This window comes from Lagenorhynchus albirostris, chromosome 17 (assembly GCF_949774975.1).
Source record: "Lagenorhynchus albirostris chromosome 17, mLagAlb1.1, whole genome shotgun sequence".
Classification (NCBI taxonomy): Eukaryota; Metazoa; Chordata; class Mammalia; order Artiodactyla; family Delphinidae; genus Lagenorhynchus; species Lagenorhynchus albirostris.
Window position 1 is genome coordinate 41,198,067 of NC_083111.1, and position 72,089 is coordinate 41,270,155.

Below are 72,089 nucleotides of genomic sequence, written 5' to 3' on the forward strand. Positions count from 1 at the left end.
TAGTCCTCTATCTGGTGGAAACATCTGGGCCTTGTGCACCGCCCGCCTCACTCCCTGCTGGAGCGGCTGGGGAAAGGCTATCAGCCCCCGCGCTGCTCCGTGCAGGGCGCATGGGAGCACCGCCGCGGCCTCCGGTGTCCCGCTAGCCGAGGGGAGCCTTTGTTTTCCCTTCCAAAACCCTCAAACCTCTCTTGTTTCCCCGGTCCTCACCTCCTCCCTATCCCTGGGAAAAGTCTAGATTTTTCTCACTTTGTTAGGCAGAGCACTTCAGTATGATAAAAATAACTTTTCTTTTTTAGTGGGAGGAGTCATCTTTTCTATTCAAAGAGGCCAACCTGGTATCTTTCCTGGATATAAATATAAAATATTAAGCTACTCCCTTAGTATGAGAAAATAGTTGTGTCAATTCTTGTTCTAAGTAGCACCTTCCCCTTTTTATTAGACACACAAACAACTAGGGATGCTGGGAGCAGGGTGACATTTGGAAGCAAAAGCAGAGACTTTTACTGCCTTACATGCATGCCCATTTGACTTCTCACCTTCTAAGCTCGCTTTTGGGGCTTAATGGTTCATGTACATCAGAGACTGGTTTAGGGTGGTTTAGACCGGTAGAAGCTGAGGAGTTACTTTCTTAAATAGTCATGACTAAACAGAATGCTAGGGAATCAAACAACACCCTTTGCCTACAACACCACCCAACAAACAACACCCTTTGCCTACAGTTGACATTTGATAAATGTTGCTTTTCTATTTAATTGGTAATTAATTCTGTTGAGAGCAGGAACTTTACTACACAAACTCAGAAGTACAAAAATATCATATTCTTGATTTGTTTAAAACCAAATGGTAGGACTTTCCTGGTGGCGCAGTGGTTGAGAGTCCACCTGCCGATGCAGGGGACACGGTTCGTGCCCCGGTCCGGGAAGATCCCACATGCCGCGGAGCGGCTGGGCCCGTGAGCCATGGCCGCTGAGCCCGCGCGTCCGGAGCCTGTGCTCCGCAATGGGAGAGGCCACAACAGTGAGAGGCCCGCGTACCACCACCACCACCACAACAAAAACAACAACAACAAAAAAAAAAACAAATGGGACCCCTATGTCTTTCCCATGTTGAAATTCTGGAGCTTTATTGATATATATGATCTCGAAGCTTGCCTTTTTTGTAGGATAGATTCCTAAAAGTGTGATTTTTAGGTCAAAAGGTCAGTGTATTTTGAATTTGAACATATAGTTCTGTGTACTATCTCATAACCAGAAGTATGAGAATGACTGATTATCCACACCCTCACCAGCCTGGAAGTTATCAATCTTTTCAACTTTTGCCAAGCAGATGGGCAAAAATTCAATTTTGCTATTATTTTAATTTGCATTTCCCTGCCTACTGGCAGCTGCACTTCCTTTGATCCATTGGCTCATCTGTCTTCTTATTGATTTCTAAAAAACCTATGTAAGTAAGGGCTCTTAACTCTTTTTGTGTATGTGTATGCTGCAAATACATATACACTTAATTTATCACTTGTCTTTTGACTGCCTGTGGGCTAACAAAGACACAGACCCCTACCCCTCAGCTCATATTCCAATGGGGGCATCAGATGAAAGACAGATAATGATAATACAACTTGATAAAGTTGTACACAGATAGTACATCTCAATAAATGCCTGAGGGGGCACTTCTAATATCTGCAGCAGGCAAAATTTGTTTTCACATTAATATTACTTTTCAATTGGTAATGGAAACAGTGTAACTCTATTGAAGGCCACTGGCTTGCATTTATCATGAAGTCAGGCAAAAAGGTTGCTACTGTTAATTTTGCCAGAGCTTGACCACTCTTAACCTTATTCAACTTCTAACACTTCTCACATGTCCTCTCTCAACCTATCACTCCTAAATTCCATTCTTCCTCAGAGTGTTTCTATCCACCCTTCTATTTTCATAGGAATGGTATTTGCTAGTTTGTGATATTTTTTTAGACATCTCCAGTGAGTGTTAGACTCTTAATATACACATTAAAGCCATCTAAGAAGCATTAATTTCTTCAAATAGCTGACTATCCAAAAAGAAGTTTCAGACTTTATATTTTAAAATAGGAGAGCCCATTTTCCTGTATAGTATTAACGTATTTAACAAAGTTTGATTGCTCACCTCCTGTATACTAGGCACTGTTTTAAAAACTGTGGTTATAATATTACATCTACATGTTCATGGGACTTATGCTGAGGGAGAGAGAGACATTAAATCAGTATAAACATAAGTTTATAATGTCAGATACATACTATAAAGAAAAAATAAGATAGCATAAGAGAGTGTTATGGGTTGAATTGTGTCCCGCCAAAAGATGTTGAAGTCGTAGTACCTGTGAATGTGACCTTATTCGGAAATAGGATCTTTGCAGATGATCAAGTCAAGATGAGGTCGTTGGAGTAGGTCTTAACCCAGTATGACTGGTGTCCTTATAAAAAGGGGAAATTAGGATACAGTCAGTGACAGACACTCACACAGGGAGAATGTCATGTGAAGATGAAGGCCAAGATCTGAACGATGCTTCTGTAAACCAAGGAACACCAGTGATTGCCAGCAAACCACCAGAATCTAGGAACAAGGCATGGAACAGATTCTCCCTCACAGCCTTCAGAACAAACCAACTCTGCCAACACCTTAATTTCAGACTTCCAGCCTCCAGAACCGTGAAACAATAAATTTCTGTTGAATCAGCCACCCAGTTTGTGGTACTTTGTTATGGAACCCCTAGGAACCTAGGATAGAGAGGGAAAGTAAGATTTTTAGATGGGGTGATGAGGGAAGTTCACATATGAACAGAGAACTGGGAGAAGCATGTACCAGGCAGAGGGAACCTCAAGTGCAAATACCCTCTGGTGGGAGCATGCTTGGCAGGTATAAGGATCACCAAGGTCAGGATTCTTTTTTTTTTTTTTTTTTTTTTGCGGTACGCGGGCCTCTCACTGCTGTGGCCCCTCCCGCTGCGGAGCACAGGCTCCGGACGCGCAGGCTCAGCGGCCATGGCTCACGGGCCCAGCCGCTCTGCGGCATGTGGGATCGCCCCGAACCGGGGCACGAACCCGTGCCCCCTGCATCGGCAGGCGGACTCTCAACCACTGCACCACCAGGGAAGCCCAAGGTCAGGATTCCTGATGCACAGTGAGCAAAGCGGGGGAAAGTGGGGAGGAGATAAGGTCAGACCATGTAGGGACTGACTGGCCACGTGTGGACTGTTGGCTTTTTCTCTGAGTAAGATGAGAAGCCATTGGAGGACTGTAGGCAGAGAAAGGACATCATTGTTGTCACAAGTAGCATATTTAGTTTCTGTTAAGTAGAAAACAAGGTCCAAGTTCCTAATTTATGGTTTCAGTATGTATCTGTATCTACTCTTGGAGTTGTAAGTAACAGAGGTTCAACTCAAACTCAACTAAGCAAGGGAGGGAACTTATTAGATCACATAACCAAAAAGCCCATGAGTAGTTTAGGCAGAGCTGGGGATCAACCCCTATCATCAAAAATCTCTTTCATTTTCTCCTTCTTTCAGTTCTGCCTTCCTCTATGTTGATTTCACTTGCAGATAGGTTTTTATTGTTATGTGGCAAAAGAACCCCTAGCAGCTCTAGACTTTCATGCTTCTTAGTATTGGAAATCCCTATTTATATATAGTCCTACAGGAAGCAATCGTGATTTCTAGAGAGAGCTTTTTTTTTTTTTTTGCGTTACGCGGGCCTCTCACTGTTGTGGCCTCTCCCGTTGCGGAGCACAGGCGCCGGATGCGCAGGCTCAGTGGCCATGGCTCACGGGCCCAGCCGCTCCGCGGCATGTGGGATCTTCCCGGATCGGGGCACGAACCCGTGTCCCCTGCATCGGCAGGCGGACTCTCAACCACTGCGCCACCAGGGAAGCCCCTAGCGAGAGCTTTTTGATTGACTGGATTGGATCACATGTCCACCTCTTTGGCAAGGGAGCTGACCCACAGGTTGAATTATATGGTGGTTGAGGAGAGTTTACCAACAGAAAGAGTTATGTCAGGGCCACCATTCTGCACAGCTTCAGAACTCTAATTCATCTTATAGTGTATGTGAACGGGACCTCTTGGAGTTGGGGAGTGCACAACCCAGGAGAGGCCACAGATGGTGGTCCTTGGTTCTGTAACCTAAAGAAGGGAGAAAGGAAGCTCTGTGGGCAAAACCAGCAGGTATACCCTAGTACATCTAATTATAACTTTAAGAAAGGACTTATGTTTTTTTAAAGACTATTTATGGCAAGGTCTTGGCTGGGCTTTTCCCTTCCTGGAACAAAATATGACTCATAAAATGCAAATCTACAGTAGATATCTAAATACATTTATTTTAACTTATCTAGGGACATACTCTTGAACTTAAGGAATGCCAATAATCCACCTTTGATAACAGCAGTATAAATCGAGTTATAATTCATAAATTCAATGGCTCTTCCTTTCTAAGAACTTTGTGCATTCATTTATTACATGACTATTGGTTGGGCCCCTAATATGGATAGGCACTGTGTTAGGAATTGCAAATATAGTGCGGGAACCAAACAAACCTGGTTTCTGTGCTCATGGGTGAGATGGACATTGGATAATGAACACATATATAAATATATACTTTATGTTGTGATAAGTATGAAAAAGGAAAAGAACTGGGTTCTATCAGAGAGGCCTGACAGGAGGTGGGAGGTTAATTTAGATTAAGATCAGGGATTTATCTGAGGTTGTGACATTGAAGCAGAATGCTGAAGGGTAAATAGGAATTAGCCAGATGAAGAGTGGGAGAGGCAGGGAGAGTATTCCAGGCAGAGGGAATGGCATGTGTGAAGGCCTTAAAGAGTTTGGGTATTGCCAGACATCCCTGGCCAGCCTCAGGGACATTAACCCAGACACTTATAATTCCATTGTTTGCTGCTTTCCATAAATTTCTTTTCTTTTTTTTAAAGTCTTTATTGAATTTGTCACAATATTGCTTCTGTTTTATGTTTTGGTTTTATGACTGTGAGGCATGTGGGATCTTAGTTCCCCGACCAGGGATTGAACCCGCACCCTGGAAGGCGAAGGCGAAGTCTTAACCACTGCACCACCAGGGAAGTCCCCATTATATTTCAAGTTAAATAAATCACACACATTCCCTTTTCAGCATTATATGGTAGAATGAATATTTAGATTTTCCCCTCTGATTATTATTTGCATATATTAGTGTATTAAAATACGAAGATCACAAAGTGACAAAAAGTGATCAGAAGGTAGAATTTATTAAAGGATGATTGTAATTATATCATGCTGACAATATGTTTTCAAGTGTTTCATAGTAATTTAACATTTTGGCTTCTATAACTTTGTGGTAGGAAAGAAGATGATAAGATTTAGAAAGGAGACTTACCTGGTGGCGCAGTGGTTGAGAATCCACCTGCCAATGCTGGGGGACATGGGTTTGAGCCCTGGTCCAGGAGGGTCCCACATGCCGTGGAGCAACTAAGCCCGTGCGCCACGACTACTGAGCCTGCGCTCTAGAGCCTGCGCGCCTAGAGCCCATGCTCCGCAACAAGAGAAGCCACTGCAATGAGAAGCCCACGCACCCCGATGAAGAGTAGCCCCTGCTCGCAGCAACTAGAGAAAGCTTGCACACAGCAACGAAAGCCTAATGCAGCCAAAAAAAAAAAGGTTTAGAAAGAGCTGAGGACACCAGGTATATACAGGAGTTTAGTATTTAAAGGTAATTTTCTGAAGTTCTCTCCCGGCATCTGCTAAGTGAAGGACAGAAACCTGGGTACTAACCACTGGTGAAGAGGTAAAACTTGGACGTGTGGTCTAGGCCCTCGATTAATCAGACTCCCGACGGAAAACAGACGGCACACTCAGAAAAGGCTAATTTGGGATGTTTTATATACAAAGGGACTGTTTTCAAAGGTGTGTGTGCGTGCAGCCATCTGGCTCTTTTTTTTTTTTTTTTTTTTTGCGGTACGCGGGCCTCTCACTGTTGTGGCCTCTCCCATTGCGGAGCACAGGCTCCAGACGCTCAGGCTCAGCGGCCATGGCTCACGGGCCCAGCCGCTCCGCGGCATGTGGGATCTTCCCGGACCGGGGCACGAACCTGTGTCCCCTGCATCGGCAGGCGGACTCTCAACCACTGCGCCACCAGGGAAGCCCCTGGCGCTTCTTAATGAGCCTTTAATACCCAGGCCCAAAGAGATGAGGAGAAGAGATGTTTCCTGGACCCAAGAGACAGACACAGAGAGAGAGACAGAGACAGAGACACAGAGTCATGTAGCGCTGCCACTCTATATGAGAGGAGCAGTGACCTTTATTTGAGAAACACAGCCAGCAGGAGGCAACTTTATAGGAAGGAAACAAAGGAATTAAGCAACCTGACCTCCTTCTCCTTCCCTTCCTTTGACTTCTAGCTGAACCCAACCAGAAAGCAGAGTCACGAGCAGCCACTAATGTGGTCCATACAGGGTCAATATTCCAGGCAGAGAGTAGGATGGAGAAGAGGAAGAGTAGACCTGTTTGGCCTGAAGGAGTAAACAGAGATATTTTTCCGTAGTTCTCAACAGGCTTTCTACCAACCCCCAGGTATATAGCTAGCCAATACCATGCTGCCTAGATCCATCCAGTTCTTATTAACTATATTTCATAGTTCATAGAGGCTGGATATGTATTAACAAATATCAGAAGTGCTTATCTGCTGATTCCTAGGATACCCTGCAAACTGGACAAGTAGTGTAAACTCCTGCTTTTCTAGGTTGAGAGTTATTTGCTGCTTTTTTTTTAATAGCTAGACAGTCAACTCCTAAAAATGCACAGTCCAATAGACTTCTGCAATCATGTGCTCTTGGAACAATTCCCTAATTAAGTGATGAGATCTTTGAAGAAAGGCATTTTTAGCATACTGCCACCACCTTCATTACTCATCCTGGTTTTTAAATATTACAGAAAATTTCAAATATGAAAAATATTATGGAGAATAAGATAATGTATACTCATGTCTACCACCCTAATTTAGAAAATGTTAATACTTTGATGTTTGTTTCGGAATTTTTAAATAAACCATCACAGAGTGGAAGGCTTCTTGTCACTCATTACCTCCATTCATTCGTTAATGCCTTCATTCATTAACTTTCATTTAAAAAAGACGTATTGAGCAACTACTTACTCTACTATAAATCCAGGGAGTAAAAATAAATAAGATCGAGACTTGTTTCCTTTCCTGAAGGTGCTCCCAATCTAGTAGTGTGGGAGCAGATAAGAAAACACCTGGGAAGAATGTGTGTGGAAATGGGAAAGAAGGAATGTAGATCCCAGACACCGGGATAAAACCACATGTGTAAAGATGCTCTTTAAAATACAAATTGTATTGACCTGATCTTGGAACAGTTGTGGGTGGCAACCCAATGTGGGTGCCAAAAGAGAAAAGAAGAAGAGAAGAAACAGGAAGAGATGAAGAAAGAAGACAAGAAGAAAAATAAATGACATCATAAGCTCTTGGGGTACTAACTATTTCCCCCTACCTATCCATGGCATTGTTCACAAATACGCCATTCCCACCAGGGCGCCTGATTTAGGGACTGTGGCTTAGGAAGGTATTTGCAATTTCTGGTACAAAACTGAAACTCCATTCTTTTCTCTCCTATATTGGAATGACATTATTATAGGGATAACCTGGAATCATCTCTAATATATATGAAAAGCAAACTATTTTCAAACTTTGATTTTTTAATTCTGATTCAAAACAATTTGTGCAGAGGCAACTCACCATAACCACGTGACAACCATGACAGGGGCCACCATCTATCTTCCTTCTTCACAGACGTAATTTTGTGGAGTATTTAGCAGTGTTATCCCCAGAACGGTTGACCGTATATTTGTGGTAGGTGGGTGAGAACACAGAGAGAAACAAACAAACAAACTAAAGAATCAGCAGCTTCTGCGTTGAAAAATTGGCAATGTGAGGCCACAGTGGAAACTGAAGAGTAAAATGGATAAAACTGCAATTGCACTAACACAGTGACCATTTTGCCTCTTACTTCTCCTTTGTTTTGTTTTTTGTTTGACTTTGGCCAATTTGATTACAATCTCTAGTGCCTAGTCCATAGTAAGCATATAGCCAGCGTTAAAATGCTCAGAAAAAAAAATCAGTAGATAACTTTCTTTCAGGACTAAAACTGTATAGTTGTGTATTTAAAAAAATAGTAATTGAGGATAAATACACTACACTGAAAAGCATGGTGCATTCAGGTTCTTCTTACTCGTAATTGACAATAAGTTCTCCAAAATCAGGTTACTGGTTGACTATTAAATGAGTAGTGGAAACTTTTCACAAGGGGAACTATTCCTTTCAAGCTTGAATTTCTTCACATTCTGCCATTCTTAAAGTGGCTGGTTTGCTCTTCCAATAAGGAAGAGTGCAAGTCTATACAGCATCTCGGTGCAAATTAGGAGATGCCCCCCTCGGGGCTCATGCAGCCCTGCCACATTGTGCCTGTGTGAGAGGAAGGCTCCCTCACTCTTGGCAGCCCCAGACCGCCATACACCAGCCCCACTCACCCCCACTCCCAGGCATGTTTGCGCAGTGCACGAACTGCACAACCAGGTGCCTTGATGCCAGTGCCAAAAAAACATGGCACTGGCATCAGAACAATACACTGAACACCTCCCAATGCTGGGCACTCAGCCAGGTACTGGAAATAAAAAGAGGAATAAAACAGAGTCTACTTTTGGAGACTGGGAAGAGGGCCATGTAAACAGATTACCACAATAAGACCTAGTAAAGTGATCAAAGAGAAACACACAGAGATTGCTGTTGAATCACAAATGAAAGAACCACTCATTTCTCTTGGATGTGGCTGCGGTCAGGGAAAATTCAGAAAGGAAGAGGCATTTGAATTGGGGTTCAATGTGTGATGAGTCGACGTTTATGAGGTGGGAAAGGGGATTGGGACTTTTGGTGATGAGGACGGGCTCGAGAGTTTTTTCTGGTACCCACAAACTCAATTAAGCTTCAGTTGCAGCTTTATGCTTTGATCTAGGTCTTGGGTCCCACCATTTTTGTTGGATTTGTCTATGTCTCTTTTTGCCTTTGAAGTGATCCAGACAAGCTCAGCAGTGGGGCTTGTATAAACAGAGTAATAAACAGTGTTCATTTGCCAGGACTGTCCCCCTGCATAGCTCTCTCTCGGGCACCTGAGGAGGCAGCAGGTGACTGGTCAAAGGCTGGGGATTTGGGAGCGTGGCCAAATGGCCTCCTTGAAGATACAGCACACAAGGACATTCCAGGAAGAGGGAGCAGCATAATCCCACAGTATTTTGTTTGCCAGATGGAAATATCCTTAGTGACAAACATTTAATTTGCCTGCAGGTGTGACCTTTGGTTATGCAATAGAATTGTGGATTAGCTAGAATGTAATTTTTGAAAGTCCTAGACTGCTGTTTCCCTAGAAGGATCAGTACGTTTTGCCCAGAAAAGCTGTTCCAAGACCACAGATGACATTTCTAACTCTAGTAAACCTTTTCCCTTGTTAGCACATGCTACTGGTTGCTAGAAAACACAGCTCCACGCAAGCCACTGTCACTCTCAGAGAAACAGCTCTCTGTGTGTCCTTTTGGCAGGAAGTCAGGGATGTCTTTTCTGGGTCATTAAGGGAGAGCAGTCATACACAGGCATCAGACTGATTGTATTGGGGTGCAAGGGTCAGAGGCAATGAACTCTCTTTCTTCCCCTAGAACTTTATTTCTTCCTCTGACATTGCCATCATGTTCTGAAATGACGGTGTTCTCTGAACCTGTTTGTGGAGTTCAAGGCAGACTAGAAGCTTCACTGGGCACTGTTCTGTACAATAGCAACACCAACAATAAACCCGCTGACGCCGTTTTTACTGATTAGTTCCAGACTAGCTATTCCAGGCCACACACTCATAAACCAAGTTCTCCTTTGATGACCCTAATGTTGAAATAAAAGATGGCGGTGAGTCATACAGCATCAGCTCTCAGGAACTGCCCGAGGGCCCTCACTGCAAGAGGGCAGCCACAGAGAGTTGAGGGGTGTGTCAGTCCATATTTAAGGATGTTGCTAAAGGGGATCACATGTTGACGAATATCGTTGGGAAAGTATCATATACCAAAATACCCTTAATCACTCCATAAAGACTTCACATTCTTTAGCTCAGGAATGTGAAAAAATACCCCCATTCCACCAGTTGCTTATGCCAAAAATCTAGGCCATCATTTATTTCTCTCTTTTCTTCATTACATCCCCCGATTGATCAGTCTGTAAGTCAACCTCCAAATTACATATTGATCTCTCCACCTCTTTTTATCTCTGTGCTACAATCCCAGTCCAAGCCACAATAATCTCATGCCCAGAGAACCTCAGGAGCCCACCTACTGGTTTCTCCATAGTCGCTCTGCCTCCCCTCCACCTCTGACTTCTGTATGGCAATGTCTTTCTAAGTATAAACAAATGGTTCTGTATTATTTAATTTACTCAGTGAATATATGCAACTTTTTTTTTTTTTTGGCTGTGCCACGTGGCATGTGGGATCTTAGTTCCCCGACCAGGGATCGACCCCACACCCCCTGCATTGGAAGTGTGGAGTCTTAACCACTGGAGCACCAGGGAGGTCCTATACAACTTTTAAAATAAAAAAATTACATACAATAAAACATGCTGTAAACAACTAAAAGTAAACAAACTGGAAAAGTATTTGACAAAAATATGATAAACACTTAAAATAGATTTGATAGACATAATATATATAAGCTTCTATGCTCAAAAAGTAAAACATTAAGACCATCAGCATTAAAATGCATAAGGAAAGTTGTACTTTGAAATAAACTTTGATTTTTAACCAAAAAATGGGTAATGATGTTAATATCAAATCACTGAAAATTAAATACAAATAGGTAGCAAACAAAAAATTTTCTATCTCACTAATAATCAGATAAGTGAAAATTAAAAGTGAGATACCACTTTTTGCCTATGAGAGTAGCAAGACTTTTAAAAATATTTAATAAATCTATCATTTTCATCCACAGTTTGTAGGAATATATAATTTCTTTGGTAACAATTTTGGCAATGACAGATATCTCAAAAGCTCACATTTTATTTCTAGGAATTTATCATAAGGCAATAATCACAGCTATGGGAAAAGATTCAACTAAATATAATGGCTTATCTAAGAATGATTTATAAAAACAAAAATCGGAGAAAATATAAGTTAGCTACAAATTTAACATAATTCCAATAAATATACCTTCAGAATATTTTTAGTAGAAAAAACTGATCCAAAAAGTCAAATGAAAAATAAACAAGAATGGCCAGGAAAACTCTGGGAGGGTATAAGAGCAATGAGGACTAATAGTGCCAGATATATATGGGAACATATTTTAAGCCATCAATGGTTAAAAGAGTGTGGCACTAGAATGTTAATAGAGAGACAAATGGAAGAGTATAGACAAAAAACACATACATGACTTTACTCTGTGAAAAAGGAAGCATCTCAAATCAAAGGAGGAAAAGGTGGGCTACTGAATAAATGATGGTAAGACAACTAGATAGGTATAAAGAAAAAAGTTGGATCCATGCCTTTGTAACATTACTCCCTCCAAAATAAATACATACACACACACACACACATAAATTGGACCTGTAGAAGCCCTATAGAAGGAACCAAAGTACTAGAAGAAAACAAGAGAGAAAAACTATTTAAAAAAATTTAAAATCAGGTAGGCCTTTCTAATGATGACATAAAAGAAGCCATAAAAGTAAATATTGATAAGTTTGACTATATAAAAATATATTACAAAATTTCTACATGGCAAGATTCCACAAGAAAAACCAAAAACAAACTGGGAAAAAGCTGTGATATACCATCTTAACCATTTTTAAGCATACAGTTCTGTAGCATTAAGTATATTCACACTGTTGTGCAACCTTCGCCACCATCCATCTCCAGAATTCTTTTCATTTTGCAAAACAAACTCTGTACCCATTAAACAGTAATGCCCCATTCCTCCCTCTGCATTCTACTTCCTATCTCTATGAATTTGACTACTCCTGGTACCTTGTATAAGAGGAATCATGTAGTATGTGTCCTTTTGTGACTGACTTATTTTGCTTAACATAATGTCCTCAAGATTCATCCGTGTTGTAGCATGTGTCAGAATTTCCTTCTTTCCTTTTTGAGGCTGAATAACATTCCATCGTATGTGTATACCACGTTTTTAATCCATTCATCAGTCAGTGAACATGTGGGTTGCTTGGCAATTTTGAAAAATGCTGCTCTGACTATAGGTGTACAAATATCTCTTCAAGCCCTTACTTGTATGTATATATTTTTTATAGGAATGCAGATGTTGGTCCCCAAGAGAGAAGTAATTTGTCTCTCTCTTTTTTTTTGAAATTTATTTTATTTTTGGCTGTGTTGGGTCTTTGCTGCTGTGCGCAGGCTTTCTCTAGTTGTGGCTAGCAGGGGCTACTCTTCCTTGTGGTGCGCGGGCTTTACATCGCCGTGTCTTCTCTTGTTGCGGAGTATGGGGTCTAGGCATGAGGGCTTCAGTAGTTGTGGCTCGGCTTTAGAGCGCAGGCTCAGTAGTTGTGGCGCACGGGCTCAGTTGCTCCGCAGCATGTGGGATCTTCTCAGACCAGGGCTCAAACCTGTGTCCCCCGCATTGGCAGACGGATTCTTAACCACTGCGCCACCAGGGAAGCCCACTTGTATATTTTTATATTAATTTTTTTGCGGTACGCGGGCCTCTCACTGTTGTGGCCTCTCCCGTTGCGGGGCACAGGCTCCGGACGCGCAGGCTCAGCGGCCATGGCTCACGGGCCCAGCCGCTCCGCGGCAAGTGGGATCTTCCCGGACCGGGGCACGAACCCGTGTCCCCTGCATCGGCAGGCGGACTCTCAACCACTGCGCCACCAGGCGCAGGGAAGCCCCCTATTTTTATATTTAAAATATTTTGCACCATGGAAATTGCATTAGGACTCAACTACGGAATAACAAACCATCCCAAAACTGTATGACTTATAACAACAGCGATTTATCAATTCTCCTGGTTTTGTGGGTTGGCTGGGCTGTACTTCTGCTTGTTCACCTGGCCTCAGTCATGTGGTGGAATTCGACTGGGAGATCTGGTGGGCACAAAGGTCCAAATGGGCTTCATTCATATGTCTGGCAGTTGGTCTTGGCTCTTGCCTGGTTTTCTTCCACGTGACCTCTTCTCCTCTAGTAGGTTAAATCAGTTTCCTTAATGGCAGACTCAAAGAAGTGTTCAAGAGGGGAATTCACAGTGGTCTGTGACCTTGAATAGGAAAAAAAAAAAAACTACATCTGTTTTTACTAACTGCTAACTAAAATTTAGAATTGGCTTCAGTTATGAATATAGGCAACAAAGCACAAAAGTATTGGGAATAACTGTGATCTTGTCACCAAATGAAATCACAAATAGTTTTTCAATATTGTTTATGTTCATCACCACTATGAAACTTGAAATTAGACTCACTGCTAAATCTTATTATTTAACAGTTAAAGAAGCACATATAATGCCATGGCACAAAAATGATTAAGGAACTCGTATCTGAAAGAGAAGGGCATCTTGCCCCTTCCCCTTTCACTCTCGCTGCTGGCTGGCATGTGGAACTAGCAATGGGCCATCTTGGACACGCAGGTGAGAATTACACCTCTTCAGATGGTAGAACAGCCAGATTGGAAGAGCCTATGTCTCTGGGACCCTGGAATCTCCATGCAACCCCGAATTGCTTACACCCAAATTGCTACTTCAAAGAAGAATAATGTCTACTTTGTTTACAGCAGTGTTATTTTGTGTCTTTATTTGAGCAGCTGAACCTATTTCCTTATTAATACAACAGCAGTTATCATATTTTGTAATTATATATTGATTTGTGATGATTTTTGTTTGTTTAAATGTCTTTACCAGTAAAGAATAAGTTCTTTGAGGACACGGTAGGTATTTGTTCACTCTGGAATCCTAGCAACTGGTACAGTGTAGGCACAGAGTAGATTCTTAATAAATGTTTCAAAATGAATGAAATAATAGCATAAGAAAATGTGTATGAGCATATTAGGCTAATCAAATAACATTGTACAGGCAGTATGTAAAAACAAGCAAAAAGCCTCTGCATAGAAAAAAGGTTGGAAGAAAATATAAAATGTGAATAGTAACTGTTTGAATTATAGGTTTAGCATGATGTTTTCCTACTTTTGCCTATATTTTCCAAATTTCCTTTAATGAGATTTAAGAAAAAGAAAACATATATATAATAAAAAACATATAACAAAACAAAATGGACCGAGGAGAAGTTAGTTGATCCCTGAGGGCCATGGAGAAGTTGGAGGAGGTGTGTGGAGTATTCTTGTCTGGGGAGATTTAACCAGCTGTGGTCTGGTGCAGACCCTCTCAGACCCTGTAGATACTCAAGGTGTCATATAAAAGCCAACAGGCCAGCTTGACTCTTAACATAAAGAATGAAACTCACTTCTTAACAGAGGCCATGGAAAAAGTAAGAGGTGGAGCAATATTCTGGAACAATAATGCATAGCTCTTTACAACGTAGCAACAACCATAGGACAATCTTTATTGGGCTAAAGCTTGGAAATAAATTTTATTATATTTCATTCACATTACACAGATGAATCAGTTATAGTCACCATGAAGAGAGTCATAAACTCAAAGATGACAGAGTAAGCAACTGCCACAGCTAAAGGCCAAGTTAACAAATTGTGCTTCTGTGGGCATTCATTTCTTAATGTTAATTTTTTGGTTAGGCACTGAGCTTCTGCCTTGATTATAACCTTGATTGAAGAAAAGTGTACACATATTTCAAATACACTGATTTTAATACCAAGAAATTACACTAAGGAAGTATTTTCATGTATTCATAATTCTAAACAAAATTAACTTCAAGATTGGCAAATAATAGATGTTCAATAAATGTTAATTGGTGACAGTGTGTTATCCATAGAATAATTTTAAAGGTTCTTAACTTTTCCTCTATTGCCATTAATTGAAATTCTGCCTTCAAGTTTAAATATCTAAAGGCTCATAACATCTTTAGTATGCAGTTATGATTATGTGAATTATTAGAAATGGCTATATTTTTTGATATAGATTGACTGTCCTGGAGACAAGAAAACAAATGAAAGAGGTCCATCAGAAAGATGTGAAATTGGGTACGGGAAATAAAACAAGAGACGTTAATAATAGCCAATGATAACTGTTAAGAAATAATTTTTAACAAAACTGTATAGTCATGATCTCATACAGCTATAAAGTCCACACATGTTAAAAATTTCATTTAACTCATTAATTAGTGGGGGAACCAGTAAGATTTTGCAACCAATTCAAAGAAGTATTAAAAAAAAAGTATTCAAACTACTAGACATCTATAGGCAGTCAGGAATGCTTAAGTAAATCTGCTTAATAGATATGAAACTGGCAAAAACAGATAATATCCATAGAACAATAATCAACTGAATCTCCTATGGATATAATTTGCATAAGTTATGGACAAGAATTATTTGCATTATTGTCAATATTCTGCAACTTACAGAATTGTAAAATAGTTCAAAGACAATGAAAGGCACAAAAACCCCATAAAATCAGATGAACTGGACAATGTCTAACTTTCCCTTATGACACCCAACAATCCTTTTGGTCCCTTTAAACAGCCTTTCTTCATGGTTTCCCTACACAGATGACTTGTTTTGAGTGCTATTTATGGGCCAGGCATTGCCCTAGATGCCTTGAAGATATTAACTCATTTAATTCTCACAAGAACTTTATGAGGCAGGTTCTATTACTATTAGCATTTCACAGGGGAGGGATCTAAAGCACAAGAAAAGGTAAGTCTGTCACCCAAGGTCACAGTGATAGTAGGAGGTAGAACCAGGATCTGAATCCAGGTAGTTTTGCACAAGTTATGCTGCCATGGATGTGAGTATATGAAGATAAAAAAATTCACAGGACCTGACAAGTTAGATAACATTAGATATAGAAGCAGGAAGAGGTAATGGTGACTCCAAAGGGTTTCCCCTGGTTGTGAGAAGGGGGACGCTGTCCAGATAAAAAGACTAAGAAGAGGAGTTAGTTTAATTTGGTTTTTAGACATACACTTTGAAGTAATGGCAAGATGTGGAGATGGAAAAGTCCAGCTAGGCAGGAGGCCAGAACTAGAGATGTAGATGTGATTTTTTTTAATTGAGCAGGTTTATTAAACTTTGGTATCAGAAACACTAGTGTGTGTCTGTCAGAACTAAAGGACAGAAGCCCAGAGAGGAAAGAGAATATTATGCAGGAGGGACTGAGGTCCTGCATAGGCTGAAGAGAGCCAGTGTCAGGGAGTAAAACCAAAGCAGGGTGAATTGGCTGGAGTTCTTAGGTCCAGACAACAGAGTACTCTCCCATGGGTTTAAGGAGAAACATTAAAATGGAGTCACAAATGCAGATAGCTAGGGTTGAGACTGAAAGGTAAAAAGAAGCTACTATCGTGGAGGAGCTTTATCCAACACGCAGTAAAACTGGTCAAGCAGGGAGGGGTCATGATCAGAGGCACCCTTTAGAAAGAACAAGTGGGGCTGCAGCGCGAAAAATCTGGTCAAATCTGGAGGCAGGTGTTACTGGGATCCAGATGTAGGCAGCTGCTGGCTTGGACCAAGTCAGGTCGTGGCAACTAGACCCAACGATAATATTTGAGGGGCCTGATGGTAACAGTGCCAAAGGAGGCTCATATACCATGTGAATAAGGGTTTAAAAGTTATAAATCAAGCTAGTAAACCGTCAAATTATTCTCTTTCCTACTGCCCCTCGATGAATATCAATACATCTTCAGAAGGACCTGGAAGGAAAGGGGAGAACCCGGGCGAGATCCGTCGAATTTAGGCGGGGCTTTCCTGGAACCTATAAGGCCGAGGAGCGAGGCGGCGGCGGCGCAGATGTAGGGGACCACAGCGACACCTGTCTCATCTCCGACGGGAGTCCCGCGGTCTCCTTCCCGCCGCTAAGAGGTGCGCAGACAGAGCTGCCGGGGGCGTGGCGCGGCGTGGCGAGGAGAGGCGTGTCCGCGCGCTAACAGCGCGAGGTCGAAGGGCACGGCGGCGTCCCTGTCATGGCGGCCTCCACGCTGCTGTCGGCGTGGGGCCCTCTACGGCCCGGCGTCCCCGGCCTGTGCCGCTGCCGGCAGCCCAGGGGCCTGTGGGCGAACGCATGGCGGCTTCCGGAGCCCGCGGGGTCCGGGCGGAGCGTGGCCGCGGTCAGCGGACCTGGCACCTCGGGCACTGACCGCTACTGCTTGGAGCTGCTGCGGTGAGCGAGCCGGACTGCCCCCGGCCGGGAGGTCGGGGAGCGGGCCGAAAGGGACCCTGGTGGGCGCGGCGGGCCTCGGGGCGGACCTGCACCTTCCCTGTGTCCCTCAGCGTGTGAGCTCGGGTGTATGGGGGAGTGAGGCAACAGGAGCTTTCACACTGGTCACAAATTTGTGGCAAAATGCCTTCGTCTGTCACCTTGCCCGAGCCTTAACTTTACCTAATTAAACGCTTTGCATGAATAGCTTTTTAAAATTCGAAACATGGCTAGTAACTAATTTTAATTAAGCAGTAGTTAACTTTGAGTTCTTCCTATGTGTCAGGCACTATGCAAAGTAGTTTACAAGTAAATTATCTAATTTTCGTTACAAAGTATGAGGGAACAGTTGTAGACCTACCCCTTACAGTTATGTGGATTAGAGCATTTAGAACAACGACAACATTCCCATGCATTTCAGTATTTTGTTTCGTTTTTAATCGCTTGTTGAAATAGTGTTCCTACCCCACCTTATTTACTTGTTGATTGCTTGTAGGAGAAACAAGGTAGCAATAGTGGAAATCAGGTCATTAAGAATTGTAAAAGCCAAAAAGATTATATTCATTTATATAATTTTTAAGTTATCATTTTTTGATGATAAGACATTTAAGTTACCAAAACGTATACCATCCATATCCACTCGTTCAGTGCAATTTTTCTTTGACACCAGTAGTATCCTAACTTTCCTATCCAGGGTTGAATCACTCTTACTAATTTCTTATATATTCTTTTAGAAATAGTCTGTGGATATCACATAACAGCTTTTCTCAAATATATATTTATAAATGGCCAGATACTTAATCTGTCCATATTGGTATTTAAGTGGAATGGAGGCTGTTGACTCTAGCGATTTATCGAAAAGCAGGCAGCAGGCAGACCTTATCTGAGTCTATTAATCCTAGCTCTGTCACTTGGGAAAGTTAATTACTTTAAGAGTCAGCTATTTCCTCATATGTAGATTTCTACTTCTACTTTATAACATGGTTGTGAGGATTAAATTACATGATGTATATAAAAATGCTGTTACATAACAAATGCTCAATAAATAGTTTAAAATAAAAACAAAATGAACTTGAAAGGAAGATTAGAACTTTTAGCTTCTAATTGTCCATTAATCTTTGCAAGATTTGGCCTCCGAAATTGTGTGTGCAGGGTTGTTTTGGACATGTATCTTATGCAAGGCCTCCAAATATCAGACAAGATACTAGACTATAACTTCAGATTAGCCAGCCGAGGATCTTCTAGGAATCAAGGTTCCTGGGAAAATCTCAAGCCTAATTTACATAGGCTTCTTGGGGTTTGGTTTGAGGAACACCACCTCAGGCCTTGGGATTAGTGTTATAATAAGATGAGGAGGTGGCAGTGGTGATATCTGGAAGTGCAGTTCTCCAGCCTCACTGAGGAACCACTTCTTTTGTGCTTCAGTGGCACAGGTCCGTGGAATTAGCATAGCAGTCCTAGCACTAGATATGCTTACTTCTCATATGTCTGTCTCTCCCTGCTAGATTGAAGTCTATACCTATCTTCAGTGTCCAGTGCAGTGCCTGGCACATGCTAGGCACTGAATAAATGTTTGAATGAATGAATGAAAGGTTATTGACTCTGCTGCTGTACAAAGCCATCATAGCATAGCATTTCTCATTATCTGGAACAGTTCTTAGGTAACTGGACCTTGGTTAGCTATTTATAGGTTATCCTTGTATACCAGTAATCAACGTTGATAACAATGATCCTGATTGATGAAGAAATGATTAAATAGTATATCCTATTTAATGTAAAGAAGAGGGTAATACTGTTTAGAAAAATTTCCAAAGTATTTTAAAAATTGTTAACAGGGCAAACCATTAGCTGTGTAGAATATCTTATTTCCCAGAGACTGTTACAGTTCTGTTATGTCTTCATTTCATTTTTCATTTTCATGTAAGAAACTTGAAGTACTTCACATGTTGGTTATTTTTAAGGAGATACGAAACAGGTAGACTATCAAGCCTCATTTTTCAAGTTAGGAAATAGACATGACTGGTATCATTTCTGTCAATAACTAGTTGAATGATGGAAATTAAGATTGTAGTTTGATTCCTATTCAGTGTTTTCTTACTGTCTCATATTAACTTTCACGTGTTTTAAACACTTTTGAAGTTTAGAGACTGTTTATAATAAAATAAAATTTAGAAATGTTTACATCTATATATATTTACAAGTATAAGCTATAACGTTTTGTCTGAACTCTCCATATTGTAGCTGAAACCGCATATGGTGAGATTTTTTAGTAGAGCTGTCTTGTGATAACAAGGTTACTGCTATCTATTCATGATCTCTCCCTTTTGTTTATGTGGAAGTTGGGGGAATTGTGAAGGTTTAAGTTCTCTGTTAGCCACAGGAATGAGGTTGGACCCATTTTATACTGAGTACTGTTTTATAGGAAATACTGTTATATTAAGGTTCCAGTGTATTACAGTGAAAGTAGCCTTGTCAATAGGCAGTCTGGTAAGCACTTTATATTTATTTATTTATGTATGTATGTATGTATGTATGGCTGCGCTGGGTCTTCGTTGCTGTGCGCAGGCTTTTCTCTAGTTGTGGTCAGCGGGTGCTACTCTTCGTTGTGGTGCGTGGGCATCTCATTGCAGTGGCCTCTCTTGTTGCGGAGCACCGGCTCTAGGCACACGGGCTTCAGTAGTTGTGGCACATGGACTTCAGTAGCTGTGGCTCATGGGCTCTAGAGCGCAGGCTCAGTAGTGGTGGCGCACAGGCTTAGTTGCTCCGCGGCATGTGGGATCTTCCTGGACCAGGGCTCGAACCCGTGTCCCCTGCATTGGCAGGCAGATTCTTAACCACTGTGCCACCAGGGAAGCCCTGGTAAGCACTTTATACTTAAGTCATCCTAGAATGAATATAGTTAAGGATTATATATTTTTAACTTTTCATTTTAAAGTAATTTCAAATTCACATAAAAGTTACAGAAATAGTACACAGAGCTCCAATGGACTCTTCACCCAAATTCCCTCACTGTTAACGTTTTGAACCACTTGAGAATAAGATGTAGATGCCCCATTACCCCCCTTATTATTTTGGTTAAAATTGATCCAGTATTACCATCTAATCCACAGACTCCATTGACATTTTTCTAATTAGTCTGTTATGTCTTCCGTGTATCCAGGATCACGTGCTACATTTAGTTGTCACGTGTCTTTAGTCTTCTCCAATCTGGAACAGTTTCTCAGTCCTTATCTTCCATGAACTTGACTTTTTTTTTTTTTTTTAAGAGAACAGGACAGGCTACTTTGTAGACTTTCAGTTTGGGCTTATTTAATGTTTACTCATGATTTACACAATTTTTGCAGGAATATTACAGAAGTTATGCTGTTCTTTTCTCAGTATCATGTCAGAAAGCACATGGTGTTGATTTATCCTATTACTGTGGAGTGAACTTTTTGTTACTTGGTTCTCAAGTGTCTTTCAGGTTTCTCCCTTGTAAATTAATAAGAATGTTAGCAAATAATATTTATTTTGTGAGAAGATACTTTAATACTATGTAAATATTCTTTTTCTATCAAACTTTCACCTGTTTAACATTTTCAGACATTTAGTGATATTTGCTTGAATCAGTTTTTACTTTGATAGTTATCAAGTGGTGATTTTAAAAATTCAATCATGTCTTCTAGGTTTATCAGTTGGCATTGTACTGGTTGTCAAATTTTTCCTTCTCTTTGCATTTATTCATTCATTTATATTGGTATGAGCTCATGGGGTCCTGTTACAATCTTTTACTGTCATTATTTTTTTGATGCTCAAATTGTCCCAGACTTGGCCAATAGAACTTCATCAAGCCAATTTCTTTGTCCTTTTAACAAGTCACTCCATTCTTTGAACATTTGTTTACTTTCTGCTCAAGAAGATGTTTCAGGCTTATTTGGTATTTTCCTTCCACCAGCCCTGGAGACAGTCATTCCTTCAAGGAGCCTTAGTTTCTTTCAGTGGAGAAATCAAGGTGTGTTCACTGATACTGCAGGTATGGGGGCGGATATCATTGTTTCTAGGCTTTGTCAGCAGATGCTGTAGGGAAATAGAAGTAAGTGTGAGTGTGTGCGCATACACACAGGCGCACCCTCCCACACATCCCCCATATTGTTCTCTGTCTTTGTCTTATGTATGTATCTATCTATGCATTCAAAACCGTGAGTTCATACCAATACTTGCTGGCACTGTTTTCTTGATTTCTACATCTGTAACTCATTTGAATTCTTACTAAAACCAAAGTGATTCTGAAACAGTTAAAATTATATATATATATATATATATATTATATAAGTCAAAATAAATTAATAGAGATTGATTATTCACTTTAACTGGTCTGGGATTGGAAGCAGATAAATTTTTTATAATTGTAGATAAACAGATATAAAATATAGGAAACTTGGGGGCTATTTTGAGTTGAAGCCTTGTTTTCGGTTCATTTTGGTCAGTATTTTTTTGTGTGCAATTTGGAAAGTGAAAAGTAATTATCTTGTTTTGCTTATTTATTATAGGAAACGAGATTATGAAGGCTATTTATGCTCCCTGCTACTCCCTGCAGAATCCAGAAGCTCTGCTTGTGCACTGAGAGCTTTCAATGTGGAACTGGCTCAGGCTGGTATTAAAATACCTTAAAAATTATTTGTAAAAATAGTGATGTAATATGTTTAATGCTGAACAATAAAGAAATATAGTAGTAATTTATATGTTAGATGTGTTTAAGGTTTCTGCTGGTGATTTCTTTCTCTTGCTTAACAGTTCAATTCCAACAATAAAACTAGCTAATGAACTTAATGTTTTTAGAAAGACCATCCTGGAATTTCTTTTTTTAAGGATATTATAAAACTATGCAGTTAACATTGCACATTTGTCTGTTAATTGAATAGGTTAATCAGAGTATTACTGCTTATTCTTTACACATTTGCATAATTTACTTGTATATAGCAGTTCTTCAAAGCACTTTTTAAATTGAGTTTTTAGCTTTAAAGTGAAATGGAAATTGAAGCAATTATAGCAAACCCAGACCTTATATCATACTAACTTTTCTAAAGAATTACAAACAAAGGAGCGACTCTTCTTTTTCTTAGACTGGAAAGAATGTGTGCTGATATAAGATAAATTGAAATGGAGAATGTAAATGAGGGAGTTGAGATAGAATTGCATTGATCTTCTCAGTAAATGAAATGGAGAGGTTGGTTATTGAGAGTGAGGGAGCACGGGAGGGTTTGGAGTCTTCAAGAGTATGACAAGTTTTGACACAGCCTCTCTGGTGAATATGATAGGACGGGAAGTAGGAGCACATGAAAGGATGTGAGTATAGAACTGAGGCATAATTGTGGTTAAACACTATAAATCTGCAGAGAGTAATAGAGTCTGGCTGTTTGTCCTTGGTGTATTTCTAGAAGTCATGGGTCTATATTTTTTTACTTCATCCTTTTTCAGGTATAAACTATACTTCAGCATCTTAAGTCAGTCACAATTTAACGATAAATAGTACCCAATGTGATCTTCCATTATAACTGTAAAATAATTAAAATTCCATTTTTAATAAATAAATCTTCCATATTTTCCCTGATTCTCTGTCACCTTATAGGAATGTCTTGCTTTTTTTTTTTAATTTAAATAAATTCAACTGTGCAGGTAGCCTTGCACCTGTGTGCCACTCCAGGCAGTGTCCACCTGGCTGCCCCTTGGTCCCACTGCCCTGCACAAGATGCCACTTCCGTCTTCTGATGGCTGTCTGTCTTACTGCTTTTTTGTACACAGTCTTGTTCATTCATTCATTCAACAAGTATTGTCCAAAATATGCTAGGCACTATTTTCGGTACTGGGTTATAGCATTGAATAAAACATACAAAGTCCCTGTATTCAAGGAACAAGTAAATACTGTACAGAAAAATTAAGGAGGATAGGGAAGGCTAGGTATAGCAGGGGTTCCTGTTTTAAGTAGGGTGATCAGGAAAAACCTCACTGAGACGGTGGCATTTTAGCAAAGATTTGAAGGAGGCAAGGGAGTGAGATATGTGTCTGAAGAGTCTTCTAGACAGAAGGAGCAGCAAGTGCAAAGGCCCTGAGATGTAAGTGTGCCTGACATATTCAAAGACAAGAAGGCCAGTGTGGCACAACAAAGAAAGGAGGGAGAGTGTGGGAGGAGATTAGGTTAGAGGTATCTGGGACAGAAAAGTAAGGTCTTGGAGACCACTTCAGTCACTTTGGCATTTACTCTGAGTGAGATGGAAAACCGTTGGAAGGTTCTGAGCAGAGAAAGACATCACATCTTTGTCATGTTTCTAAAGGATTACCCTTAAAAAAAATTTTTTTTATTAAAGTATAGTTGATTTACAATATTAGTTTCATGTGTACAACCATGGTTCAATATTTTTGATAGATTATGCTCCATTTAAAATTATTACAAAGTATTGGTTGTATTCCCTGTGCTGTACAGTGTATCCTTGTATCTTATTTATTTTATACATAGTAGTTTGTACTTCTTAATCCCTTATCCCTATCTTGTCTCTCCCCTCATCCCTCTTCCCACTGGTAGCCATTACTTTGTTCTCTATATCTGTGAGTCTGCTTCTCTTTTTTTGTTGTTTTATGTTTATTCATTTGTGTTATTTTTTAGATTCTACATGCAAGTGATAATGTACATTATTTTTGATTAATTTGGATATATATCCAGGATTGGAGTTGCTGAATCATATGGTAGTTCAGTTTTTAGTTTTTTGAGGAATCTCCATACTGCTTTCACAGTGGGTACACCAATTTACATTCCCACCAACAGTGTACTAGAGCTCCCTTTTCTCTACATCCATGCCAACATTTCTTAATTTGTGGTCTTTTCCATGACAGCTATTCTGACAGATGTGAGGTGATATCTCATTGTGGTTTTGATGTGCATTTCCCTGATGCTTAGTGATGTTCAGCATTTTTGCATATACCTCTTGACCGTCTGTATATCTTCTTTGGAAAAGTGTCTGTTCAGGTCATCTGCCCATTTTTTAATTAAACTGTTTGTTTTTTTTAATATCGAGTTGTATGAGCTGTTTATATATTTTGGATATTAACCCCTCAACAGACATACCATTTGCAAATATTTGCAAATGTTTTCTCCCATTCAGTAGGTGGTCTTTCCACTTTGTTAATGGTTTCTTTTGCTGTGCAAAAGCTTTTAAGTTTAATTAGGCCCCATTTGTTTATTTTTGCCTTTGTTTTCTTTGCCTGAGGAGAAAGATCCAAAAAAATATTGCTATGACATAGGTCAGAGGGTGATCTGCCTATTTTCTAGGAGTTTTATGGTGTCCAGTCTTCCATTTAGGTCTTTAATCCATTTTGAGTTTATTTTCATATATAGTATGAGAAAATGTTCTAATTTCATTCTTTTACATGTAGCTGTCCAGTTTTCTCAGTACCACTTATTGAAGGGACTGTCTTTCCCCATTGTATGTTTTTGCCTCTTTTGTCAAAGATTAATTGACCATAAATATGTGGGTTTATTTCTGGGCTGTCTGTTCTGTTCCATTGATCTATGTGTCTGTTTTAATGCCAGCACCATACTGTTTTGATCACTGTACCTTTGCAGTATAGTCTGAAATCAAGGAGTGTGGTATCTCCAGCTTTATGCTTTTTTATCAAGATTGCTTCAGCTGTTCAGGGTCTTTGTGGTTCCATATAAATTTTAGGATTATATGTTCTAGTTCTGTGAAAAATGTCATGGGTATTTTTATAGGGATTACATTAAATCTGTACATTGCTTTGGGTAGTATTGACATTTTAACAATATTAATTCTTCCAATCCATGGACATGGGATATCTTTCCATTTCTTTGTATTATCTTCAGTTTTCTTCATCAGTATTTTTTAGTTTTCAGAGTATAGGTCTCTCACCTCCTTGGTTAAATTTATTCCTATGATTTTATTCTTTCTGATGTGATTTTAAATGGGATTTTTTTTGCTTTTTCTTTCCTATAGTTCATTATTGGTATATTAGAAAGACAAAAATTTTCTGTAGATTAATTTTAGATCCTGTAACTTTACTGACTTCATTTCTTAGTTCTAATAGCTTTTTGGTGGAGACTTTAGGATTTTCTTTCTTTAGTATCATGTCATCTGCAAATAGTGACAGTTTTACTTCTTACCTTCCAATTTGGATGCCTTTTATTTCTTTTTCCTGTCTAATTGCTGTGACTAGGACTTTCAATACCATATTAAATAGAAGTGGTGAGAGTGGGTATCCTTGTCTTGTTCCTGATTTTAGAGAAGAAACTTCTCACCATTGAGTATGATGTTAGCTATGGGGTTGTCATAATTGGGCTTTATTATGTTGAGATGTTTCCTCTATACCAACTTTGATGAGCGTTTTTATCATGAATGCATGAATGTTGAATTTTGTCAGATGTTTTTTTCTGAGTCTGTTGAGATAATCATGTGATTTTTATCCTTTGTTTTATTAATATGGTGTATCACATTAATTGATTTGTGGATATTGAACCATCCTTTCATCATTTTAGTAAATCCCACTTGGCCATGGTGTATGATCCTTTTTACATATTGTTGAATTTGGTTTGCTAATATTTTGTTGAAGATTTTTACATCTACATTCATTAGATATATTGGCCTATAATTTTCTTTTTCTGTAGTGTCTTTGTCTAGTTTTGGTATCAGGGTAATGGTGGCCTCATAATTGGGAATCTTCCCTCCTCTTCAGTACTTTGGAGTAGTTTGAGAAGGATAGGTATTAGTTCCTCTTTGTGTATTTGGTTTAATTCCCCTGTGAAGCTCTCCAGTCCTGGACTTTGGTTTGCTGGGAGTTTTTTGGTTACTGATTCAATTTCATTACTAGTGATCTGTCTGTTCAGATTATCTGTTTCTTTTGGTCTAGTTTCAGAAGATTGTAGTTTCTAGGAATTTATCCATTTCTTCTAGATTGTCCAATTTATTGGCATATAACTGTTTGTAGTTTTCCCTTCTGATTTTTTTTGTGTCTGTGATATCAGTTGTAATTTCTTCCCTTTTATTTCTTACTTTGTTTATTTGGGTTCTCTCTCTTTTTCTTAATGAGCTTGACTAAGGGCTTATCAATTTTGTTTATCTTTTCAAAAAACCAGCTCTTGGTTTCATTGAACTTTTTTCTTTTTTTTTCCTGGTCTCTATTTTATTTGTTTCTGCTCTGATCTTTATTATTTCTTTCCTTCTGCTGACTTTGGGCTTTGTTTGTTCTTCTTTTTCTAATTCCTTTAGATGGTAGGTTAGGTTGTTTATTTGAGATTTTTCTTGTTTCTTGAGATGGGCCTGTATCACTATAAACTTTCCTCTTAGAACTTCTTTGCTGTGTGTCCTATAGATTTTGGAAAGTTGTGCTTTTATTTTCATTTGTCCTGAGGTATTTTCTGATTTCCTCTTTGATTTCTTCATTGACCCATTGGTTTTTTAGTCTCCATGTGTTAGTGTTTTTCCCATTTTTCTTCCTGTGATAGATCTCTAGTTTCATACTATTGTGGTCAGAAAAGATGCTTGATATAATTTCTATCCTCTTAAATTTTTTCAGACTTGTTTTGTGGCCGAGCATGTGATCTGTCCTAGAGAATGTTCCATGTGTACTTGAAAAGAATTTGCATTCTGTTTTTGTATGGAATGTCTTATAGCTATCTATTAATTCTAACTGGTCTAATGTGTCATTTAAAACCATTGTTTACTCATTGATTTTCTTTCTGGATTGTCTGTCCTTTGATGTAAATGGGGTGTTAAAGTCTTCTACTATTACTGTGTTTTTGTCAGTTTCTCACTTTATGTCTGTTGATATTTGCTTTACGTATTTAGATGTTCCTATATTACGTGCATATATGATAATGAATGTTATATCCTCTTGCTGTATTGGTTCCTTTATCATTATACAATGCTCTTCTTTTTCTTTTGTTATAGCCTTTGTTTTAAAGTCTATTTTGTCTGATATGCGTATTGCTACTCCTGATTTCTGGTCGTTTCTGTTTGCATGAAATATCTTTTTCCATTCCCTCACTTTCACTCTGTGTGTGTCTTTATCCCTGAAGTGAGTCTGTTGTAGGCAGCATGTTGAAGGGTCTTGTTTTTTTAATCCAATCAGCCACCCTGTGTCTTTTGACATTTAAAGTAATTGTAGTCCACTGACATTTAAAGTAATTAGTGATAGGTATGTACTTATTGCCATTTTATTACTTGTTTTCCAATTGTTTTTGTAGTTCTTCTCTGTTAATTTCTTCTTCATTTTGTTTCTTACATTGTGGTTATATGATTTTCTTTTGTAGTATGCTTGGGTTCGTTTCTTACTGGTTTTCGTGTATCTATTGTAGGGTTTTTTGTTGTTGTTGTTGTTTTTTCGTGTGTGGTATGCGGGCCTCTCACTGTTGTGGCCTCTGCCCTTGTGGAGCACAGGCTCCGGACGCGCAGGCTCAGTGGCCATGGCTCACGGGCCTAGCCACTCTGCGGCACGTGGGATCTTCCCGGACCGGGGCATGAACCCGTGCCCCCTGCATCGGCAGGCGGACTCTCAACCACTGAGCCACCAGGGAAGCCCTATTATAGGTTTTTGATTTGTGGTTACCATGGGGTTCATATATGTTGACCAATAATTATATCTACGTGACTTAAACTGATAGTCTTTTAAGTTAAAACGCATTCTAAAAGATCTACGTTTTTTACTCCCCTGCCTCATATTTGGTGTTTTTTATGTCATATTTTACATCTTCATGTCTGTCTCTTTACTGTTTATTATAGTTATGGTTGCTTTTACAGTTTCTTTTTGTTTTATAATCTGCATACTGGCTTTAATATTTAAGTGGTTGATCCACAGCCTTTACTATATGATTTGTCTTTATTAGTGGGATTTTTTTTTTCGCCTATAAATTCTTACTTCTTGTAGCCTTTTCTTTTCCACTTAAAGAAGACCATTTAATACTTCTTGTAAGGTTGGTTTAGAACTGATAATCTTTCAGTTTTTTCCTTATCCAAGAAGTTCTTTATCTCTCTTTCAGTTCTGAACGATAACCTTCCTGGGTAGAGTATCCTAGGTTGTAGGCTTTTTCCTTTCAGCTGTTTAAGTATATCATGCCACTCACTCCCTTATGGCCTGCAAAGCGTCTGCAGAAAAATCAGCTGATAGCCTTAGGGGGATTCCCTTGTATGTTTTTCTGCTTTTCTCTCTCTCTCTCTTTTTTTTTTCTCTTGCTGCCTCTAAGATTCTCTTTAACTTTTGCCATTTTAATTATGATGTGTCCTGGTGTGGGTCTCTTTGTGTTCATCTTGCTTGGGACTCTGTGCTTCCTGAACCTGGAAATCTGTTTCCTTCTTCAGCTTCAAGAAGTTTTCAGCCATAATTTAATCAAATATATTTTCTACCCCTTTCTCACTCTCTTCTTCTGGAATCCTTATAATGTGAATGTTAGTACACTTGATGTTGGCTCAGAGGTCCCTTAAACTATCGTCATTTTTTAAAATTTGCTTTTCTTTTTGCTGTTCTGATTGGGTGATTTCCATTATTCTTTCTTCCAGATCACTTATGTGTTCTTCTCTATCACCTAGTCTGCTGTTCATTCCTTCTAGTGCATTTTTCATTTCATTTATTGTATTTTTCATCTCTGACTGGTTCTTTTTAATATTTTCTAGTTTCTTGTTAAAATTCTCAGTGTGTTCATTCATTCTTTTCCCAAATTTAGTTAGCATTCTTTTTACTATTGCTTTGAATACTTTATGTGGTGAATTATTTATGTCTGTTTCATTAGGGTTTTTTTCAGGGTTTTTTCCTTGTTCTTCCATTTGAAACATATTCCTTTGTTTTCTCATATTGTTTAACTTTCTCTGTCTCTATGAGTTAGGTGATAAGATTGGTTACCTGTCCCAATCTTGAAGGGGTGTCCTTGGGTGGGACTGCCCCTATGCAGTCTGCTTGCCCAGTTACTTTGGTGGGAGGGCTGGATCTGAAGTGAGCATAGGTCATGTCTTCTCCTGGGGTGTGCTGGCAGCTACCACTCTGGTGGGAGGTAGGGCTATAGATGAAGGGACTATAGCCAGAGCCAGGTGTGAGCTGGGGCTTTTCCTTTGCTCTTCCAGTGGCAGTCACCATCCTGTCTGGGTGGGGTCTGGCGCCCAAGGCGCTGGAGCACAAGCCCTGAGGGTTGGTCTTAGCTGGCTCCCATCCTTCTAAGTGTGTGCACTCCTCTAGCAATGGCACCTCAGCCCTAGCCGAGAGCAAGAGGTGCTGGAGCAGGCGCCTGGTGTGGGCTGGGGTGCATGCTGGAATGGTCTGGGAAGCCAGTCAGAGCCCCAGGCAGTTTTCAGCCTGCAGCCTGATGTGCGTGCTGTTAATGGCTGCCTTCACGCTATTCAGAGGCAGAGTCAGGTCCAAGCTGGCTTCCTTTTCTTTAAGTGTGTGCACTCCCCTTAGCAATGACAGGCTTCGCCCTAGTGGAGAGCAGTGCTGGAGCAGGAGAGGCTGGAGCAGGCAGCTGGTCAGAGCCGCAGGCAGTTTTCAGTCTGCAGCCTCCATGCTATTCCCGGGAATAATTAAGTGTGTGCATACTCTTCACAAGCAGAGTCTTGGTTTCTTACAGCCCTCCAGTAAGTCCCACTGGTTTTCAAACCAGCTAAGGGTAATTGTGTTACCGATGTCAGACCCTTGGGCTGGGGTGCCTGGTGTGTGGCTCAAACCCCTTGCTTCCCAGGATGGTTCCCTGAGCCTGTGTGTGATATCCCCCTCCTTTTCTGTGTCCCCTGCTAAGGGCCTGGGTCCCAACCTAACTGGTTCTCCTCCCTTCCTCCCCAACTCCATGTGCATCTTTCTTCATAGCCTTGGTTGTAGAAGAGCCTTTTTGCCAGTTTCCAGGTTGTTTTCAGTGATGTAGATGTATTTTTGATGTGTTCATGGGGGCAGGTGGGCTCAGTGTCCTCCTACTCTGCCTTCTTGATCTCCCTCCTAAAGGGATTAACTCTTTTTTAAAAATGTATTTATTTTTTCTTTTCCGTTATGGTTTATTACAAGATACTGAATATAGTTCCCTGTGCTATACAGTAGGACCTTGTTGTTTATCCATTCTGTATATAATAATTTGCATCTGCTAGTCCCAAACTCCCAATCCATCCCTCCCTCTTGGCAACCACAAGTCTGTTCTCTGTGTCTGTGAGTTTGTTTCTGTTTCATAGATAAGTTCATTTGTGTCATACTTTAGATTCCACAAATAAATGATATCACTTTGGTAAGTAGTAGTTGTCTTTTTTCTGACTTACTCTATTTAGTATGATAATCTCTAGGTCCATCCTTATAGCTGCAAATGGCATTGTTTCATTCTTTTTTATGGCTGAGTAATATTCCATTGTGTGTGTGTGTGTGTGTGTGTGTGTGTATACACACACATATATATATATACACGCCACATCTTTAAAGGATTACTCTTGATGCTGTATTGAGAATAGACCATATGCCATGGGATCTGAACACTACGCATTGCTAAGAGACCCACCCAGCACCAAGACCATAAAAAAAAAAAACAAAAAAAACCCCAACTTTTTATTTGGAAATAATTTCACACACACCAAAGTAAGAATAGTACAAATACCCATATACCCTTTTGTTAATATTTTGCCCTATTTGCTTTATCATATTGTGCCCCTCTCCCCTTCTCCCTCTCTCTCTGTGTATACACACACACACACACACACACAAATACGCACACACATACATGCACTGGTTTTCTTATGAATCATTTTACAGTAACTTGACTACACCATGGCCCTTATCCCTGTAAACTTGAACTGTATTTCATTACCATAAAAATATTCTCTTATATAACAGTTATCAGTTTGAGTAAATTTGAGATTGATACAGTACATTTATTTAATCTACCTTCTGGTTTCCACTTTTGTCAGATGATTTCAATGATGTCCTTTATGGCATTTTTTAACCCTTCTGTACAGGATCCAATCTAGGATAATGTATTGCATTTAGTTTTCATGTCTCTTTGGCCTCCTTTAATCTGGAACATTTCCACAGCCTTTCTTTGTCTTCTCTTATTACATTGACATTTTAAAAACAGTATTGTTCCTTTTCAAAAATTGAGTATTTCTCATTTGGAGTTTATTTTTTGTCATGATTATATTTATATATATCTAGTCTAATGCTTAACTACCTAAATGGTATATGTCCTTCTCAGGGAATCACAAGGAGGCATTACATGTCTGTATGCCTCTTATTGGCAATACCAATTTTGGTCACTAGTCAAGATGTTAACATTTTTTTCCTTGTTAAATATAAGGAAACATTTTAAGACCATGGTCCTCATCAAAACTTACCTCACATATGGCAAATAGGTATATGAAAATGTGCTCAGCATCACTAATATCAGAGAAGTGCAAATCAGAACCACAATGACATATCCCCTCACACCTATTAGGATAGCTGTTATCAAAGAGACAAGAAATAACAAGTGTTGTAGAGTGTGTGGAGAAAAGGGAGCCCTTGTGCACCGTTGGTGGGAGTGTAAATAGGTGCGGCCACTGTGGAAAACAGCATGGAGGTGCCTCAAAAAACTAAAACTAGAAACACCATATAATCCAGTAATTTCATTTCTGGGTATTTATCCAAAGGAAATGAAAATATTAACTTGAAAAAATACATGCACCCCCTTGTTCATTGCAACATTATTTACGATAGCCAAGACATGGAAGCCGCCTAAGTGTCCATTGGTGGATGACTGGATAAAGATGTGGTATATCTACACAATGGAATATTACTTAGACATAAAAAAGAAGGAAATCTTGCCATTTGTGACAACACAGATGGACCTTGAGGGCTTTATGCTAAGTGAAATAAGTTAGAGAAAGGCAAATACCATATCATCTCACGTATATGTGGAATCTAAAACAAAAACAAAAGCAAAACAAAAAAAAACCCAAACTCATAGATACAGAGAACAGATTGCTGGTTGTCAGAGGCAGTGGGTGGGAGATGGGTGAAATGGGTGAGGGTGGTCAAAAGGTAGAAACTTCCTGTTATAAGTAAATAAGTCATGGGAATGTAATGTACAGCTAATACTGTATTATGTGTTTGAAAGTTGCTAATAGAGTAGATCTTGAAAGTTCTCAGCATACACAAATTCCTAATTATGTGTGGTGATAGATAGTAACTAGACCTATGGTGATCATTTCACAATATATACATACATATACAAATCATGTTGTACACTTGAAACTAAGATACTGTTATATGTCAATTATAGCTCAATTAAAAATAAAAGATTTACCTCCTAGATTTAGCATGCATTGGTGATTCTTGCTTGACCCAGCGCCATTCTTAATCAGTAGTAAGTGAGGGGGAGAGTCTAATAATCTTCTTTTAAAGAGTTACTTAGTGAATAAATAAATGAGTTTATTTAAATGTACCACAGTTAAAGTTCACTTTTTGTGAGGTACAGTCCTATAGGTTTTGAGAACTGCTTCGAGTCACGTATTTACCACCAGAGTCGTGATACAGAGTAATTCCATCAACCCTTATGTGTCCCTTTGTAGTCAACCCCTCCCCTCTCCCACAATCTTTTACATATCCTTCTGGTTCCATTATAAGAGCTGTGAGTATGCAGAGCATGGGATAAACTTCTACCTTTTTGAGCCATAATTTCTGTGTTTGTAAAATGGGTGTATTCGTAAGGACCCTGTGAGTTTGTTGTGAGGATTGTGATCAGATAACCTCTGGTACAGTACCTGGTACTTGTTGACATTTTTTTTTTTTTTTTTTGCGGTACGCGGGCCTCTCACTGTTGTGGCCTCTACCGTTGCGGAGTACAGGCTCCAGACGCGCAGGCTCAGCGGCCATGGCGCACGGGCCCAGCCGCTCCGCGGCACGTGGGATCTTCCCAGACCGGGGCACGAACCTGTGTCCCCTGCATCGGCAGGCGGACTCTCAACCACTGCGCCACCAGGGAAGCCCTACTTGTTGACATTTGATAAATAAATATTAGTTCCTTCTCTGCTTCCTCTAAAAAGCCTCTGGTTCTATTTCCTAGGTTTATCTTTAGACTCAAAAATATTTTTACTGTCACTAACCCAGTGAGAATTGTTTTTCTTCTCTTCCACTTATTATTGAAAAACTTTGTTTTGGAAAACTTCAGTCATATACAACATGAAGTATATTCATATGTAGAGAGAGAAGCATAATGAACCCCCATATACCTCATTACCCACCTCCAGCTGTTACTAACTCATGGCCAATCTTGTTTTCTCATCTTTACTCCCCACCCCCCTCATCCCCACCTCCAGGTTATTTTGAAGTAAGTCTCAAATTTTTCCATCTGCAGATATTTCAGTTTGCATCTCTAAAAGAACTCACTTAAAAAAATAACCACAATACCATTATTATATATTAAAACTTTAACAATAATTTCTTAATATCATTAAACGTCTGGTGTTCAGATTTTCCTAGTTGTCTCTGTCTCTTTAAATTAGGATTCAAATAGGTCTACATGGGACTGGTTGATCTCTTTCTTAAATTTCTTTTAAACGAAATGATCCCTCTCCCTCTCTTTGTTTTTTCTTGCAAGTTTTTTCTAGAAGAATTGCTCCTATTTTTGAATGCAGACCTCGAAAATATTTTTGAATAAGCACCAAATAATTTGTAGCTTTTACTTAGGAAACTCATAATGATGATAATTTAAATGATACATAACTTCAAGGAAAAAATTAAATGTAGAGAAACTTAATTTTTGGCTGAATTATATGATTATGCAGTTACAAATGCTGGTTTTTGAGACTGTGAACAGTGCATTTATTAAAGTTTTAAACACTATTTACAGGTTAAGGACTCTGTCTCTGAGAAAACAATTGGACTGATGAGAATGCAGTTTTGGAAAAAAACTGTGGATGATATATACTGTGACAGTCCACCACATCAGCCTGTGGCCATTGAACTATGGAAGGTAAAAAAAAAACAACCCCCCAAAAAGACCCCTACTTTTCATTTGTAAGAATGTTATTTGAGCATACTTTTTGTTACATACAATTTGGATAGTGTCAATGGGGAATCTATCCTGAAAATAATTTTAGGCTCATGTAATGTTCAGATATATGTTAGATTTGACAGAATTTAAAATCATCCACGAATAATTTGCACACATCTTCAGTGTATTTCTTTATAAAAGGAGAAATCTGATCTCTATATGTTATAAGTTATTTTCCACATATTTGATTGCAGAATTTAAGCCCTACAAATTTTGAAGCAGTGGCAGGTACATTTTCTGTCTGCCCTGCAGCTCCTTATTCCAGTGCTTTAATCCGTACTCTGGGCAGTAGAAAATCACGCATTGATCTTTTGTGACAGGAGACGTGCTCTCATCATTGTCCAGACACAAATCTAAAACTGCCTTGTCTAGTTTGATAGAATTGCATATTTGTTGATGAATTTTAGGTGTCCGAGAATGGAAACCTATGGGCTAGGGTATTATTTGTAAACTAGATGTATTTAGTAATTAGTTTTACCTTAAAGCTGTATGGATTCTTCATTCACAAACAGCCATGCACAGTTTAGAAATACGCTGAACTGTGAACAGAGAAAGGGAATTAGGTACCTTTCATCACTGATCTGTGTCCCTATTGTAATATGATGAATGCCAAAAGATAGTTTCCATCACAGGAGCCACTGACAGACCTGACAGTGGTACGCCTCTTCTCAGGTCTGCGCCCCAGCAGAGGCAGGCCCCATTTGTGGGCCCCAGATTGACTTCACAGAGCCTCAGTAAGGATGGAAAGCCAGGCCCCTCCACTGGGTACTGAGAAGAAAGAGTGGATGGGAAGCTTGTGAGTATTAGATTAGTTGTTTACCTTTATTCATCCCACTTCAAGAATCTCATCCTAGGTGACTCAGTTTAGAAAAAAGTTTCTCTAAAAATCCAGAAACTCTTATTTATTTTATATACAAACCTGACTGCATTAGAGGTTTATGCTAAGACGTGCACTGAAGATTCTGACCTTTGTCAGGAAATAATGTGAAAGGTCAGAGATTTCTTTAACACAAATTTATCTTGCCTTCGCTTCTCTTAAAAAAATTCTGGAAAACATATCTAAATTACACAATGCTTATGTATATGCCAATTTGTCCAGTTTTAATAGCTGCTTAAATTTTGTTGATTAACGTTGACCAGCTTTCTTTTTTTTTTTTAATTTATTAATGAATTTATTTTTGGCTGCATTGGGTCTCTGTTGCTGTGCATGGGCTTCCTCTAGTTGTGGTGAGTGGGGGCTACTTTTTGTTGCGGTGCGTGGGCTTTTCATTGCAGTGGCTTCTCTTGTTTTGGAGCACAGGCTCTAGGTGCATGGGCTCAATAGTTGTGGCTTGCGGGCTCTAGAGCGCAGGCTCAGTAGTTGTGGCACATGGGCTTAGTTGCTCTGCAGTATGTGGGATTTTCCTGGACCAGGGATTGAACCCATATCCCTTGCATTGGTAGGCAGATTCTTAACCACTGTGCCACTGGCTGGAAGTCCCTGGCCAGCTTTCTGATATGACAGGTATTGAAGGTTAATATGAGTATTTGAAAGAAGCAGGTAGTGTTCAGACCAGTTGTCCTGATTGCATATTCCCTACCCCTCCCCGTTCTGTTGGAACATACCCTATTGCGCCACTGTCCAGTCAAACTTTCAGTTGATTCTTTGAAGAGTTTCAGCTTCTTTAGAAGATTAAATAGGGAAACAGTGACATGTTGTCCAAAGAGTACATTCTTGCCACACTGTTTCACTGGTGCCTTTAGGGTACAAAATAGTTGAACATCTATAATTTCTAATATTTATAGCCAAGGTTTTTGTTCTATTTGGCTTCTGTTTCCAAAGTTTTGATAGTTTTGTTCAGCAGGTTTTCAGCTTCTTATAAATATTTATTTTTAATCTTGATCTCCGATTTCCTTCAGAATCAGACAAGAGAGCTATATTTTGTGGTCAAGGAACTGCAGCTGTTATAGCGTCAGTCTTGAGTAAATAGGAGTCTGACTTTTCAGTGGTTAAGTATTTATTGAGTACTTTTCTATGCCAGGAATGGTGCTTGATGATGTGGTTACAAAGATCAAACAAGTCCTGCCCTACTCAGACATGTGCAAAATAAAACAAGAGTAGAACTCTAATGACTGAGGTATCCCAGGCTGATTCCTGGGACTGGGGAGAGAGGCCTGTAGAGAGTCATGCTATGTAATTGTAATAATGCTGAGAGCACTTGGAAACCAACTCCATGTAGCCCTGTTAGCTTCTGTTAAGTTCCTGTAGGGCAAAGTGGGCTCCATTCTCCACAGATCCACCCTTTGTCACATAAATGTGTATTGATGATCATGTCAGCCTTTACATTTTAGTATCAGTGACATCTTAGAGTCTCAGTTGAAGTATAGGATATATTCCTAAGACTTTGTTTCACTACTATATTTATTTATTGTGAAAATATATTATACTTAGTGTTGACTTGGTAAGAAAACAATGTTTTAAAAATTTATTTGGAAAAAACTTCAAAATTTCAGAAAGGTTACAAAATTAAAAATAGTATAAGAACATTTCTATATCCTTTGCCTAGAATTACCTGTTGTTAACATTTTATCCCATTTGTTAATCATTTTGCATGCTCACTCAAGTGTGTGTGTGCTAGCATGCTCTCTCTGTATATATTTTCACACTCATAAGTTTTTAAATCATTTGAGTATAAGTTACATACATCATGTCCCTTTGTCCCTAAATACTTTAGTATTTCCTAATAGAGACATTCTCTTATATAACCAGAATAGTTATTGACTTCAGTAAATTTAGCTTTGATATAACACTTTTCATCTAATTTTCCATTCATATTCCAATTTTTTTTTTTTTTTTTTTTTTTTTTTTTTGGCGGTACGTGGGCCTCTCACTGTTGTGGCCTCTCCCGTTGTAGAACACAGGCTCTGGACGCGCAGGCTCAGCAGCCATGGCTCACGGGCCCAGCCGCTCCGCGGCATGTGGGATCTTCCCGGACCGGGGCACGAACCCGTGTCCCCTGCATCAGCAGGCGGTCTCTCAACCACTGCGCCACCAGGGAAGCCCTCATATTCCAATTTTATCACTTGACCCAGTAATATCCACTAATGTATTTTTCCCCTCCGGTGTAGGATCCAGTCAGGTACTTTTTTTTGTTAATGTCATTTTAGCTTTAATCTGGAACATTTCCATAGCTTTTCTTTGTTTTCTATGACATTGATATTTTTGAAGAATGTAACCCTTTCTTTTTTTCTTTCTTTCTTTCTTTTTTTTTTTTTTTGGTAGTAGAACATTCCTCATTTTGGATTTGTCTGATATGTTCTCAAGGTTAAATGATTCAGGTTATGCATTCTTGGCCAGAATACTGCATAGGTGATGTATTCTCAGGGTATCACATCCGGAAACACATTTTGTCCATCTTTCCTTTATTGGCATTGTTCATTTTCGTTAAGTCAGGATGTTGCCTGGTTTTCCCAATGTGTAATCTACTGTATAATTATAGTTCCCCTTGTAACTAATCAACTTTCAGACAATGCAAATACGCTGTTCCTCATCAACTTCTTGTGAAATTTCCTGCATTCATTGATGGTTCTTGTCTTATCCAGTCTTTACTATTATGATTGCAGAATGATAATTTCACAACTCTGATGCTCCGTTCACATTTACCACTTGGCACTCTACTATAGGCAAATGCTCTCGTTCTCCTGTATTATTTATTTGTTTATTAATTATTGGTATAAACTACTGTTTTTTTCAGTAGTTTATAACTTATTACTATACTTAATTATTTTGGTGTTCAAATAGTCCCAGATTTGGACAGTGGGAGTCCCTTCAAACTGGCTTCTGTGTCCTGACATGCCTCCCATTGTTCTTTTGAGCACTTTCTATTTTCTGGCGCAATAAAATAGAATCATCTTGAATCTCCCTTGCTCCAGCTCTGGAATCACCCATTTTCTAGACTCTTGTTTCCTTTGCGGGGAGTGGTATTAGAGGCCAAGAACTGAGCACTAGGTGTTCTCTTTCCTACTAGAGTGTCTTTACTTGTAAGATAACACTGTACCCTGCAGATTGTTTTCTTTGGAGCTTTATTACTGTTTTCTTTTTGGAAAGTGTTTATTTTCATTAAATAGAGTCTTCATTTTTATGGAAAAAAGTTTGTGTGTAATAAGTAAGCATAGAAGTTGGGGCATATCACATAGCAGAGAAGCTCCGCTCTGCTTAATTCTTGTTTTGTTTTGAAAGTGGAATCACTAAATTACCAATAATATAAGAAAAAAAATACAAATTAGTGGAAAAGTTTTGGATATATATTATCCTTACTTGGAAATGTTTTGAAATGTTTTCTAGGGACATTCTCTTTTTTTCCCTAGTTCTTTAACATAGCTATCTATCTGGTGATGCGTTATTACGAATGCTCCCTTACCTAGTTTTTTTTTGTTGTTTTTTTTTTTGCGGTACGCGGGCCTCTCACTGTTGTGGCCTCACCCGTTGCGGAGCACAGGCTCCGGACGCGCAGGCCCAGCGGCCATGGCTCACGGGCCTAGCCGCTCCGCGGCATGGGGGATCTTCCCAGACCGGGGCACGAACCCATGTCCCCTGCATCGGCAGGCGGACAACCACTGCGCCACCAGGGAACCACTGCGCCACCAGGGAAACCACTGCGCCACCAGGGAAACCCCCTTACCTAGTTTTGTATTTGGTTTGTTTATGTTATTCAGGTCTACAGAAGTCATTTCCAGTACTTTCTAAAACTTACAACTCTTGTTTTTTTTAGGCTGTCAAAAGACATAATCTGACTAAAAGATGGCTTATGAAAATCATTGATGAAAGAGTAAGTTGAAATTGCTCAAGTCTTAAGTTTTTTCTTCCTTTTTAATCCTTAAGCTAATCTTCAGGGAGGAAATGTTTTAGTATGTGTATTAATATTTGGAGAAAGGAAACTTTTAGAGAACTGTACCATTTTATCCATTCTCCATTACTGCATGCCACCCACCTCAGCCGCCCACCCCCGTACCTAGAGACAGACAAGCAAAGACAGGCACCCAGGCAGAGGCACGCGTGTGCACACCACACTCTACTAGTTTGCTTTTTAAAACAGAAAGTTTTTAAAACAGAAATGTTCAGGCTTATATAAAAGTAGAGAGAGTAGTGTAATATACTTCCATGTGTATGTCACCCAGCTTTAATAGTTATAAATACATGTCCAATGTTATTTCATCTATATTCTACCAACTTCCCTCCCTAAACCCTATTAGATTATTTTAAAGTAAACCCCAGACATGTTATTATTTGATCTGTACATATACATGTATCTTGAAAAGATAAAAACTTGTAGAAAACAGATAATCAACAAGAACCTGCTGTATAGCACAGGAAACTCTACTCAATATTCTGTAATAACCTAAAATGGGAAAAGTGTCTGAAAATAGATGTATGTATATGTATTACTGAATCACTTTGCTGTATGCCTGAAGCTAAACACAACACTGTAAATCAACTATACTCCAGTATAAAATAAAAATTTAAAAAAAGAGAGAGAAAAAAACTTGTATAAAACATAACTATAATATGATTACCAGACCTTTAAAAAGTATGGATAATTCCTTAATGTCATCAAAACTTGAGTAGTTGTACACATATCATTATGCATACCCAGTGCTTGGATCTCTGTCCAAATAGAGGGAATAAGGAAAGTTCAACAGTTCTAGCAAATGGAATCTTATACTGAGTTCTTAGAACTAAGTTCTAGTTCTAACCAAGCATGCAAATTCCTTGATGACCTGGGCTGATTTGTGTAATCTTTCTGACACATTGTTGGCTAAGTGTCCTTGTTGGCCTGATATTTATCACATATTGTTGTCCTGAAAATGTAAGTTTACTTAGTTTATTTGGATACAATCTATTAATAACCATAGGCTATAGTAGTAATAATATAAGCAAAAATGAGATAATGACTTTAACATTTAAAAAATTGCTCAGTTGGCCTATAGAATTAATTAGTACTAAGAAAATGTGTTTTTCAGGTGTTTTCAGTTTTTATGAGGTAAAGAAAATTTGAGAACTCAAGACAGAGATAATGGAAAATCTCTCTTTTTTTCTTAATGAAAAAATAGCAGTTTTTCCATTGTTTAATGGAAAATAACATTTGGCTTTTGTATGGAGGGATATTTAAAAGTAAAGGACTGGAATCAATCTCCCTGCATTGATCTGAAGATTCAGTATAATCCTTATAAAAATTCCAGCTGCCTTTTTTGGAGAAATTGACAAGCTGATCCTAAAATTCATATGAAAATGCAAGGGACCCAGAATCATCAAAAGAATCTTGAAAAAGAAGAACAGAGTTGGAGGACTCACATTTCCCAATTTTGAGACTTAACTATAAAGTTACAGTTCAACTGTGTAGTATTGACCTGCCATAGACATATAGATCAATATATACTGATCATATAGATCATCTATATTGGCATGGAATAGGATTGAGAGTCCAGAAGTAAACCTATATATTGATAGCTGATTTTTGACAAGGGTATGAAGATAATTCAGTGGGGGAAAGAATAACCTTTTCAACAAGCAATGCTGGGACAACTGGATATCCACATGCGAAAGAATGAATTTGAACTCCTATCTCATACCATGTACAAAAACTAACTCAAAATGGATCAAAGACCTAAATGTAAGAGTCAAAGCTGTAAAAGTCTTAGGAGAAAACCTAGGCATAAATCTTTTTAACTTTCTGTTGGGCAGTGACTTAGATATGAGACCAAAAGCACAAGCAATAATAAAAAAAAGATAATTGGACTTCATCAAAAGTAAAAACTTCAAGAAAGCAAAAAGACAATCCACAGAATGGGAGAAAATATTTACCAGTTATATATATGATAAGGGACTAGTGTCTAGAATATATAAAGAACTCTTATAATTCAACAATAAAAAGACAAATAACCCAACTTAAACATGGGCAAAGGATTTGAGTAAACATTTCTCTAAGGAAGATATACAGATAAGTAATAAGCACCTTAAAAGATGCTCAGCATCTTTTCATGAGGGAAATGAAAATCCAAACCACAATGAGATACCACTTCATACCAATTAGGATGGCTATAATAAAAAGAAGGAACAATAACGAGTGTTGGTGAGGATGTGGAGAAGTTGGAACCCTTCATACGATGCTGATGGAAATGTAAAGTGGTGCAGCTGCTTTGGAAAAACTGTTTGGCAGTTCTTCAGAAAGTTAAACATAGAGTTATCATAGACCTAGCAATTTCACTCCTAGGTTGGTATGAGAAATGGAAACGTATCCACACAAAACTTGTGCACAAATGTTCACTCGTAATAGTCCAAAAGTGGGAACAACTCATAGTTGAATGAATAAACAAAATGTGTGTATCCATACAGTGGAATATTATTCAGATTTTCTTCAATTAAAAGGAATGAGATACTAAAAGATGTGCCGACATGGATGAACCTTGAAAACATGCTAATTGAAAGAAGCCAGATACAAAAAGCCACATATTGTATCATTGCACTTTTATAAAATGTTCACAACAGACAAATCCATGGAGACAAAGTAGGTTAGAGGTTTGTCAGGAGATAAGAAAAGGGAGAACTGGGAAGTGACTGCTTAATAGATACAGGATTCTTTCTGAGGTGATGAAGAGAAAACATTCTGGAATTAGTGGTGATAGTTGCACAACTTTGTGAATATACTACAACCACTGAATTGTATACTTCGAAAGGGTAAATTTTATGGTATATGAATTATGTTCCAGTTTGTTTTTAAATGTAATGGAGCTGGAACATATTTTTTCCCCTGGGATTCATTGTTGGTGCCGGTTTCTCCTGATTGTAAAAAAGGAGGAAGGGGTGGAGGAATAATATTACCTTGGCCATCAAGTCTTTGTAAATGTATTATTATAAAAGTTGCTAGATGTTCTAAGATTTACATTTTTCTGTTTCTTGAATATAGGGTGTTCTGGTAATCAACCGTTGGTTTATTGAGCATAGTTTCTTTTATGGGGAATGGGGTGCAGGGCCTGGTTGTGATCTCCTTTCTTTTTCTAGGCACCTTTTCCCTATTAAGAGCACGGGCTTAATGGTCAAAATATGTGGGTTTGAATCTTTTCCCCACCACTAATTCGCTGTGCGACCTTGGGCGTATTCCTTAACTTGTTGGTAACTCAGTTTCTTCATCTGCGAAATGAAAAAAGTATTAATTCCTTTTGAGGGAGTTGTTAGGATTAAGGAGATAATGTCTGAAGTACTTAAGTAAGAGCTCAGTTGTCAATTTCTCATGATACCTCAGGCTTTTAGAAGGAAGTAAAAATTAAGCCAACCCCATGTCCGTGGTGATTTGTGCATTGAGGTTATTCCTGAGGTATTATTTTGAGGGGCGATTTGTAAGTATTGAACATGCAGGACTTTAGTATTTTAATTTTATTTTAATCTTATTTTATTGTGTAATAAACAACTTATACTAAAAGTTTTTATTCTTTATTACTCAGTTCTTTAGGGCAAAAAAATTGTGCCTTTTAAAAATAAAATATTGACATTTCGTCAAGCAAATAAAGCATTTTGTTTGTAGGAAAAAAATTTGGATGACAAAGCATATCGTAACATCCAGGAACTGGAAAATTATGCTGAAAACACACAGAGCGTTCTTCTTTATCTAACACTAGAAATATTGGGTAAGTTGTTTTTTTTATACTTCTCTTTTTTAAAGAAAACACCTTTTTTTTTTTTAAATTGAAGTATAAGTTGGTTTACGATATTGTGTTAATTTCAGGTGTACAGGAAAGTGATTAATTTCAGGTGTACGGGAAAGTGATTCAGTTATACATATATATATATGTATTTCAGATTCTTTTCCATTATAGTTATTAGAATTGTGTTAATTTCAGGTGTACAAGAAAGTGTTAATTTGTGTTAATTTCAGGTGTACGGGAAAGTGATTCAGTTATACGTATATATATGTATCTCAGATTCTTTTCCATTATAGTTATTAGAAGATAATATAGTTCCCTGTGCTACACAGTAAATCCTTGTTGTTTATCTATTTTATGTGTAGTGGTGTGTTATCTGTTAATCCCGTACTCCTAATTTATCCCCCTCCCCTTCTTTCCTCTTTGGTAACCATAAGTTTGTTTTCTAAGTCTGTGAGTATGTTTCTGTTTTGTAAATAAGTTCATTTGTATTATTTTTTAGATTCTACATATAAGTGATATTATATAATATCTGTCTTTATCTGATTTACTTCACTCAGTATGATAATCTCTAGGTCCATCTATGTTGCTGCAGATGGTAATATTTCATTCTTTTTTATGGCTGAGTCATATTCCATTGTGTGTGTGTGTGTGTGTGTTTGTGTGTGTATACACACAAACACACACACACACACCCCACATCTTCTTTATTGACTCTTCTGTTGATGGACACTTAGGTTGCTTCCATGTCTTGGCTATTGTAAATAGCACTACTATGAACATTGGAGTGCATGTATCTTTTCGAATTAGTTTTCATCTTTTCCAGATATATATGCCCAGGAGTGGGATTGCTGGATCATGTGGTAACTCTATTTTTGGTTTTTTAAGGAATCTGCATACTGTTAAGAAAACACCTTTTAGACTTCACTCTTTCATAATTTGACAATCTAACCAGTTTAACACTGAAGTTTTTCTTTGCACCAACTAGAAAGGAATGGCTTTTTTTTTTTTTTTTTGAGTAAGAAGGGGAATATAATATATACCTTTCTTTGGAATGGAATGTAGACTAATCACAATACCCAGGCTCTCATAAAAGGACTTTAGCTACCTCATGAGAATGCTGTAATTAATAATCTGGTAATTGCAGATGATTCTATTTTTTTATGCATCTCCTACAATTTGGAAGGCCTGTGGCCTGACTCCTTCCTTCTCTGTCAATAATACTTCCCCATGTTTAAAAACAAAAGGTAGAAGAAATAAAACTGTATATCTAAAAGTTTTATGAGATTTGTCTTAAAAAAAAAACAACTATGCCACTTAGATGGTATTTTTCCTACTTTGATTTTGTTCTAAGTTGGTGAGGTCTTATTGTAATGAGGAAATTATTTGGGACAAGGACAATATCATCCATTTGAAGAAGGTAATATGTCTTTATGTCATCCTAAAAGAATAACCCAAGTCCCTACCAAATTTCCCGGGCCTGTTCTGCCTGCACATTCAGTGACATGTTTGCCAACACAATGAAAGGAGGGAGCAAAGAGCAGAATGTTTGTTAAGCATATACTTAAAATGAGGTCATATGGAAATTGCACTGAGGAGAAGAAATGCAAGACTTGCAGTGTTTTTCCACGATAGCTAATTAAAATTCCAAATGTGCTCTTGGTGTGCTGTACTCTGAGGAAAACTCTTTTATTTAAAAGTTGAAGTTCAGAAACCTGTTTATGGTAAATGGTCAGCTTGTCTTTGTGCCCAGTTTTGCTCTCATACATCCTGTTTTTCATATATAAAACATGGGAGAAACACCTTTTACATGTTTAGGTCATTTCTCTATGCTGCTTCTGTTGACTTGTTACACATTTAAAGAGAAAACAGCAGCCCAGTTGATTTCTAAAATCATAGGTATAAAGGATCTTCATGCAGATCATGCCGCAAGTCACATTGGAAAAGCACAAGGCATTGTAACTTGCTTGAGAGCAACGCCGTATCATGGTAGTAGAAGAAGAGTATTCCTTCCCATGGATATTTGTATGCTGGTAAGGCCGTTGTTTGTACCCTCTAATTATTTACCTCAAGAATATGGGGAGGGACGTCCTGTCTTGGTTCTCTGCTTAGTCTATTCAAGTGACCGTTTTGAAACACATGCTTATTGCTTTTTTGCTCCAGAGTTATCAAGTCAGAATTTTATCAGTCAGGCATTTTAGGTCTGTGGTGGAGCTATGAGTAAGAAGGTTCAGAGAACCTCACTTGGTGTACTTACATGTTGATGCCTTACTCCCTTTCAAGCAATTACAGTAATTATTCCTAGTGGTCACCTTAGCCTGTTCTTTATTTTATTTTAAAGGAGGAAATAATCCATTAAAAAAGAATACTGTTTATGAGAACTTTTGTTTTCTGAAGGAGGTTCATTATTGTCTGTTCTATTAAACTTCTTATCTGTTTGTTTCTTGCTTTATTTTGTTTCACCTACAACTGTCATTAGTTAGCATCTTGTTGCATATTCTTCCAGGAGAGAGAGTGTCTGTGTGTGTGTCTGTATATGCACTCACATACATATAGATATATTTTAAAAAACAAAATAGGGGACTTCCCTCGGTCCAGTGGTTAAGAATCCGCCTTCCAATGCAGGGGACGTGGGTTCGATCCCTCGTTGGAGAACTAAGATCCCACATGCCACGGGGTAACTAAGCCTGCATGCTCTAGAGCCCAAGCGCTGTACCTACTGAGCCTGTGCGCTCTGGAGCCCCTGCGCCGCAACTAGAAAGCTCTCGTGCTGCAGCTGCTGAGCCTGCGCACCACAACTAGAGAGAAGCCCGCACACTGCAATGAAAGAGCCTGCATGCCACGTGTGCCACAACTAAGACCTGGTGCAGCCAAACAAAGAAACAAACAAACAAATAAATAAATAAATATTAAAAAAAAAAAGAAAGAAAACTGACATCATGCAAGCTGCACGGTGTGGCCAAAAAAACCAAAAACCAAGAAAACAAAATAGGCATTATACTGTATATACTGTTCTTTCACCAGTTTTCTTGAGCTAGTTTTAATTGTGCTTTTTGAATCCTGATGTAATGTACATTTTCCCACACAGCATGGTGTTTCACAAGAGGATTTTCTACGGAAGAGCCAAGATAAAAATGTGAGAGATGTGGTATATGACATGGCCAGCCAGGCACACTTGCACCTAAAGCATGTAAGTAGCCTCTTTTTGCCAAATCATTTAGGAAACTATCATTTCTAGCTGTGGCTACTCCTAGAGCATGGTTGTAGTGTTCTCTCTTTGGCAGTCCATATCCATCGCTCACTGAAATCCCAATAGATTTATCTCAGGGATTATTATAAACTTTTTCTACTTTAAAAAAATCTCCTTCTCCCTATCAGCTTCCTCAGTTAGGCTCCTCTCTGATCCATCCGCTCACTATTTCTCTCTCAGGGGACAGTGTGTCTTTCTGCCTTGTTAAGGCTGATGCCTCTTCTACTCTTCCAGGACCTTGCATCGTCAGCAGTTCCCAGCTGGTATTTTCAGTTGGCCTTTCTGATAACTTGCCCCTTTTATCTTCTGGTTTGTTGCTATTGCCTTCTGAAGTTACAGGCAGCCCATTGGACCCTTCTGTTTCTTATTTTCCCCTCCCAATAAACCTTTTTTGCATAAGTGTTCTACCTTCATTTTACCTCAAGGCCCTCACCACCATGGTACCATTCACCATACTATAATTTGGCTTTCATCCTGCTTACTCTAATAATAATCTCTAGTATATAATCTCCTTACTGCCACATTTAAAGAAGTGTCTGATTTGTTGCATTCTTAAACCTTCTTGGTAGCTTTACTCTAAATGCTTCCAAGATGTGAGTGAATGTAACTTATCTAGGTTGCTCAGTCAAAATAGTTTTCTGAAACTAAAATTTACATGTAAGTTATTAGAGCCCAGAAAGTACAAACAAGTGATTGCCATATTTAATATAACTTAAATATATTAAAGCTATAATACTAAAACTTACCAACTAATTAAGCTATAATAAGTCATTAAAAAATAAAGAGTGATTTAGAGAGAGTAGATGTTTTATATGTATATGTATGTATGTGAATGTGTGTGTGTGTATATATATACACACACACACACACACACACACACATACATACACACATATAACAGAGGAAGAATCAGCTAGACTTGATAACTGATTGGATTGTAGCAGAATCAGGAAGCAGGAAAGTCGAAGGCTGCATGGAGTTCAAATATAGATGGTGATGATGCCAGTCAGAGACTACGGTAAAAAAGCAGTGGTGTGCTGGGTGCTGATCAGTAGCTGCTGGACATCATTGAATGTAAGGGGATTAGAGGGCATTTAGGGAGGTGGGCTAAAATGCAGATTGTAGGATTGTGACTTTAAGAGGAGGTCAGAACTGGAGGTACAGATTGGGGAGTCATCCAGGTGGAAGGCTTATGTTTAAAGCTCTAAGTGTGGCTATGCTGTTGTCCAAGGAAAATATACATTTAAACCATAAGACCAAAGGCAGAACCTTGAGCCCACCTCCATTTCTCAGGTAGGAGGAGGAAGGGCCATTTAATAGGAAGAAGCAGAAGGAAAGAATGATCAAAAGAAGTGGGAGAACTCAGAGTCAGTGTCTTGGAAACCTAGGGAGGAGCAAGTTCCGAGAATGGGGAATACTGAAATTTTGCATTTCTTGGAGAGATTGAGAGAAAAGGTAGGTATGATGATTAGTAAATTGTGGATGGTCTTGAAGAGAGCAATTGTAGTAGGTGGGTAAGTGAGTCAGGAATAAGAAGCAGTATCTGACAGTATAAGCAAAGACCTTTAGACAGAAGTGGGCGTGGTGAGGGCTGGATGATGGGCGTCAGCCTGAGTGCATCAGGGCTCTGTAGTCCAGAGTAGTAGGGTGTTAGGTTGGATTGAGGTTAGATTCAAGATGTGTAGGCCTTTGAATTCCAAGATGAATATTTGGGACATGATCTATCAGGGAGTTAAGTTAAAGAAAGAAAAAGTAAAACAGTGACTTTAGGACATGAATTTGGCTGGCTCTGGCTCTGGGGCATGAATTAAAGGTTGGGGAACACAGAGGCAGGAAGATCAGCTAGAAGGATCTTATATTCATCTAGACAGGAGGGAGTGACATCCAAGCTGGGAAGGTGCTGGGACTTGTATGTAAGTACAGTTGACCCTTGAACAATCACGGGGGTTAAGGGCTCCAACCTTCCACGCAGTTGGAAATCCATGTATAATTTATAGGTGGTCTTCTGTATCCAAGGTGGAGTCAACCAACCAAGGATCATGTAGTGCTGTAGTATTTACTGTTGAAAAAAATCTGCATGTAAGTGAACCCATGTTATTCTAGGGTCACCTGTATGTCTTCATTTACCCCTTACCACAGAGCTGGTGGGGGTCAAAGTTATAAGGCAGTTGGAAATGTCAAAACCAAATGTAAGAAAGAAGAGAATTCTTAATATAGTACCTTTTCCTGATTCCTTTAGGTTTGGCAAATTAATCTCAACCGACAGGAGATGAGAACTATTTTCTTGCTTTTGAGAGCGTCCCTAGCAGTGCTGATTTAAACTGCTGGTGTTGCTTTGTGTTCACTTTCAGAGGGAGAGTGTTTATTTCCAGAAATATTTGTATTTCAAACCAGTTTCCTTTTGTCTTCCTTTTTTAGGCTAGGTCCTTCCACAAAAGTGTTCCTGTGAAAGCATTTCCTGCTTTCCTTCAGACGGTAAGTAAATTAACAGAGAAGGTTGTTTAATTAATGAAGCAGATGTGTATAATTTTTTTTTTCTATTTTATAAGGTTCCCAGTGCAGTTCTTTAGTTTGGAGTCTTTGTTTTGTTTTCCTCCCTGTGGTATGTTTTGTTAGTTACATTCTACTTTTGGTGAAGGTCATGCCTCTGTTCCCCAGAGGCAGGTGAGTGGAATTGTCATTAGCACTGGCTGCAGCCATACTGCATCATTTTGAATCTGTTTTGCCACTTACTAGCTGTGGAACAAGTTCCTTAATCACTATGTACCTCAGTTTATTCATAGGTAAGATGGGAATCATAGGAGAAACCACCTCATAGGAGTGTTAGGCTACTTATGGCCATATAAGTATGACTTAATAGTCTATTATATTTTTTCTCCTTAGTGACCATATTGTAGCACTGGTTCCCGAAAGTGGTTCACAGACCAGTGCTGAGCTGGCTGCATCAGAATAATCTGGAAGGCTTCTTCAAAAATACAGATTCCTGGGGTCTTCTTACTAAATAAGACTCTTGAGGTTGGGGAGGGGAGCATTTCTAAGAGGGTCTGTGATTTTTAAAAATTCCCCAGGTGATTCTGATGTGTAGCCTGGTTCAGGAACCATTGTGGTAAAATACATAAAGAAATGAGAATAGCTTCCGGTTAGTAGCACCTACTGTGGGACAGGTTCTGAGCTAGGTCATTGCATACGTTATTCCTAGGCGTGGTTTACTTCATTTTATAGATAGAAACCAAGGTTCAAAGATCTGTGATGTTTGAAAATGGAAAATTCATGCATTTTCTACAGTACCAAACATACCTTCTACATTTTTCCCTCAAATATATTTAAAGATTCATTTCTATCCTTTCACATCTTCTATCCTGGGTCTCAGATCTGAGCGTTTGAAATCATTTTCTTTCTTTTCTGGGTTCACTTATTATAAAAGTAATACAGTAATGTTTTAGGTGTTCACATAAGAGGAGGCAAAAGAAATTAGAATGCTCTCACAATTCTATCCTTTCCAGAGATAATGTCTGTTCATCTTTCTGGACTTCTTATGTTCATGTAATTATATATGTATTTTTTGTATAAATGAGGTGTCGAACATCTCTTTCTGTGTCAACACATTGTTCTGTATCACCATTTTTAATTGTTATTTATTTGGTTATTTGGTGATGTACTATCATCTCTTTTGTCTCTCTTTTTTTTTTTTTCTATTTTTTTCTTTTCTTTTCTTTTCTTATTTTTTTGGCTGCACCACACAGCATGCAGGATCCTAGTTCCCCAACCAGGGATCAAATCCACACCCCATGCAATGGAAGTGTGGAGTCCCAACCACTGGACCTCTGGGGAAGTACCCCATCACCTGTCTTGACTTATAAGCTCTAAGAAAGTACAAGACTTTGTCTGTTTTGTTCACTTTTGTGAAATAGGTTGTTCTCAACTCTGCTTGTCCATTAGAATCACTTGGGGAACTTTTAAAGCAAAACAAAGCAATATTGGGCCTGTCCCCAAACCAGTTAAATCATATCAAAGAGGTTGGATCTAGGCACTGATACTTCTTAAAAGTTCCCCCAGTAATAATGAAGTGCAGCTAGGCCTAAGAACCACTATCTTAGGCTAGTGGTGTGGTCCCCGGGCCAGCAATATATGCCTCGGATATTGTTAGAAATGTAGATCTTGGGATCCACCACAGACCTAATGGATCAGAAACTCTAGGGGCTGGAGCCCAGCTCTGTTTCCGTCCTGTGCCAGGAGAAAGTGGAGGGACTACATGGTAATTTCCGAGGAGCTGCTTCTATCCTACACCCTCATTCCAGCTGGGGCACATCTCTTCTCATTTGTTTTATATATGGAGCATCTGTTAATTACTTTGTTCAAAGAAAAGGTTTTGCTGTTTAAAAATGGTTTGAAAATGACTAGTCTAGGGTAGAGTATGTTGTGCTCTATAGATGAGGTTTTAAGAAGCTATATTCAGAAATTGTAACATCTTTTTTTTTTTTAAGTGTCGGTTCATTGGTTTATTTATTTATTTTTGGCTGGGTGGGGTCTTAGTTTCTGTGCAAGGGCTTTCTCCAGTTGCAGCAAGCGGGGGCCACCCTTCATCGCGGTGCGCGGGCCTCTCACTATCGTGGCCTCTCTTGTTGCGGAGCACAGGCTACAGATGCGCAGGCTCAGTAGTTGTGGCTCACGGGCCCAGTCGCCCCGTGGCATTTGGGATCCTCCCAGACCAGGGCTCGAACCCGTGTTCCCTGCATCGGCAGGCAGATTCTCAACCACTGCCCCAGGGAAGCCCAGAAATTGTAACGTCTTTGAGAATTTTGCAGTGAATTTGTTACTTTGAACAATTTATTTACCATTAACCATGAGCCAAATCCTAATTTGTGAATGCCCAGTTGAGCTCTAATTTTGAGGTCATGTTTCATCTGTATTTTAATGGAATTTTCTCCTAATTATAAAAGCATTACATTCTCATAATAGAGATTTGGAAAATATAAAAAGAATATTAGAAGAAAATAACAATCACCTACAATTCCCAGACCCAGAGGTAAATGCTATGTACACTGTTCTTTCTTTTAAATGAATTTCTGTGTATATTTAAAGTCACACTTTATATGGCAGTGTCCTATTTATCAAACATTTAACCACATCATTAGAGATATTAATACAATATTTGATGGCTGTATAATACTCTCGTGCTTGTATCTTAATTTCATTAACTATTCTTTATAATTGGATATTATAAAACTATTAAAATGAACATAATAAAGTTCTTAGAGATGGAAAGTTAATAACAGTATATGAATTAATTTTTTAAAAAAGCAGGTTACAGAACATTATGAATAACATGAGCTCTTTTTTCCAAAAATAAAAGAGAACATGTGAAAGTACACTAAAATATCTTCAAAGTTTTTTCTCTTAACGTGTTTTTTATTTGATATCTACAAATGAATATATATGTATGCATGTATTATAAAGGATAACATAATGAACACCCATGAACTCACCACTTAATCCAGAAACAAGAATGTCACCATTAAATTGCACTCATGTGTTTTCCCAATCTCATCCCCTTGACTCTGCCTTCCTCCTCCAAGTAGCTATCCTGAATTTTGTATTTATTATCTTGCTTTTATTCTAGAAAAGCTTTTCCCTATTTTATGTATTCCTAACCAAAATGTTGCTTCTTTTTGGCTGCATTGGGTCTTCATTGCTGCACGTGGGCTTTCCCTAGTTGCGTAGAGCGGGGGCTACTCTGTTGTGGTGTGCGGGCTTCTCATTGCGGTGGCTTCTCTTGTTGTGGAGCACGGGCTCTAGGCATGCGAGCTTCAGTAGTTGTGGCATGTGGGCTCAGTAGTTGTGGCTTGTGGGCTCTAGAGCACAGGCTCAGTAGTGGCACATGGGCTTAGTTGCCCTGCGGCATGTGGGATCTTCCTGGACCAGGGATCGAACCCATGTCCCCTGCATTGGCAGGAGGATTCTTAACCACTGCACCACGAGGGAAGTCCCTTAGGTTTTTTTTTTTTTTTTTGAGCTGTTTATGTCTTCTGGGTTACACACACACACACACACACACACACACACACACACAGAGTGTTTCTAAGATTTATCCATATTATTGCATCTAGCTACATTTATTTCATGGCAGCTTAATATTTCATTGTGTGAACATTTATTTTTTTGTCAAAGAACTTCTGGATTGTTTCCAGGTTTTTTGCATTTGTGCACATTAATGCACATGTTTCTTGCCATACATATATATAAGTGCAGGGTTTCAAAAGTAGAGAGTGAATTTGTATGTACACTGATCCGTTTATAGTGTATAGAAGTCTGGGAGAACACACAGTCCTTTGGACAAGCATATGCTCTCTGTGGGTCACACAGGTTGTGCTGCAGAACTCTAAGGGGAGCTGTACACGTGGGCTGAGAAGGCAGTGGGGCCGCTTCACATTGTGCAGTGCAAAAGTAGGTGGCTTCTCTGTTTAATAAAAATTTACAAATTAATAAGATTGAAAAACATAAAGAGCACTGCCCATCATCAGTGTTTTCCATCGTGGACCCCGGTCCCAGAGAAAGCTTTGTCAAGTTTTGTATGATGGGGGGAGCATGGTGTGACGTTTATAGGGACCTGTGATTGTTCTCCCTGGCTGCAAATTGTTTTCCAGCAAGAACATGGACACCCTTTAAACTTTTTCACAAAATAATTTTTTAAAGAAACAACTTGAGCTCCCTCTCATGGTACTGTGTGTTTCTGTGTGTGTGTGGGGGGGGGTTCATTTTCCTCAAATGAAACACCCCTTTTGTATTCTACAGAATCTAGTAATAAGACCTGGCAAATAATTTCTCTGTCACATTTTGACCAGAACACTAAATTATGATCAGAATTGGCTTGATGTTTCTAGTACTAGATCTGTGACATAGTTTTACTGGCTTCATAGAAAACTTCTTAGAAGATGTCTTTATTCTCTCTCTCTTTTAAAATTTTCATTTACATTCTTAGTATGTAGAAGACCATCTCAGGAAAACTAAAATAGCCTTAATACCTGCTGGGTTTGTTTTTGTTTCTTTTAAAGACTTAATCATTCTGTGATCTAGTGACCATTATTCTCTTTTTTCAGGTTGCTCTGGAGGACTATTTAAAGAAAATTCAACAAGTGGATTTTGATGTATTCCACCCATCTTTACAGCAGAAGAATACTTTACTTCCATTATCTTTGTATATTCAGTCATGGAGAAAAAGCTATTAAAATAATTTCGTGGCACTGATATTTACTTTTATTAGTTTTACAAAAGTGTACTAGTTTACAAACAACAGGCACTGTTTACTGTTTAAGGAGAAAATTCACTTATTGGATGAGTGTGTAGGTCACGGAATTAATGAGAAGTTGCTGTGGGGCCGTGATGCCCAGATTCTGCTGCAGGCACCGCCCTTGTCACCAGCAGCCCAGTGTCTGCTGTGCCATCCCTGCAGAGTCCGAGCCCCAGGAGGGAGTATCGTTTTAGCTGTGTTTAGGCTGCAGGCCATGCTTCAGCCAGCAGAGGGCAGGGGGAAGCACGTCTCCTCCCGTCCTCACCCTTAGAGAAGAATGGGGAAGGGGCTCAAGAAGTACTGGGTTTGCATGCTGAGCAGCCAAAACCCAGGCGTCCAGGACAGCTGGGAAATGCATTTATTTAGGGATCATGAAGAGTGAAGTTAATATTTGAGGAGTGTCAGTCGCTGTGTTGAGGGCCTTGTATCTCTAACATTTAATCTTTACCACCCTGTGAAAATTTGTCCATGATGATAAAATAACTTCTTTCAAGAGCTCGAACCCTAATTTGACTTTAGATCTGGCCGATTTGAAGGCTTTTACTTTTTTGTTTACCCTTTTGCTTCACTCTCTATTACTGAGCATTATCATCATGAACAAAACTGTATTAACAAAATGTGTATTAATGTAGGGCTTCCCTGGTGGCGCAGTGGTTGGGAGTCCGCCTGCCGATGCAGGGGACGCGGGTTTGTGCCCCGGTCCGGGAAGATCCCACGTGTCGCGGAGCGTCTGGGCCCGTGAGCCATGGCCGCTGAGCCTGCGCGTCCGGAGCCTGTGCTCCGCAACGGGAGAGGCCACAACAGTGAGAGGCCCGCGTACCACAGACACACACAAAAGTGTATTAATGTAAATTAAATTAACAAAATTGTATTGAATATTCATTAAGGGGATACTACATTTTTTAAAACTACTATACTAGTTGAGCTTCCCACTAAAAAGCTCTGTGCTGTATACTTTACAGTGTTCTCATCTGATCTTCAAAACTGTGAAACAAGGAACATTTTTGGTAATTAAAAATTTTTAATTATAACATACATACTAATTGCAAAAACCAAAATTGTTTACATTGCTGGTAGTTGGCAGATCTGGACTCTGAATGAGTCTCTGACTCCTAAAACCAGAATTATGCCCTAGTTTCCTTTTCCTTTCTTTTTAGTGGTCATGTTTCCTGCCCACTCCCACCTCCGCTGTACCATTTCTCTATGCCATCTCAAGCCTTTGGTTTCAGCTATGAATTAGTGCCTACTTCAATTGTGAATTAATGATGGCTTAAAGTATTACACTTTTGTAAATAAAATTCAAATGGAGAACTGCTTGAGGGCAAGAATACATAGTTTTATTCATCTTAGGATTCCCCCAGCACCTCGTATGGCTTCTGATTTAGAGCAAGTGGAGATTAATAAATGTATAAATGAATGAACATACAGTGCTGTTGTTTATGTTAGTGTACTATTGGTTTATACTGATGCTGAAAGAATATCCTCTTATTTAATCCTGTGGCTTTAGAGAGCTTAAAGCTTATCTAAAAGAGGAAAATCCAGGGAAGTGGGACACATTTCCTCTTGGGATTCTGAATGGTCCAGAGTTGAAAATTCATTAGAGATAGTCTTTATTAGTAAGAATTGTCTGTGGCTCTTACCAGGTTAAATTTGGCAGCAATCAATCGCTAAGCATCTTAGTTCCTATCTAAGAAGGGTTAAAAAGAGGAGTTTAAACACTCAACTGGATTACTGGATTTTTTACTGGCTCAGAAGCCAATTTACTTTAAGTAAATAATTTCAAAATACTTTCTAAGCTGTTTGAAATTTGATGCTTAGAGAGTTGGATGAACTGACGTTTCCAGTCTCCTAGAGATTAAGATAGGGTCTTATTCGGTGACATTTACTGTACTATTAATTTCCTGGCATAAAAGATACTCCCGTAGATGGTGCCAACATTGTTTTTCATTTTTCAGATCTCTTTTTTAGAGCATTTAAAGGAGTCAGATACATTTTCAAACCATTTAAGATGTATTTTGATATTGAATAGGTAGAGAGCAACAGATAACAAATGTTAAGTATTAATCTCAATGTAGGTAAAGTTGCTTATCATAAAATGCATTTGAGTAGTTCCAAATCAGCTGGCATTATTTTTTCTATTGGTTAAATCTCTCCTTTTGATGAAATTAAATTACTCTTGAGAAATATAACAGCAGTTAACCCTTAGCACGAACTTGGACAGGTGATGTGCTCTTGCGCTCCTAAGCTTTAATATTCACAGAGCAGTAGGTCTTTATTTTCCAAAGGATAAAACTGCCTCAGTTCAAGGTCACACAGCCATTAGAACTAGAGCTGGATGCCAAACCCACATTAGTTCAATGCCAAAGGCCACAACCCATATATTTTTACTATTCTTGAGATTGTAAAATGAACAGCCAAGTTAAAAAGCTCAAGGGCACAACTTTTTTCCAGAAATAAGTGTTACTGCATAAATTTCAGGTACAAATTAGGTTAAGAAGTATAATTACTACATAAATTCCAACTACAAATTAGAGAAATAAGTAAACAACTGAAATAGATATTAAGTGCTGGTCACTGGGTATATATAGGAAGGACACGTAACCACTTTGGAGGTCAAAGTTTTCTCAGAGGAGGGGGCGTGTGAGGAGTTTCAGGAAGGTCGGGTAGGAAGCAGGGTTTGGGAAGGGGGTGCAGATGTTGTGGGGAGGTCCTGGCCGAGGAAGCAGTCGCAACAAAGGCCAGGAGGCCAAACCAATAGCCTCTCTAAGATTTCATGTTTTGGCTTCAACTTACCTAAGTAAAAAGAATATAATGTAACGTCCAGAGTTCTTAGGAAAGTTTGTGAATAAAAAGTGACTACATCTCCTGGTCTAGTGAAACATTTTGACTTAAGATCACAGACTTGGGAGTTTATATTTTGCCTGTTTCTCCAAATGCCTAGGTGTCCTTGGATTTGTTTAAGCTCATATAAATAGGACTTCCCTGAAGACATGGCCTGATTGATTGCCTTGTCCAGAAAGATCCACAGAGTTGTAAACATTATGCTGACAATTATTGAAAACAAAACAAAACATTGTCCTACTGTTTGGAGGACTAATAATCCACATACACCCAGAATTGGGAAGGATGTCGGAGGTAGACTGGAGGGAATGGAGAGGAGATGGGGAGTCATTGTGAAAATACCTTAACTAACACTTAACTCTACCTGCTTTCTCCTATAATGAATATGTATTTCTTGGAGTATAACTGCAAAGTTCTTTCTAAAGAATTAAGATCTTCAAATGAGAAAGATGGTGGTAAGCAAGGACTGTAATGAAATTTATGGAGAGGTGAACAGATAGATGGTCAAATTTTTACATCATGTCTGTTTATACCAATTTAAAAAGTTTGATCCAAAAGAATAATGTTTGGCACATTTTAAAATATGTAATTCATTATGTAGTTTAAGCTGAATAAAGGAATTTTGAAAGTTTAGATACAGAGCAGTATAGTGCTATGAAGTACTTCTTTTAAGAGTGTGGGCTGTGAAGGAGCCTGACTGGGTTCAGTTCCCAGTTTCACCACCCTAATAGATGTGGGACCTCAGCAAGTTATGAGAACCCTCCTGTCCCTAAGTTGTGCCTTTGTAAAATGGGCAAAATCATAATATCCACCTACACAGTTGCTGTGAGGAGTAAGTTAATACTTGCAAAGTGCCTAGAAGAGGGACCTACACGTAGTAAACATTAAACGACGTTGTTAATCTTAGTATACAGAAGTCGCAAACCGGCAGCCTGAACCAAGTCAGGCCTTCAGGCATATTCTGTTATTCGGGCATGGCATTTGAAAAAGAGTGAGAAATTGAATGCCTTTAGACAGGACAGGTACTCTCCATTTGGCTACAGGTCTCAGCATGAGCTACTATCTCACACCCAACCTGATTCATAAATTCGTGTTACCTGCTTACTCTGTAAGCACTCGAGTTTGCAAGCAGTGGTTTAGGAGAATTTGTGGATGATGGATTAATAAGTGATCACCAACCGGAGGCTGGTTTCACTAAGCATAGCCGTGCTTTCTCCCTGCACGCCAAGTGTATTTTAACTATTGTTTACACATCTGCCCCTCACTCAGCCAAAGTTCTTTTGAGTGCAAGACAATGTTCTATTCATCTTTGTGTCCCCACAACCTATCATAGATCCTGATGCTACTCCATAAACCTTTATGGTCTGAATGAACATACCAGAGTATAAGGTGGGATAGTGGGATCCGAGGAAATGGGTTGGGGCTGATATGTACAGGGCAAACTGGAAGTTCATGTCAAAGATGTGGTGGGCAGGGCTTCCCTGGTGACACAGTGGTTAAGAATCCGCCTGCCAATGCAGGGGACAAGGGTTTGAGCCCTCGTCTGGGAAGATCCCACATGCCATGGAGCAACTAAGCCCATGTGCTACAACTGCTGAGCCTGCGTGCCACAACTACTGAAGCCTGTGCCCCTGGAGCCCACGCTCTGCAACAAAGAGAAGCCACTGCAATGAGAAGCACATGCACTGCAACGAAGAGTAGCCCCCATTTGTCGCAACTACAGAAAGCCCGTGAGCAGCAGCGAAGACCCAATGCAGCCAAAAAAAAAAAAAAAAATGTGAGTAGACAGTGTATATGGTGTTCAAGCAACTATTATCAGGTACAATTGGAAAGCAGGGTGTGAGGAAAGAAAAGTAAGGCTGGAAAGGTAAATCATAGACATATTAAGGTGTTTGGATTTGAATAATGGCATGAGATTTGGAAATAAATCACAAAAGGTCCATAATACATTTTGTGTATATGCTTATGAATATTGTTTGCGTTATTTCTAGTGTAATCGTATCTTTGATAAGCGTACCTTTTGAATCAGATATGAGATAGAATATTTTTATTCTTATTTGATAAGTCTGTGGGTTGACTTTTTATTACCCTGTACAAATACTGTTTTCCTTTGAGTTACCCTTCTCTCATTAAACAAGTCCTGCCTTGGTGTTCTGTGTGTTTTCCTTTTTATTTTTAATCACGATTAATCTTCCCAGCTGCTTAGTTATATAATAATAACCTGTGTGTTTAAACACAGGCCTACAGATTGAATTTCTCGGAGAGCAAGTTTTAGAGCTTTTTAAAACCACAAGATCTCTTTTATGGGTGCTACAAAGATTCTTTAGGACTCAACATTAATGATTTGAGAAGCTATTTTACTATATCTTACATTTGTTTCTTGCTGCAGTGGCTTTATCCTATGTTAATCTTCTAAGTGGACTAATAAGCTGAGAAAGTTCTCAGGCAATATAAAGACACCTCCTCCACTCCTTTCTTATAAGCTATTCCATGTGGTCGTTAGATCTGTTTGAGTCTTGGTTAGGGAGAGTGTGTAATTCTCTCTTTACTGAGAGATCATTTTCTAAAATTAATGTATTTATTTTCTTTTTACACAAGTAACTTACATGTGCTCATTGCAGAAATCTTGGGGGAAAAATAAACACAAAAGCATAAAGGAAAACCTTTTAAAAATCAACTATAATTTTACCAGGTAAGAAATAACCACCATTAACGTTTTAGTCTCTGTCCTTCCAATATTTTCCTTGGCATACATATAATATACAAAATTGATATATTTTGGGTAGTTTTTTTTAGTCTGCATTTTAGCTTAATAATACAATTTGAAAAAGATCATATTGGAAAAATATTCTTAATTTTTATTCTAAGAACATTATTTTAATTTAGTGGGAATATGTTATCTTTCTTATTTTGCAATTGTAATCCAAATGCAGCTAAGGCCTCCAGCCTTCTGAAGTCAAACCTTCCTTTAATAACTGAAGTCATTTAAGCCACCATTCCATGTAGTGTTCTGTGAAAAGCCAGCATAATAGCCTTTGTCAATATTTATAAGGATTTCCTGGGTAGAATGGAACACAGGATTTATGTACTTACATCACTTCTCAGAATAGTTTACTTTGTCTTATTATGGATGAATTTGAACACCTTTTCATATATGTAAAAGCCATTTGATTATCCTTTGATTTAATTCTTTATATTCTTTGCCTACTTGAAGGTTATAAGAAAATCTTTTCTCCCATGATTTCTTTTAGTATCTTTTGTGTTTTGATTTCTTACATGGAATGAATTTGAAGCAAGATGTGAGGTATAGATCCACGTGAACCAATATCATCAGCCATCTTAGGCATATATTCAATTTCCATCTGTATTTGACTCTGACGTGTATTTTAAATACATTAGAGGAGGTCACTTCTTGAAGAAATGTTCTCATAACCCCCTTTTATTAAAAATAAAAAACTCTTGGAGAAGTGAGTGGTCACACTTGATCATTCTTCATAAATCTTTTTTTTTAAAGTACTGTTTGTCCAAAATGGTATATTCTGAAGCATCAATCAAACTTTAGTCCACCCCATCAGCTTTCTCTTTCACCGTCTTTGTTTCCTTTTTTTTCCCCCTCCTCAAACAGTGAAGAGGCAACAGAAGAGAGGAGGAGAATAAACTAGAAGCCAGTAAACCACACTGCAAGTGACCATGCCTCTGAGCAAAAACTTGAAATAGAGTTCTAAATCATCTTGACACTCTTTTTAAATTTTTTTTTCTCTTGGCTTTGGACAGATACGAAGTAAAACAAGATTTCCATTTTGTTTTCTGATTGGTTAGCTCAGATATGAACCATAATAAACAAGAGAAGTGGGCACTTGTACTCGACCAAGGAATATGAGGCAGACTAATAATTTAGCCCGTCCAAACTCATATTCATTTAAATAAATTTTCAAGATTAATTTAGTGTGGATGGAGCTGGTGCTGGTGAGGACTATTTTCCCCACTTTTTCTGTGGACGTGGGACCAGTTCACATCTACTGGTTATGTGAGGAATTGCTTGTGGGACCTGAGTTAATAGAAACGCATTTCTGAGTTATTCTAGTGATGTCCTGTATGCACTGATGCCCCACACAGCTGCTCAGCTCACCTTGTAAACTTGCTTTGGGGAGCTAGTTCTTATTCTCTCTGACTTTTTCATGTCTGTGCCTGTAAGTGAGAGTGAGAGAGGATGGATGAGCAATAGAGGAATTTATGCTGTGTTGCCTGAACGTCAGAGGGAAAATTAAGCCACTGTGTGCCCTGGAGTATGGGCTCTGACGGACCAATCCAGCTAGGTCCTGGTGAAAAACTGGAGGTCAAAGATACCTATTTTGCTCCCACCAGAAAAGATTTACTATTGCAACTAATCTGCCCCCCAAGTCAGCTGCACTGGTCCAGGTTCATAGAATGTTCCTAGAAAATGCATCGAGCAGGATGGAGAAACAGGAGGGAAAAGGAAATTGGGGCAGGCGTGGCTCTGAGGGATGGCTGCTTTGCTGAAAGGCCACTCTCCTGTCTTATCCACAGAGCAGTCCATAGGCCACTGGGAGGCCTGAGCTTGGTTCTGCAGTTGCCCAGAGCTCCTAGATGTGGAGAACTTATTATCTGGGGCAAAGGGCATCTCTCGTCCGTGGTAAATTTTCTCCCACTATTAAAGAAAAAAAAAAAAATCACTTGGCTCTTCCTTCATCTTTTCCCCTCTTTGTTCAAGGGGGAAAGGGGAAGGGTCCTTTTTGCTTTGTGTGTGTGTGTGTCTTGAGTTTTGAATTTTTTAATCTTGATGCAGACTCCCCAGATGGGAAATTTTTTCAATGACATTTCTGGGATGTAACTGCTTAGATATTTAGTAGTGATTTAAATCACCGTTGAGGTTGACATGACACTTTCTGTTTGGAGTTTTATCTCTCCTGAACCAAGGAAACCACACTAGGGAGTAGAGAATGCAAATTAAATGCTAAGTGTGACCCTAGCCTGGGGCAGGCCTTTTCATTCTTCCTGGGTGAACATCAGTGATTTCTTCTGCTACTGTAGTCACTACTTCATGCACATTAGTGAGCACATTGATGGTTCCAACTACTCATTGTCTACACCTGGAATGAGTTGTGCAATGGGTTTTGTTTAAAAAAAAAAAAATCGTCGGCAGTCATTCAGCAAACTAGCTGCCCTGTTAGGGTGGGAAAGCAAAGATGTCTATGATGCCAGGGTCCAGTAGAAAGAGAGCTGTAAACAAATAAGCAAAATAAAGCATCCCCGGATCCATGATAGAGGTAAATACATAGAAGGTATGTAGGGATCCAAAGAACAGTGTTAATCTATATTGTAAGGAGAAGACCCTAGAAAAGAATTTCTTAGAGGAAATGATGCTTAAATGGAACCTTTAAAGTAAACTAGGTATTCACCATGGGGATTAGGGTTTGAAGAGGTGTTTGTGGCGGATGGAACCGTGAGACTATAGCACATATCTACCACCTGCTGTCTTATGAACCAGCATCTCTCTCATTTCCCGAAATTATTTGAGCTGGAGCTGGGGAAACAGACACATAGATGGCAAGAGATGTGAGTCTCAAGAACCACTGGTGGCCATGTTTTCAGCCACGTGGAAATCTGAGAAATGAAATTCCTATTTAGAAAGAAGTAGAAATAAAGGAAAGAGAGTGGAAGAGAAAGTCCTAAAGACATCTAATTCATGGTTCCATTGTACCTGATTTCCACTGGCACCCCTTGTCCTGCCGACAGTTGGGTTTTATGGGCCTTCCAGGAAGTTCCTCCCTTTCCCTTAAGCAAGTTTGATTTGAATTTCTGTCACTCATAACCAGAGCAGTCTGGTCAGTTGAGGGGCTGAGAACTTGAAGAAATGAAATGTATGTGCATATATCCTTTGCTGAATAACAGGCTCAAATTTCATCTTGCTGCTGTGTGACAATAGTGATCAAATGTGTGCTTATGAGTTTGTGTTCCCAGAGAAGGTAAATGACAAACTTTCATCAGAGCCACTGTACGTGTGCTTTAATGTATAGGAAACTGTAAACAGTACTATTCAGTTAGGAGAGAGAATTTAGGCTAAAATTGGGGCGCTTCCAATAAAACAATATTTTGGCCAACCTTTTGCGAAAACATCCGGGAATGTGAAAGTATCTTCTCTGTAAATCCAGATTTTCATAACTTTTGTTTATTTAAAGTGAGTGCCTCCCCTACCTTAACTTGCTGTGCCCTCTCTGGGCAAGAAAGAAAGAAGTTATCGGAGATGGCAGATGCAGTGAACATCATTCCCAATGAACGTGAAATAAATTTCATTTGAAATCTTTGCTTTTGATAAAATAACTCCAAAAAACACCAGTATTTATATCTAGATATTTAAAGTATCAATAGATCTGATTAGTGGATTTTTTTAAATGTGAAATTTGGATATAATCCTATCTTTGCATATGTTCTATGAGCACTTGAAAAGAATATGTATTCTGCTCTTGTTGGGTGAAATGTTTTATAAACGTCAATTAAATTCTGTTGCTTGATGCTCTATATTCTTGCTGACTCTATGTCTAGTTCTATCAATAGTTGAGAGAGGGATGTTGAATTCTCCAACTATAATTGTGTATTTGTCCATTTCTTCTTTTAATTCTATCTTTTGCTTCATGTAGTTTGTAGCTCTTATCGTTTGGTGCTTCCATCATATTTAATATTGATATGTCTCCTTGGTGGATTAATCCTTCTGTCATTATGTCATGTCCCTCTGAATCTCTGGTAAATTTCTTTGCTCTAAAGTGTTCTTTATTGATATTATTATAGCCACTCTGGCTTTCTTTTGATTAATATTTGGATGATATGTCTTTTTCTATCCTTTTACTTTCAACCTACATATATAGTCATATTTAAGTGAGTTTCTTGTAGACAACATTCGATTGGGTCATATTTTCTAATCCATTTTGCCAATTTCTGTCTTTTAGTTGGTATATTTATTTTTTAATTTTTTTTAATGTTTATTTATTTATTTCGTTGTGCTGGGTCTTAGTTGTGGCAGGAGGGCTCCTTAGTTGTGGCTCGAGGGCTCCTTAGTTGTGGCTCAACGGCTCCTTAGTTGTGGCATGCAAACTCTTAGTTGCGGCATGCATGTGGGATCTAGTTCCCTGACCAGAGGTTGAACCCAGGCCCCCTGCATTGGGAGCATGGAGTCTTAATCACTGCGCCACCAGGGAAGTCCCTCAGTTGGTATATTTGGATCATTTATGTTTAATGTAATTATTGATGTTAGAATTTAAATCTGCCATTTTATTTTCTGTTTGTTCTATTTCTTATTTTTCTGTTTTATTTTCCTTGCTTTTTTATGGATTACTTGAACTTTTTCTTGAATTATGTTTTATTTATCTATACTGTTTTAATTTTAATTTCATAATTACGTTAATCTGTACATTTTCCTATGGCTATAGTGTTTTTGAGTGTATCTCTTTGTAGCTTTTGTAGTAGTTGCTCCAGGTATTACTTTACATATGCATAATTTATTACAACCTAATGGTGTCAATATGTTATCAGTTCAAGTCAAGTGTAGAAACCTTATCTCCCTTTACATTTCTTTGCCTTCCCCTGCTTCTAATTGTCTTAAATATTTCATCTACATAGAAGAACATCATACAGTGTTATAATTTTTGTTTCAATGTTCAAAAGTAATTCAGAAAACCTAGGAGGAGGAGGAAATGTATTTACTCATATTTTTTACTCTTTTTGTGCTATCTTCCTTTTTTATATTCCAAGATTTCTTCCTTTTCCATTTCCTTTCTCTTTAGAGAACTTCCTTTAGCCATTTTCTTAAGATAAGTCTGCTCCTGCTGAACTTTCTTAGTTTTTCTTCAGCTGAGGTCTTGATTTCCCCTTCATTCTTGAAGGATAGTTTCACTAGATATAGAATTCTGGGTTGACAGTTCTTTTATTTCAGCACTTCAAAAATGTTATGCCGGGCTTCCCTGGTGGCGCAGTGGTTGAGAGTCCACCTGCCGATGCAGGGGACATGGGTTCATGCCCCGGTCCGGGAAGATCCCACATGCCGCAGAGCAGCTGGGCCCGTGAGCCATGGCCGCTGGGCCTGTGCGTCCGGAGCCTGTGCTCCACAACGGGAGAGGCCACAACAGTGAGAGGCCCGCGTACCGAAAAAAAAAAAAAAATGTTGTGCCATTTCCTTCTGGCTTCCATGGTTTCAGATGAGAAATCTACTATTATTCAAGTTGTTTTTCTTCTTTATGTAAGGTATTGTTTCTCTTAGCTTTCAAGATTTTTTGTCTTTAGGGGTTTTTGTTGTTGCTGTTGAAATTTTATTATTATATTCAATGGCATAAAATTACATTTAAATAAATATAAGAAGAAATACTGTGTTTAGTTTTGAGAAGTTTAGCTTGGTATGGGGTTTCTTTGGGTTTATCCTGTTCGTGATTTACTTACATCTTGAAACTGTAGGTTTATGTCTTTTGCCAAATTTGGAAAGTTTTCAGCCATTATTTCTTCAAGTGATTTTTCAGCCTTGCTCTCTTTCTTCTCTCCTACTGGGATTTGGACAACATCACTGTTAGAGTTTTGTTATGGGCCCATAGGTCCCTGAGCCTCTGTTCATTTTTTTTTTTTCCCAATCTATTTTCTCTGTATTGTTCAAACTGGGCAGTTACTATTGCTCTATATTCCAGTTCACAGATTTTTTCCCCCTCTGACCCTTCCATTCTGTTGTTGAGCCCATTCACTGACTTTTTAACTTTAGCTGTATTTTTCAGTTCTTAAACTTCCACTTTGTTCTTCTTTACATTTTCTATTTCTGTGCCGAGACGTTACATTTCTTTGCTCAGACTATTTTTTCATGTTTTAAGCATGTTCATAATTGCTTGTTAAAGCATTGTTGAGATGGCTGCCCTAGAATCTTTGTCAGATAACTGTAATATCTCCATCATTTTAGTGCTGACACCTATTGATGATCTTTTCTCTTTCAAGATTAAATTTTCCTGATTCTTGGTGTGATGAGGAATTTTCAGTTGAAAACTGGACATTTTGGATATTATGTTATGAGACTCTGGATCTTACTTAAACTTTCTGTTTTAACTGGCTCTTCTGATTCCTGGCAGAGGAAGGGAGGGGCACTGCCTTGTTGCTTCCAGGTTGGGGTAGAAGTCCAGATTCACAACTTGATCTCTGTTGACACTGGAGAGGAAAGGGGCTCCTAGTGACTGCTGGGCAGGGGTGGGAGGTTTGGATCCCATGACGCATCCACCAATGTATATTGCCCTGGCTGGGAGAGGTAGGACTGCCTTGTTATTGTTCCCCATGTGGCCACTACTGACACCATAGAAAGGTGGCCTCATTATCTCTGGGCAGCAGTGAAAGTCCTGACTCTCCGCTGCCTTTGACACCACCCCAGCAGGGATGGAGAGGGGTGCCTTGTTACTGCTGCTGTGGGTGGAATTCAGATGCCCCATGCGGTCTCTACTGACATCATAGGGGCACAACCCATTACTGTCAGGTGGGGATGAAAGTCTGGCTCCCTATGGGCTTCTCTTATACCATTTCAATGTGTGTGTGTGGCGGAGGGTTGCAGTTGCGGTCCTTTGATATACCCTGCTGGGCAGGAAGTCTAGGCTTCCACTCCCCCTTTGCTGGTTTGGGTGGGAGTGGAGCCACCATTTTTTCTGTGGCTCTTGGCCGGGGTAAGTGGTTACAGTTTAAAAGTTTTTACTCTTGTTAAGTTGCCCCTTTCCTGGTCTTTTGACTTTTGTGGGGGACTTTTTGTTTGTTTGCTCCTTTGGGCATTTCTAGGGGATGCCAGCTTCTTCAGCTCCAGATCTGAGAACCACAAGGCTAAAAGAAAACCCAGGGAACTCATCACCAGGTTGTGCCTCAGATCCCAAAGTCCCTAGCCTGTCTGTCTTTTTCTCTCCACCTTTCAGAGTCTTCTCATGTCTTACATACAATGTCCAGGGTTTTAAGTTTTACTTAGCAACAGGGAAAAGTATATCTACTCCATCTTCCCGGAAACAGAAGTCAAGATATAATTTAAAAATATTAGTTAGCTTCATGTTTTTGGAATAGTACCGAGATCTATTTATCGCTGGTGTGTTAACTCCCTCACTAGAATTGCGTCTGGCACATGGTAGAAACTTAATAATATTCAGTGACTGAATCTCTACTTTACCAATGAGAAAACTTAGGGACTTAAGTCACTTCTTCTTCTTCAACTGGTAATAGGAAGAACTAGGATCTGAACCTGGACAGTCTGATTCCAAAGCCTGAGCTCTCAGAAGCATCATTGGGGCACTCATGAAATTCAGGGCCCCTTTTGTTCTTTTAGGACAAAGGACAAGTGAGAGGGAGCCCCCACTTGAGACAGTGACAAAGTGGCAACATGACACTTTTCTACTGAATTAACAATGTCCTTGCATTCTGCAAGCAAATGCCCAGTGCTGTCAACTCTCTTTCCTTCTATTCACTGCCAAGCTTCCTGCCTAGTGTCCTAATTATTCCTTAATTCCTGTGCAAATGGGGTTCCACTCCAATTTCTCTTCTGCAGCTGCCTTTTTTTCAGCCCCAAAGACCAAATGCAACAGTGCCTTCCCTTTATCACCCTTTAAATTTTTTCTGCAGTGTTTCCTAATGCTATTCACCACTTCCCAAACTTCTCCCTACTCTTGACTTTCATGATCCTTCACTTTCTTGCTTTGCTCTCCATCCCACTGATTACTTTCTGACTCCAGTTTTTACTCCCATCCTCTGAATGGCAGAATTCCTCGAGATTCTTCCTTTCTTTTCATTGTCCACAGACTCACAGAGTTTATCCAAGCTCACAGCCTCAACAAGGCTGGTAAATACACTCATTCATTCATACATTCAATATTCATTTATTGAGCACCTGCTCTGTACCAGGCATTGTTCTACAGCAGGGAACAAGGTAAACAAGGTCTTTATTCTCATGGAGTTTATATTCTAGTGGAAGACACAGAAAGCAACAAACAACAACAACAAATCAGTTAGTTATGGAGCCATATGACATTTTTCAACAATGTTAATCAAACTTGTAAACTTTCATGTACATTATCTCAATTATCTGTTAATTCTAAAATTACTGAGGGTAAAAACTGTGTTACTTCCATAAAACTAATGCTACCACCTTATCTTGATGTATGAGGTTTACTTTAAAGATGTGCTTTAACATAGTTGGTGAGTTAGAAAAAATCTGTTGATTTTAAAATATTGCTGATTGTTACATATTAATTTTTTCTAAGGACTTTACAAATATCTAAAAGCAGTTTAATATGATCTTGATGTTACACAATGACTCTGAAACCTGTGCAGCCACGTACCACCCACACAGGCTGGGGCAAGTTACTCAGCATCTCTGCACCTTCATTATTCTTGCCTCCAGGAGCCCGTCAACTCATAAACCTCATATCCAGACAAGGACTCAGCTCGAGTTCAAGGCAGCTCCCCTGAGGGACCACTGTGTCCTAAGGGAAGCTCTTTGTAGTTTTGCAAGTCATAGCATATGGGACGAGAATGTGGCTCTGACACCAGGCAGCTTGAATTTATGTGCTGGCTCCTCTGCTTCCTAGAGTGTGACCCTTAGCAAGTTATCTAACCTCTCTGTGCCTCAATTTTTTCACCCTTAATATGGAGTAATGATAGTGCCTAGTCTGTAGAATCTTTACGATGATGAAATGAGTCAATACCTATGAAGTGCTTAGAACAGTGCCTAGTACTTAATAAGTGCTCCATGAGCATTTGCTATTTTAATCTATTTATATACATACTTCTGTCACTTTAAGAGAAAACCAGGTCACTGGACTTCATCTGTTGGGATCTCACTGCCATTAAAGTTTGAATCTTGGACTTTTACGTTTTGGATGCTTAAATAAATGGAGGTTATCAAACACATAAACTTAAGAGAAGAAACACATTTTTATCTCTTCAACTTTAGAGAATGAGCTTCTAAAAATGAATGCTGGGTTTCTTTCCACTTTGAATTTTGAGAAAAAGAAAAGATTTGTATAAACAAAACAAAAGGCACATAAAACTCCATTAATTCAGAGGTATGTTTAAAAGAAATAGGCCAGATGGCAGGTAATTAATATACACTAAAATTGTTCATGTCACACATAAGAATTAAAATGTATCAACACCCAGAAGCTGGGCAGAGAATTTCTGGTGTCGTAATTCACTTCTATAGCACTGTGCTGTGCAGTTCAAGTGCAATTAAAAACAGAAAAACCCTCTCTCCCTCACTTGCCCTTTTCCTCAGGTTTGTGGTTTTGAAGCATATCTCCCATGATTCCCCCCCCCCTTTTTCCCCCTCTAATCACCTTCCCTATGTTATTTGTCTAAGTCAGAGGGAGAAAATAACTTCAGAAAAGCAACAAGCAGTAAAAAGTAACTTCTGTAACAGGGAAACAACATTGATGATAATCCAGGTCACTTAGAAGTTAAACATACCCTCCTTGCCCAGTCAAACCAACTAGCTTTGCATCTGTTAGTACCATATGGCTGTTTAGCTGAAAGCCTAAGGCTGACGTCATCAGCACAGGGCCCCTAGCCAGCCAGGCTTGCAGGCTAGCATAGCATTCAGGCCTTTCCTGGGGGCTCCTGGGCCTGCAGAGGGTTTAAGACATTGGCCATTTACCAGGCCTGACCCAGTGACCTTTGCAGCTTCTTTGTGAGGGCTTCAGGGAACCTGCATCCTGTCCAGTGGGCACAGGGAGAATGGTTCGTGTGCTGGAAATACCTAGCTTGGCTCCGTTTGCCGGTAAGTCGTTCCTGCAGAGATGAGTTTGGATGTGAGACACGTCCTTCCTTCTTTAAGAGGTGGGGACTGAGGGGCCTGCGGGAATCTCGAGAGCCTGGGGCTGAAGTCATTCCTGAGCCACGGCTCAGCTCCAGCAGCGCCCCAGGGCACCTCCGAAGCAGCTGCGTCAACAGTGCCAGCCCTACGCCCTGTGCCTTGTTTGAGGCTGAGATCCTATTAAGGGGCTTTTGCTGAGGAAATGAGCTGTGTTGGCGGGGGTTCAGTGCCAGGCAGAGGGGTCTCCTGCTGCTGGCATCTACTTTCTTTCAAGACCTCTTTCACTCTGCACAGATTGGCTTTATTTTATCGGGAGAGGAGTAACAAAAAGTGCCCGTTTCCACCTCCATAGTTTTTAACGCTCTCCTTCCCAGAAGTTAGTCTTTGCATGTATCTCAGCACCAGCATAATGCCTGTCTCGATGTTCAGTAAAATGACAGTTTCCTTTCCTTCCACATCTCCTGCCTCCCCCCATCCTGGCCATTTACTAAGAGCCAGGGCCTTCATGTTAGGGTACCCCCATCTGCAGACACGCCCAGATCTGTGCAGGGCTGCTCCCCGTGCCGGAACCCTATCTGCCCCCATCCTTTATTCCATTTCCTGAAAGTCTAGATATTCATGGTTAAGGCAATCGAACTTTATACTAATCTACATTGGAGGTTAACGAGTGCTATCCGGCATCTGTTGGTATCGAGTTAACCTCGTCACAGCGGCCTTAGATGCCAAGCAAAGCGGCGACTGACGCTGAGATTTGGGGATGCCCGGGCAGTCAGAGAAGGGAAACTGATTGACAGTGCTGGTCAGCTCACAGGCTTCCTACTAGGGCTCAGAAGCCCTGTGTAGTAGTTTCCTCTGAAGAGAGACCTTTGTGGCAGGCCCAGCCTCTTTCCAGGACTTTCCAAAGCAGAGAAGGACACGTTGCTCCTGGCTCTCCAGCGAGGCTGGCCCAGCCAAATGGGCATTGCTGGGGCACAGGTGGCCAAGTTGGTCTGATCCACTGACCCGAGGCCAGGTGTCTGTGTGGTGGTGCAACCCGCTGATTTTGTAAGAGTCCAAAAGTTTTATCATTGAAAGCCTAGCACAAAGGTGACTATAAATACTGCCATAGGCAGCGATAAGTGGTACACGGCAGTGAGGATACTGCGTAGGGGACGCCTTGAAAAAGAGCAGGGTCCCTGAGTAGTGAGGGAAGGCAGGCCAATTGCCAGGATCTCTCTAGCACCTGAAGGAGAAGCAGCTGGAGAAGCAGGAGCCCTCTGCAGGGAGCCGCCAGGCCGGCCAGTGGGCGAGGGTGTAATTGCAGAGGCAGATGCAGGGACTGTTGCAAGAGATGGCCACACTGAGGGCCAGGAGGACACCGCCTGGCCTCGTCATATGGCGGGGCATCCGGCAGCGAGCCTCCTCCCCGCCCCCCGCCCGCCCCCGCCGGGTGCCGGATCAAAGCCAGGAGCTGTGCGTGTTGGGTTCTTAGCCCTGTCCCCGAGGCTCGTGTTGCCCATGCATCCGGCAGTGTTTCTGCCTGTTTTCTCTCTGGGGCCACCAGAAGCCCCTGCAGAAGAAAGGTTACTTTCTACTGCAGGTAAAGAGGGGTCCGCAGCTCTGCCACTGCCCGGGTCTGGGGTGAAGACACCTGCACACTCTACCACCCGGTCTGAGCCTCAAGGTCCTACCTCAGCCTTGGCCCGGCTGCGCCTCTGCCCCTCCTTACCAGAAGTGTCCTCCTCTGCCGGCCCCTTAAATGTCACCCTCCCTAAGGGGCCTCAGGGGTTCTCAGAACCCTTCTGCTTTACACTGTTTCCCGCTGATCCTATCTGCTGCCGTGGCTCCCTCCAACACCTTCACTGGGCATCTTTTTGCATAACATTTGAAATTAAAGTGGGTCTGAATCTGATCAAGGCTTCCAACGTATAGACATAGCGAGCCAGAGGAGCATGCCAACATACACCAAGGGAATGCAACCAGCGAAGTCTAGACTGTGGGAAATTCTATGGGCAAACAAATTCATTTCTTCACAAATAAATTGGAAGGGGGGTAGGGAGTGGGGATGGGGTGAGGAATGAGGATGGGGGGAGAGAGAGAATCCATAGAGTAAAAGAGACTTAAGAGCCTATCAACCAATCCCAATCTGTAGACTAATTTGAATCCCAATTGAAATAAACTTTTTTAAAAAATTAAAATTTTAACCTGACTTGGTATTTGGTAATATAAGAAATCGTTGCTAATTTTTAAGGCATGATAATGGTACTGTGCTTTTTTTTGGTTTTTTTTTTAAAGAGTCCTTATCTTTTGAAATTCATACTGAAATATTTATTGTGAAAGCTATGATGTCTGGAACTTGCTTCAAAATAATAATGCAGGGAGAAGTGGGTGAGGGTTGGGATGAAAAAGATTAACCACAATCTGATCATTATGGAGGCTGGGTGATAGAGACATGGCAGTTCATTATATTATTCTTACTTTTGTTTATTTTAAAAGTGTTCCATAATAAGAAGTTAAAAAAATAAAAGAAAGAGAAAAGGAGAGAAAAAATAGACCTATTCCCACTGATTAATCTCAACATTTCCAGGGCCACGTACAAGTATGTGAAGATCACCTGGGAATCCATTCTGTCACTGACTTGTGTGGCCCCTCTGGTGCCCTCTGACCCCTAACTGGGTTGGTCTTTGACCTGGTGCTGGGGTTTCCACCTCTCAGCACTTCCCCTCCTGAATGTTAACTACAAGTGATGCTGGGTTTCCAACCACCTGAGATGGTTTTCCGTCTCGTCCGATCTCAGTATGTCTAAAACTGTACAGTCCCGTGCTCTCACTCCCAGCT

General features: G+C 39.4%; 1 protein-coding gene and 1 non-coding gene across 6 annotated transcripts; both read left to right on the forward strand.

Annotated features, from left to right (window-relative positions):
- The first annotated feature begins 17,121 nt into the window (after positions 1-17,121).
- On the forward strand, positions 17,122-54,929 carry NDUFAF6 (NADH:ubiquinone oxidoreductase complex assembly factor 6). 5 transcript variants are annotated; one of them, XM_060127996.1, is made up of 9 exons: positions 17,122-17,332; positions 21,898-21,997; positions 34,197-34,319; positions 39,152-39,208; positions 42,959-43,061; positions 44,976-45,109; positions 46,165-46,266; positions 48,745-48,801; positions 53,424-54,929. In XM_060127996.1, exons 1-9 carry the CDS (start codon positions 17,136-17,138, stop codon positions 53,550-53,552), a joined length of 1,002 nt encoding a protein of 333 aa, XP_059983979.1. In that variant the 5' UTR covers positions 17,122-17,135; the 3' UTR covers positions 53,553-54,929. The 5 variants fall into 5 exon arrangements, with proteins under 5 accessions (XP_059983979.1, XP_059983980.1, XP_059983981.1 ...); XM_060127998.1 differs by having other exon boundaries at positions 17,192-17,332; positions 21,898-22,001; XM_060127999.1 differs by lacking the exon at positions 34,197-34,319 and having other exon boundaries at positions 17,192-17,332; positions 21,898-22,001.
- Positions 46,871-46,994, forward strand: LOC132508472 (small nucleolar RNA SNORA14). Its single transcript, XR_009536607.1, has one exon. It is a non-coding gene; the product is annotated as a small nucleolar RNA SNORA14 (small nucleolar RNA).
- Positions 54,930-72,089: the final 17,160 nt, after the last annotated feature.

Bases quoted from the DNA above. Each gene is read 5' to 3' on its own strand.
- NDUFAF6 (XM_060127996.1), top strand. From the start codon at position 17,136: ATGGCGGCCTCCACGCTGCTGTCGGCGTGGGGCCCTCTACGGCCCGGC. The intron at 45,110-46,164 runs GTAAGGCCGTTG...TTTCCCACACAG, and splicing joins CCATGGATATTTGTATGCTG to CATGGTGTTTCACAAGAGGA. The intron at 48,802-53,423 runs GTAAGTAAATTA...CTCTTTTTTCAG, and splicing joins TTCCTGCTTTCCTTCAGACG to GTTGCTCTGGAGGACTATTT.